Source organism: Terrapene carolina, unplaced genomic scaffold (assembly GCF_002925995.2).
Source record: "Terrapene carolina triunguis isolate 2854851 unplaced genomic scaffold, T_m_triunguis-2.0 Scaffold132, whole genome shotgun sequence".
In the NCBI taxonomy this organism is placed as follows: Eukaryota; Metazoa; Chordata; order Testudines; family Emydidae; genus Terrapene; species Terrapene triunguis.
The window spans coordinates 7,184,311-7,256,399 of record NW_020664483.1 but is presented as its reverse complement, the minus strand read 5'-3'; the positions used below and the strand labels follow the sequence as shown (position 1 = coordinate 7,256,399).

Here is a 72,089-nt window from a genome sequence, read left to right as displayed (position 1 = left end):
TGCAATAATAGCAGTGTCAGTCCTGAATAATATACGGAGGGCTTGTACCTTTTCACTGAAAAATGTCTTCTTAACCTTAAGTCATGTTAGTATAGTACTGAAATGTTTACGTCAGTATTAGACTTGCAATTTTAGCATCGTCTGTGTTTCTGGGTTATTTAAAGGATTAATACCTCTCATTTGTGCCAACTGAGAAGACCGTTTGTCATCTCATCACCTCCGTCCTCTGTTTTGATTCATGTTACAGAAGTAGAATTTGTCCTTGCATTTGGAATATAAACAAAATGTCTTTGAAAAGAAGCTGTTGTTCACACAATTGGCTGAAATGGTTTGAGTAAATGTAGCACCGTTAACGCTGGTAAGATCTGCTGATGGGGAGGGCAGACTTTCAAAGGGTGACTAGTGATTTTGGATTCCCGGTTTAGAGACTTACTTTTCAGAGGCTGGTGCTCAGCATGTTCTGGAAATCAGACCCCCTGAAAGTGGCACAACATGAGCATCCAAAAAGTGAGGCATCCACAAACCAACAAGTCAGTCTTGAAATGTTAAAGGCTACATTTCTAAAGAGGGCACAAATGAAGCTTTGCCTTTTCTACTTATGCTTCCGATAAACTTTCAAGTGAAATACTAACCTGTGTAAATCTTCGACTATAATTACTCTGTTGGACAACATTTTTTGTTACATGGCTTTTTCATGGAAATGTTATGCAAAATTACTTTTGATACTAAAAAATTCTGCGAATTTAAGCCATGGGTATTTGTACTGGAATTCCATATAAAATTTTTTATTTATGATCTGGTTGTGGCTAGTTTTTATTTTTCAGCACAATTACATTTGATTGAAGAATCACACTGTGTCTCAAGGTTGATTTGCAAATAGTTTATAAAGGATTAATAAATTAAGATGTTTTAATAAATGTTTAATCAGTTGTTAGTTTTACAACACCTGCTGATGTTTAAAGCCATCTATAACACATAGTGGTGGTTATAACATGCTTGTAACATTTATACATCATTCTTAACCCTTTAGGTGTACCATAGATATGAAATCTGACCAATTTAATACTACATTCTACTTACAATTGTCTCTGCAAACCCAATTATGAAGTTAATAGAAGAATTTTCCTTAACCAAATTCAGGTATGGAAATAAGAGAGCCTAAGAACTAGTTGTTTTGGTAATTATTTTTAAAGCAACAGATTTTGTAATCCCAAATGGCTCAGTATATGGAGACGTAAAATTTGTTTTTATATTCAATAAGGAAACAGAATTCTTGCAATTCTCTGAAATGCTGACTGTATTTATTCACTGTGGTTGAAATTTGTAGTTTCGTGTTTTGGTACAGAGTTAAAGCTCACTCTTTGTTCATCCAAAGAGTTGCTAATATGGGCTGAAATTTCAAGTGAAAGTAAGACAGCTCATGGGTTTGTGTTCTAATCTTAATACGAAACCAGGTTGCAACTAAATTTCTCTTTAAGGTTTTGCATTTTTCTAATCCAAAATACAGTGAAACATGAGATGCAAACTCATGCATATCAAAATATTTTCATATGCCCTTTGGGTGAAGCAGCTGAGTTTTGCTTAGCTGTCACCTTTTCACTTGCCGTAGATGAGTGATCTTTCTCTTTATATCTGGTCTGCATGTTTCTCAGATTAGACCCATGTGGCCTTTGTGAAGGGGTTTGCTATCTTAACTAAGTTTGATTTGAAGTAGGGTGACCAGATGTCCCGATTTTATAGGGACAATCCCGATTTTTGGGTCTTTTTCTTATATAGGCTCCTATTACCCTCCACCCCCTGTCCCGATTTTTCACATTTGCTGTCTGGTCACCCTAGTTTGAAGGGTCTCAAAGTCAAATGACCAGTGTGTGTGTTTGGTTATAAATCTGACATCAAACGCCTCTCCTTCATTTTCCCCCACCAATCCATGCTCCCTCCCTCTTTGACTTAATTGACTTCCAGAGAGACTTTCAAATCCAGGTATCGAGGCTAAAGCTGTCTGCATTTGCAGTTCAGTGTGAATATTTAGTACAGGTCCACGGTTTGAATCTCAACATCAAATGTTAGAATCTTGTTCTCCACTATAATAAAAATGTAGCTAGCTGCAATGCCAAAGGCCAGTGTGGAGTCAGCCTGAAAGCACTACCATCCTAGACATTAATAGGGAGCCGTTACCATTTATTCAGAGTCTAAACTCTGAGCCTAAGTGAAATATCGAGGACAAAGATCTTTTCAGTTTTGTAAGTGGCTCAGTAGTGCAGGAAAGTAGGGATTTCCTCCCGCTTCATCATTGCTCACCACAGCTTCTCAGGCACTCATTAAACTATCCGGGGCCCGAGAAAGAATACTTATTGAGTAACTGAAGCACTCTCAACTCTTTATCAACACTTATGAAATATTAATTCAGTATTCCCTCAGTGTTTCATTAGACAGGCCTGCTTTGTGGAATGGAGAAGGCAGTATTTTTTTTTTTAAATAACTTTTTTAGTAGCTGGTTCCTTGACTGGTATATGATTATGTGACTTTAAAAAAATTATATATATATTTTATATATATATAAAAAATCACAGGATCTCTTGGACAAATGGAATAGCAGATTACAAATTCCTATCAAATCCTAAATTTTCGTCTTTGGGAATTATGTGGGGGTTTTAGTGGATAAGGATTTAAACCAAGAATTATTCTGTTTGGAGAGTGTCTGTTGGAAATAAACCTGCCATAAAAGCTTAGTTCCCAGTAGTCATTTGCGAGCACACTGTGAATGATGTCAGCTTTGTTGTTCTCCCTTCTCTCAATTACCTGATGCACAGTCTGTAGAATTTGCTGTCTCAAGAGATCATGCAAACGCTGGCTGGATTTTTATGATGGTCTGGATAATTTTCCGACTGTTAGCTACTGGAACACGTCAAAAGATGGAACTTCCATCCCAGAAGAAATTCTCATATTCCAATACTTATTTGTTCGGAATAGGGCCAAAAACTTAAAATATCAAAACTTTGTGTGGAACAAAAAGTTCCGGAAAATTCAGAAACTCGGGATTCAGAAACACCAAAGCATTTCAATAAAAATGAGACATGATGAGATTCCCCAAATTGAAACATCACATTTATGGTTTCTTGACCCAACTTGAAACATTTAATTTTGGATCCATTCAACTTCAGTCTGGATCCACCTGAACCATGGTGCCTCGTGCCCCCATTCTCCTCTAAGGGCTGGACTGTTCTGCCATGTTACACCTCCCACGATGCATCCTGGCAACTCAGAGAGGCCAGTCCATCATGGGAGGTACAGTCATGCCCGGCAGCCTGGTGCATAGTTTAGAATGAGGTGTGAGTCTCTTCATGGTGGCTCAAGTAGAGGTGAGGGGATTTTTTTGGCTGGAAAATCTAAACATATTTTATTCAAACCGACATTTTCCCAAGGAAGACTTAGTGTCTGTGGAAACCAGACCTTCTTGTGAAAAATATTAGGCCAGAAAATTCCTGGCCAGCTTAAAATCTATGCTACTGATAATAAGGGAGATCAAACTTCAGGGCCTAGGCTGACTGCTGCAGAGGGTCAGTAAGGAGGTTTTTCTCTTGCCTACTATATAGCACAATTAGGTGTATTTTTGCCTTCCTGGTAAGCATCAGACATTGGTCATCATTGAAGGTGGGTCTCTATTTAACCAGCTCTTTTAAATATGGCAGGAGGTGAGATCATCTGACGGTCAATGGACAAATGTCTGGCTCATTTCAGTAGAGTGTTACTGGAAGCAGCTCAGACTTGTTTACTTTAATAACAGGGTGACCTTTGCCATGGTACAAGGATGTATCTCACATTAAAAGCAAACATCCTGATTTCTGAGTTATAATCAACGAGTTATAATGGATCAGTCAGTAATCCATTTATCAATGTCTGAGGAGTGTACTTCCCTGGCAGTTGAACATGGTTTTCCTTAGCTGTGTTGGTCCCTGAAAGTGGCTACTCTGTAGGACGGCTTGCCAGGTGGCACTCGTAGAGCAAGTAGCCATCCCACTCCCTCCCCACCTCCTTGTCTTGGGCCAGTATATTCCTCCATGACACACCCAGAATCCATTGGCATGGGGAGTGAATGGACTATTGCAGTTTCTCTCTGCCTGGATTTTCTAGATCTCCAACACAGAGCTACAGCAAAACCACCTGCCCAGCTAGTGAACTGGGCAGTAGGAGAGGAAATTAAAATTGCGACTTACTCCAGCAAAAGTTTCAACTCCAAGAGGGCCTCATTCCCTTTCCTTCTCCATCTTGAGTGTTTAACTTGGCTTTCCAGTTCTTCACACTCACCATAGGCACTGTCCCGAGAAGTAAGCAAGGGGCTCCTGGTTCCCAGCATAAGTAGTTGGGCTGCAGGGACGCATGCCTGGGATGTGGGAGAACCAGCTTCAAGTCCCTGCTCTGAATCAGATGGAACAGGGACCTCACCCGGGTCTCCCACATCCCAGACGAACGCCCTAACCACTGGGCTATCAGCTCTTCCAAATAGCGAGCAACTCTGTTGAACTGCGGAACCTAACCCCCAATGTGGAGTATCTCCTCAGAGTTCGTGCAGTGAATATAGCTGGAGCGGGGGAGTGGCGTAAGCCGTTCAAGGTGAGCAAAGAAACGGGGCTGTTTTCATGGAGAATGAAGCCTGTTCTCGCATTCTTTTGTTGGTGTCTAGAAGGATGCTAAAGCTCTAGGCCAGAGGTTCTCAAATGATGGTGCACAGACTTGGTCTCCAGAGGACCACAGAGTCCTGGGGTTTGGTTGGAAGGAGGGAGGTGGAGAATGCACAGACTGAGGCAGGCGCTGGCTGAGAATCCCAAAAGGCTGTTCCCCTTGCAAACCAGCGTGTGAAATGGAGTGGCCCGGGGAACCTGTGCTCTGACTACGCGTTTCAGTTTGACAAAGTTTGTGCCCTGCCACTTCACAAGAGCTTCCCAGGACCAAATCTCTCCGTTGTAACGGGAGTGAAAAACTTATACCTGGGATGGATGCAGCTTCTTTCTAAATCACCCTGGTTAAGAAGTAGGAGAAAATGCTACATTCACTTTTTTTAATACCCCCTGTCTTCATGACAGAGTCCTGCAGATTCTGCCAGAAGTCCCTTTCCTGCACTTGTCACTTCCACTCTCTGGTCTCCAGGTAGAGCTCACCGTGTGTTTCCCCTATCACTGTCAACCCAGCACTGCGCACCTGCCCTCAACTCATAGGTTGCCACTGGGGAAGGTAAAATGTGTGCATCAGTCCCTCACCTCTCTGTCATTATCTTAAATTTCAGTTTGCGACTCTGGCCGCTGCTGGGGAAGGATTTTCAGACCCAGGCCTTATCACGGTTACAGTCTGGCAGAAAAAAGATCCACATAGGAAAGTGATTTGTTTAGATAGGCATGGAAGGGAGGATATACATGGTAGCCAATGTTATTAAGGGCCTGGCCAGGCCAGACTTGAGAGGCAGCTATGTAAATAAAAGGAGATATGTCTTTCTGATTGAAATGTAGAGAAGTCCCCCTTCCTGACTGATGCGCTGGTGCAAATAATGTATATCCAAATGCAACAATGGATCAATATCTGGATACTGTAGCATGTAAAACACTAGACTTAATAATCATTTGCCCTCACCAGGAAGGGACAATTTCCAAAGACAACTACACCTCTACCCCTGATATAACTCTGTCCTTGGGAGCCAAAAAATCTTACCGCGTTATAGGTGAAACCGCGTTATATCGAACTTGCTTTGATCTGCTGGAGTGCGCAGCCCCTCCCCCCCCCCGGAGCACTGCTTTACCGCGTTATATCCGAATTCGTGTTATATCGGGTCTCGTTATATCGGGGTAGAGGTGAATAATATGGAATGCATTGCTTGGCTGGGGTAGGGAGAGGCCATCTTATCATGAAATTGAACATTACTTTTTTTTTTTTTTATAATATCTTCACATGGCATAGTGACTATCTTACAGCGGAGGAAGGACGTTTTGTGGATAAGACGTGGGAGTGCTGGGTTCAATTTTCAGCTCTGGCTGTGTGGTCTGACTGTGTGACCCTGGGCAAGTCACTTAACTGCCATGTATCAGTTGCCCAGTTGTAATATGGGGATAATCACACCTGTCTGCCTCTCCGTGCTTCTGAGCATAGATTCATTAATGTTTGCAAGGCATTCTGATGGGGCCCTAGAAAAGCTTTCACATAAATAAGTAATTTGGCTAAACAACTTGCTGCAATGCTTTTAAGGAAGCACTGAGGCATTTTACCAAAATATCGGAGTACAATTACACTTTATCCGTGGATGGTAGTTCAACTGAGAACAAGCAAGTGAACCATCAAAGAACACCCCATCTGATTCTAACTCTTAATCGCAGGATTGTCTGTAGAACTTGTCCTCTTTGATTTGCTTCATTAAACAAAGAGCTAATTGGTCCTATCTTTCCAGAAGTGGTATACAGAACACTGCCTCTCCCTTTGCTAGACTTCCTATTTAAAAATGGACTTGCCTGGCACTCTGACAAGGGTGGGAGCATAGGAACCTTTCTACGGTTGGCCCCCTCCTAGCATACATCTGCCCCTACACTAAAGGCTGATCAGAGGAAGGGTGTGAGAGTTGGTGGGTGGGGATTGTTTAATCACAGGATAGCTGCCTTCTGACACAAGGGCTCCTCAGGGAGCCCTGCTATTCAGGAAGAGTCTGGGGAGCAGCACAGAGGTGTTAACTCTCTGCAGGACTGTGGGTTCCCTGAGCCCCAAGACCTGTGGAGTGGCAGCTGCACCCCCTGCAGAGCCTGCATCCCCAAGTGGCTGCTTAGATGAGGACTCTGATGCGAACCTTGCAAAATTTCCTGACCCTGTCTCCCTCCCCCCCCGCTTCCAGCAGGTGCTATCACTAATGTGCCCAATTTAGTGCTTCACCCCATCCACGCGGGCTGAACTAAACCATGCTCTATCCTAATTTGGCCACCTCCAAGGTTGAGAGCTACTGCCAGCCTCAGCTGCTTGGCTGTGTGGATCAGACCTTGTTTTGGGAAGCCAGCTTCGCAGGGGACCTGGCGCGATACTTCATCAGCCTTGAAAAAGGAAAGTTCAGCTTCTGCCGAAAAGTGCTAGAACGTAGGGTATAACTCAGCTACTCTACTGTTGTAAAAGCATTATATGCTCGAAAGGAACCAGGCCTGTCTGACTTCATAGCCAAGGTGAGTGAAAAGTAAACAAAGAGCATAAATGCGGAAAACTAGGGTTAATATCACTCTGATTCAGTGAACAAGAGCCCTCTGTAGGAACCTGACTAGAACATCCTCTCCATTTTAATCACTGAAGGTGCTTGTAACACGGATAAAGATTTTTTTAAACGAGCGTATGATTTCTGTCTTCATTGTCTCTCCACTCCTGGGAAAGGGCAGGGTTCTGTGGACAGCCTGGCTAATCTTTCACTGCGGTGTCACTACCATGGTAACTCTCCAGTGTCTGCTAGGGGAACAAATGAGAAGCAGTGGTAGCTACAGAATAGGATGTTAACATTGCCTTGATTTCTATCCCTTCACCCCCTTCCAATTACATTGGAATGTTTCAATTGGATTGCGCTTTGACTTTGATCAGCCATCTTTGCCCGAGTCATTCCAGCGAGCTCTTTGCCGTGCCTCAAAATGCCATTGTCTTTCCCCAAGGTGACAGCTCAGACCGCGGAGGTCTCATTAAGCAGACAGAAGGAGACGTTCATCCTGCAGGACAGCCATTGCATAGGTTCATTAAAATAAAGGAGCCAATTACTTGTAAGGAAGCCGTGTCAGAGCTAGCATATATATCTTTGTCAGAGGCAGCGAGGAGGGTGTTCAGTGTACTGGGCTGTACCTGCAAGAGGCCAAATGATCAGACCCGTTTTTGACGTGCTTTGTAATAAATGTGGAGGTTCCCCCGGGTCAGAAATGATCAGGCAGCAGTAACCACACACTTTATGCATCTCATCGGTAGCCTAAGAGGACAGCTGTGCTGCTTAAGAATAAGGAGTGTGGATGGGCAGACTCATAACCCCCCTGTTCTCATGCTCTGAGAAGCGGGATGGGATAACGTGTTCACAGCCAATGCAGAAAGCTCACTGCAAAGCACCTTTGCTGGGCAACATAAATGTATCCTGCCTCGCTGGCTTGAGCTGCCCCACTCTCTACTTGATAGTCTTGGGTTGGTCCCAGTAGGTGAAGCAGACCCATCTTGATGGGGTACATGACAATCCGATACGGATCAGTACTGAGCTGCCCATGGCATCTGGGACACCGATGTATGATCTCGCCTGCTGCTTTCCCAACGCAAGACATAAAATGAGCCCCTATGTGTAGAGGTCAATTGCCACCCTAAGTTAGGAGGTGATGTCACTGAAAAAGCTGCTCATCCCATCCTATCTCCATCCCGGCTTGGTAGCGCCCAACAATGCTGTTCAGAAGCATGTCTATGGCATTCACGTGTGGTAGTCTGAGTGTGCTGTCCAACATTCACAATATATCAAACTCCTTCTGAAATTAGTTGGACCCCTTCTTCTAAGCCAGTTCCTTACAGCCATAGGGCACAGGTACTTGATGCCTTCTGGGCCTGACCTCATTACAGCATTGCTGTTTGGGGAAGGGCGTGTTTAAACAGTGGTGCCTTGCGGCGTGCTCTGTAGGTGGTGTGAGTGACATCTCTAACATCTAAATCAGTGAAAGCAGTGCTGCTGGGGAGACAGAAGGAGCACCAAGGGCAATTATACAGTTAGTACATTTTTAAAAAGCATTTAATTCCACCTTCAAGGCAATTTGCTTGGATTATGGCATATCTTTTCGCAGTACAGCAGAGCGAATTATTTGCTATGAAAATGAATGTGGAAAAAATGTAGCCATTCTGCTTGCTGAATGTTCATCTATAATCAGAAGATGTACACAAAGGGTATGTCCACACTACCCGCCGGATCGGCAGGTAGCGATCGATCTATCGGGGATTGATTTATCGCGTCTCGTCTAGACACGATAAATTGATCCCCGAACGCGCTCCCCGTCGACTCTGGAACTCCACCAGGGCAAGAGGTGGAAGCGGAGTCGACGGGGGAGCCGCTGCCATCGATCCCGCGCCGTGTGGACCCCAGGTAAGTCGATCTAAGATATGTCGACTTCAGCTATGCTATTCTCATAGCTGAAGTTGCGTAACTTAGATCGATCCCCACCCCCAGTTTAGACCAGGCCAAAGATGTATAAATTACATCTACATCAAAAACATGGGACAAATTCCGGCCTATCAGGGAAGTAGCTCCATAATGGAAATGCGTGGATATTGCAAATGCAACCTTTGAAATAGCAACGTGCTACTGGATTGTGACCAGTAGTGACCCAGCCCTACCCACTGGCCTTCCTTACCCACCTTATCTCTGCTAGGAACATGAATGGTCTGTTGGAGGTGTGTTCATAGTCACCATTGCTGGGTCAGGTGGCCTATGCATACGAATGGGTGGACCACATTTTCTTATACTGAGGCTCCAACCAGGAGTGTCCTTCCCTGGTCACCTGTCATGGGACAGCTGTGGAGCAGCTTTCCCCACTCGCTTTGGGAGGGGGTTGAAACTGAGGTGGAAGGTCTCTCCCGTTCCTTGAGGATTTTGTGGCATATGGCGCTGTGCGCACAGCAGCCAGAATTTGGTCCTGGGTTTACCTTCTTAGCCAGTCTGGACTGAGGTGTGTGTGTGTGTGTGTGTGTGCGCGCCATAGTATGGGAGAGGAAGCATTGGCTTGTGCACCAAATAACTACTTAGTGACATAAAGCCCGTTTCATTTATGTGAGTGTGACTAATGAACTGAAGTAGTGGATGAGGAAGGTGGCATGAACAGCTTGGGAAGAGCGAAGCAGCTAAGCCAGGGGTGGCCAACCTGTGGCTCCGGAGCCACACACGTCTCTTCAGAAGTTAATATGCAGCTCCTTGTAGAGGCACCGGCTCCAGGGCTGGAGCTACAGGTGCCAACTTTCCAATGTGCTGGGGGGTGCTCACTGCTCAACCCCTGGCTCTGCCACAGGCCCTGCCCCAACTCCACCCCTTCCCGCCCCCTCCCCGGAGCCTGCTGTGCCCTCGCTCCTCCCCCTCTCCCCCAGAGCCTCCTGCACACCACGAAACAGCTGATCGGGAGGTGCGGGGAGGGAGGGGGAGGTGCTGATCGGCGAGGCTGCCGGTGGGTGGGAGGTGCTGGGATTGGGGGCGGGGGGAGCTGATGGGGGGGTTGCTGATGTATTACTGTGGCTCTTTGGCAATGTACACTGATAAATCCTGGCTCCTTCTCAGGATCAGGTTGGCCACTCCTGAGCTAAGCTACCTTCAGCAGTTTTTGTGCAAATTATCAAGATTATAAACGGACATACAAAGTAGCTTTGAATGCAGCTGCCTGTATTAAAATGTCCGGCTATCACGCAGTATTTGTTTTCTGGTGTGCATTGGGATAGGTAGCCTGTTTAGCATAGACTGTATGCTTTTGAAATACAAAATTGGGGCTGTATCCTACTTTTATTATCACGAGGGGTGAGAGAGGTCAATTAAACCATTCTGGATTTTGCTTGAAATTGACATGGATGTGTGACCTGCATTCCTTAGATAAAATATCTCCTGGTATAATTACACCTACGTTAATATTCATCTCCAGTAATTCCTCTCATGAAAGTTCTCAGCAGATGAATACCCATAAGAAGCATAAACCTCTCTCTTGCAAGCCTCTTAGACTAATCTTCCCTTCATATGGGAAAAGCAATTAGAGACATACAGCTTTCTCTCTAAGTGCTGTAGTTTTCTTTAAATGTTTCCCAAGGCTGACCATATGGCCAGCACTACCCGTCCTGTTCCAATCCCTAAGGTGTTTCTCAAAAGATGTTAGAAAATCCCCACTGCATTGTAAGTGTTTTTCTCACTCATCATTGGACCTTATACTCTGGACAGTGTAGCCATAAAACAGCGATGTACCTTTAAAACAAGACACAGGCACTGTTTTAAAACATAGAATCTGTATCGTGTTACAGTACACTAGGACGTATTGTGATTCAGTTTTTGTTTGTTTGTTTATTTACTCTGCAGCCTCATTAAAGAAATATAAGCCATTCTAAAATGCAAATGGTCGGGGGACTGGTGGATGTCTTTGTTTTTTGATTACATGCAATTCCTGATTGGATAGCACATCACAAGTAGCTACTGGAGCCTGATTCATCAGCGCGTTACTCCAGTTTGAAGCGGGTGTAACTTCAATAGTGGAGTCATGTGGTGAGAAATCAGGCTCTGTGTTGACCTGTGGTGACCCAAATGTGACCTACAGAGCTTGTAGGTAACCTTCAAAGTTCTACTGTACCTCATCCTATGGCTTGGAGGGATTAGATTTTAATTAAATTCTAGATTTCTCCCTCTACCCTAGTGGTTCTCAAACTTTTGTACTGGTGACCCCTTTCACATAGCAAGCCTCTGAGTGCAACCCCCCCTTACACATTAAAAACACTTTAAAATATATTTAATACTATTATAAATGCTGGAGGCAAAGCAGGGTTTGGGGTAGAGGCTGACAGCTCGTGACCCCCCCCCCCCATGTAATAACCTCACGACCCCCTGAGGGGTCCCGATCCCTAGTTTGAGAACCCCTGCTCTACCCCAAACAGCAATGGAAAACATCTGCATCATTAATAATTGACACCTACAGAGCAAGAAATTTGAAAACGTAAGATACATTGTGCTTGTAAGTTACAATTCTCTCTGGCAAGCTGGTAAGAAGAAATTAATGTTATATAGTCAAAGTACTATGATTTAATTTCTAAATCTTGACTTGTTTTACAGTTATTACATTTTAGATAAATAATAGCTTTTAGGTGAGTTCATTTTATTTCCAGCTAAGGCATAAATCTCAGTTGATTGCACAGTTTCAAAAAGACTTTGCAAATTATTACTTGTAGACAATGTCTTTAGGTTTAGTTCAAAAATAAATACAAATGTTATCTGTTAAAATGCATAAAAGCGAAAAGTAGAATCCTGCCTAACCTATGCATCTTTATTTTGGGACTGCAACCATATAGAAACCACTAATCCCATCATGCACTGCTCCTCCCAGTATGGAGAGAGATTTAAGGCTAAGGGCCGGACAGGCAAATGAACTGGGGTTGGTGAGGTCTTAATAATATGGGTGAACATGGAGTTTGGGTATGGGGGGAGGGAAGACACAACCAGGAATTGATGGGGAGGGGGAGGGGAGCTAGTGAGAGAACCAAGATCACCCTCTATCTCCCCCCCCCCCCAAAAAAAAACCCCAACAACCCTCCACTCACTGTTCTGATCCCCTCAACAACCTCTCCTTTTGCTGGGGCATTCAGCCTTCTTCCCACTGGGGTTCTTTCAGAGCTGGCCCCCACCTGCTAAGCTTGTGTCTGCAGTGGAGGAATGGACAGAGGCTTCCGCTGCCCACAGCCCCTCCTGCAGGGGAAAAGAGGAAGCACAGCACCATTGATCTAGGTGTTGATCAATGAAGCAGTGAGAGGCCAGTTTTTCATGTTACGGGTGGTCAGTAGAGGTGGGATTTATTTACATTACAGAAGTGGACTCTGCTGTGCTTGGCGCCGTACAAACACACAGTAAGTGCTTTGGGGCAGGTATTGTCTCTTACTGGCTGAGTGGACAAGACAGGGTGGGAGAGAGGAAGGATTATTATCCCATTTTACAGAGAGGGAACTGAGCCACAGGGAGAAAGTCACTTACCCAAGGACAAGGAGGAGTCTGTGGTAGAACTGGGAATTGAGGCCAGATCTCCTGAGTAGGGGCCTTAACTATAGACATCCTCTACCTTTGTGGGTGTTAGATCAGAATTTTTTAGTCTTTAGCACTGACAAGATCTAGAGGTCTGAACAAAACACACACAGACACAGTCCCTGACCTGAGAGACTAGCCTAGGTTAAGCTTTAATTCATACATCCCTATAGTGCCCATATGTTGGCTTATGTATTCATTTTTATTTCTTGTTTCTCCTTTTCCCCACATTGTAGACCTTTACAACCAGGATCTGCCCTGAACCCACTGGGCACGTACCTCAAACTGAATGAGAACAGAATGGCAAAGTCCAAAGAGAACGTCCATCATGACAGGATTGTTTGCACATCTTTAAAAGTCAATTCAATTGATTCAGATACTTGAACTTTGGAAAAGTCCCACATTAATTATTTACAGGCTGAAAAATAGAGCTTAAAAAGAGTGGGATGTGAGAAGAGACTTATCCTGCGGGGTCTGCAAAATGTCTGGAAAACCAGTCTGTGTTGGTGATTTTGAACAATACGCCAAGAGAGTTCTTCCAAAAGCAGTGTACGACTATTACCGATCAGGAGCAGACAATCAACAAACATTAGCAGATAATGTAGCAGCATTTTCAAGGTAGGAAAAAGACAGAGTCGCTCTTTAATATGTTGAAAGTCTTTACTAGGAGTAGAGCCGGTTGGGGAATAATTTTTTTCCCTGCAAAAAAAAAAAAAAACCTGAAATAAAAAATTGTTCACTTTCATCGACATTTTTCTTTGAAAAGAGAAAATAAATTAGTTTTTACGTAACATGTTTTGTGAACATGGAATTTCTTGAAAATTTCATTTAATAACAAAAATATTTTCCATCCAAAGATGGAAAATATTTTTGGCAGAGTTTTTTTTTTTTTTTTTTTTTTTTAGTTCTTTTTGAGAGCCAGATCGATTTTCCATTGAAGTCTGTAGAAAGACTCCTATTGACTTCAGTGTGCTTTGGAGCAGACCTGGGATAAGCAATATTTAATCTGCTAATTGAGATTTTAATTTTTACACTCGTCTTCACACATCTGCCATCAGGGTATGTTTCAGCCTCCCCATTTTTTCCGGGGGGCAAATTAGAGATGTGGGAAAACTTCAAAACCGGATTGCACTCCAGCAAATTTGCAACTCAAGGTAACTGACACTCATGTTTATTGACTCAGACAAATGTACTAGCAGCAGCAGGTAACAATCTTTAGACCAGTTTCAACCTTTGTCAGATTCTCTTTACGAGGATGAAATTCAAGGGGATTTATATCATATCTCAAAATAGTGAATCACTGCTCCTCCACTCAGTTATTCAGACTGCCAATGATGTGCATTCTTGCAGGGCTGCTGAATCAAAGCTGTGTCCTATTGGTCCACCCGGGGACAAACCATAATACCTAGTGCACAGTCTGAGTGGCTAGGTTGCATGCTAGACATCTCTACTAAGGCCAGCCATTACTGGTGGGCAGTCAGAGGACCAGACTAGTTCTGTTGGATGGAGGCCTTTCTCAGGCCTGGTCTACACTAGAAAATTCAGCAGTCTGGAAAACGCACCAGCACCAGAGACAAAAGCTAAATAAGTAAATAAATTAATGGAGATATCCTATCTCCTAGAACTGGAAGGGACCATGAAAGGTCATGGAGTCCAGCCCCCTGCCTTCACTAGCAGGACCAAGTACTGATTTTGCCCCAGATTCCTAAGTGGCCCCCTCAAGGATTGAGCTCACAAGCTTGGGTTTAGCAGGCCAATGCTCAAACCACTGAGCTACTTTTCTATCTTTGCTATTTTCTTTTCTTTTCTCTTTTTGAGAGTGTGTGTGTCATATTTTGTCTTAAAGAAAACAGGATCAGACTTCAACGACGGCACCAGACCATCTAAACTAACATTTCTCCAAAAAAGGCCAGTTACTACCATCTTTTATACTGTCTAAAAGACAGACAAAGAGGGACATTCCCAATAAATAACTCTGTGCAGCTAAAGGGAAGAGAATAAGGGATATGGCTAAAATGAAAACCTTACTCTTAATATTTTGTATTTCTAATGCTGAAACAGTTTTTCCTTCTTTTTCTGTATCTTTAATGAAAGGTTAAAAAGATGTTAATGGTGGTGGTTATAACCGGAGAAAGCCAGCCATAACTTGACGTGAAATTTTTGGACCACACTTAGCCATTTAATATAACAGGAAACAAGGGTTTCATTAACATCTTGTCCCTTGATGGGTTATCACTACAACATATAGAGTATAACTGATGCCTATGGAAGACATAACAGGTGTGACCCTGCCTGTTACATCATAGGACAATGCAGATAGCTTATCTCTATTACTTGAAAACTAATTATTTTTAATTGTAAGTCCCCTTTGGATGTTCAGCCAAACGGCTCACTCAATTAACTGCTCAGTTTTTTCCTTAGCAAGTGTTTATTGGCCTATTCATATGTGACAAATATTCTGCATTATATGGGATTAATTACCTTGGATGAGTAAATACCATTATATCAACTTTTAGAAAGGATGAAATGCAAACACTCATTAACAATGCGCATTCCCACTGAGGTCAATGGGACTTCTGCCATTGACTTCTCTGGGAGTGGAAGCAGGCCCAGTATATTTTTTCAGTGTTACTTTTTATAGGGAGGAGTCTTTACTGTTGGGAATTATTATTGGAAAAATCCAAAACAGCAGTTGTGGTTTAATACTAAGAAAAACTGGCTCTGTTATGGTGCTATTCAACACTAGACCTCAAAGCACTTTACAAAGAAAGGTAGTAATCCTTGTCCACATTGTACAGCTGGGGAAACTGAGACACACAGCAAGGTGAAATGACTTGCCCAAGGTCACCCAGCAGGTCAGTGGCAGAGCTGGGAATGGCACTCACATCTTCTGAGTCATAGTCCAATGCTCTAGCCACTAGGCCATTCTACCATATTATATTTAATATGTGCAGCTAACAAAGTCCTTTCTATTCGAATGCTCATTCTCCATTTAGGTGACTGTCAGGTGCTTACCTGCTCCTGTGACACTGTAAAATCAAAGGGTTTTTCACTGGTTGGGTGCTAATATATATGTAATTGTTAGAACTTATAGAGGCATCTTGAGAATATGCGATACTCCCATTCCCTTATCCAGGGGTTCTCAAACTGGGGGTCGGGACCCCTGAGGGGGTCAGAAGGTTCTTACATGAGGGGGTCATGAGCTGTCAGCCTCCACCCCAAATCCCACTTTGCATCCAGCATTTATAATGGTGTTAAATATATTAAAAGTGTTTTTAATTTATAAGGGGGGGGGTCACACTCAGAGGCTTGCTGTGTAAAAGGGGTCACCAGTACAAAAGTTTGAGAACCACTGCCCTTATCTATGCATAGCTATCAGGAAAGGTAGTAGGTTGGCATTTCTACAGATACAAAGTTAATGTAGTTTGGGTGCTTTGTTTGAGAAGTGCAACCTTAACTGCATTCCTGGATTTCTAGTGCGTATAAGTATTTTTAAATGCTAATGTTTCTGAAAGGTAACGTGCACTCGAAACATGGATGAGTGTCTGCAACCTGAGCTTCACCGCAATGATGTTTTTCTGCGGGATTCTGGAATGATTCTGAAGAGCGCCCGTTACACAGTGTTGACAATTCACCTCAGCTAAGGTTCTGCCCCATTGTGTTTTGAAGCCTATGGAGAAGGCTGCCAAATATAGGGTGACCAGATGTCCCGATTTTATAGGGACAGTCCCGATTTTTGGGTCTTTTTCTTATATAGGCACCGATTATCCCCCAGCCCCTGTCCCGATTTTTCACACTTGCTGTCTGGTCACCCTAGCCAAATATGATAATAGATTTTAATTTTCCAAGCAAATGCTCTCACGTTGTGACTCAGTATTTATCAGACCAGAGGCCCATGGTGACATGTTGAGAAGGGATGTGCAAATAGCACAATTGTATTGTACATGTTTAAAGCTTTCACTGTACTTTGGGTTGTAATGTGTGGTTGGGTGAGTACTATCTCCAGTCAATATCCTTCATGTTCCTGCCACAAGGCTGAATAAGGACGGATGGTAATATTGGGTTCTGCTCTTGATTCTGCCACAGCTTTCATGGGAGCAAATTATGGGTTGTGCTTCAGTAAACCACCCATTCCGGTGGGGGGAAAAAAGGGAATCCTACTTCTTTAGCTCACAAAGTCAGTGTTGCAAAGATTCATTAACGTTGAACTTTACTTATGAAACCCCTAAACCTCCCATCGCCTTCAACAGAGGCAAAATTAGGCCAATACTTTTGAAAACCCTACCTTAAAAGTCCAGATGTCACTTATACCTTGAAGACAAAGGAGTCTGGACTGACTGGCTTTAAAATGCAAGTTTTTTAAACTGCAAAGTAACAGCACAAAATTGAGACTGAATCAGCACTTGGAAAGTGCGTGGGAAATGCACAGGTTGCTGTTTTGGTACATGATGCAATTATTTAGTGCGTGGGAAATGCACAGGTTGCTGTTTTGGTACATGATGCAATTATTTAGGAACATGCAGGAAATAGTTTCAGTGCCTTTAAATGTGAATTACTTTGTTGGATTAGTGTTTTTTTTTTTTTTTTTTTTTTTTTTGGTCAACTCCATGGCTGCATTAAGTGACAAATGATTAGAATGGTTATCAGTGAATGTCCTAGCAAGAGAGCGATTACTTTGGGATGTGACACAGCTAATTTGGTATGTACCATGTATGCTTCTGGAGGAGTGGGAAGCACGTATAATGGATTATAAAATGCTTGTTTTAGCTTTTAGGCAATGAGAAGTTTGAGTAACTTCAAATGCTCTTGACATATAATCAGTTCACCTAGCATATAAATGTCCACGAGAGACCAGTTTTTATGCTAGTCATAGTAACTTTCTTGTATTCGTTGATTTTTCAGTGATTGTTAACACCGATCAAGAACACGAGTCCGTATTGCCACGGTTCACATTCTAATGTCAGGACTTTATTGCTAACAGTAGAGCCGTGGGATAACATGGTGGTGATTGTTGTAAAGATGAGACTTTTAAGGTCCGAGAAGATTTTGGGATATCAGAGCACGTCATCCCTACAGAATATGACCTTGCTCACCTTGCATTTGTTTTTATCTCATGTCCTTCCAAGGCTGTGCTGCCTGGTGATTAAATTCACTCCTAAAGTTTTCTAATTACCAATCAGGGTGAACAGAGAATGGATTTTAGGACAAGGTCAGGGTGTCTTTGGCTTGATGGCACTCAAGAAATCAATCTGAAATCTCTTCTTTCAGCATTTTAAATGAAGAACGGAGGGGGAGGGGAATCAAATCTCTGATAACCTGTTGTGACACACTCTGCCGTGGACTTTCCAAAGGCATTTGGAACAAGAGACGTTATCCTCAGGGACACGTACATGGAACAATGACCGCTTGTTTACCAAAGACACAGCAAATGATCATTGCCTTGTGGCTAGGTATTAAGGTCATTCAAATGACTGGACACGTATATTGAGGGAAGATTGAGAATGCAGTCAGGTTCAAGCAGGTATTTATATTCAGTTAAAAAAAAAAGCCAGGAATGTTTAGTATTTTATTCAGAAGTTCAAAGGAACAAAGAGGAACATTGCCTCTGGAAAGCCAAAGTACTTCACTGAGTAGCAACAAGTCACCTCATTTGGCATCTTCCTCTTCAAGAGGTGTGTTTGAACTGGGGATGATTTATGGCTTGCGCTCACTTACTCTGGTCAGCATCTTCCTTAAGCCTGTCAGGTGTAAATTCTCAGCACCGAGTGCCTGCTGATGGAGGATAATCCCATACTGTGTAGAGCACATGTAAGAATTCCATCACACTGCACTGGGAGACTAAAAAAACTACTGTGAACACGTGCATCATGCTATCACCCCATCGATAGCAAAGGGTGAATGAAATATTTTCTTGTTTCTACTCCAGAGGGATCTCCAGAGAAGCGGGTGGACGTACCCACTATTACATGGCTTGTTTGAATAAATCTATGGAAATTTCCACCGGTCTTTCCCCAAGAGGTTTATAGGTTTTTAATGAGGATACGCTGGCTGCATTTCTGTGATGTCTGTCATCTAAGGATCTCCAAGTGCTTTACAAAAAAATTAACGGATTCAATTCAAAACAGCCTGTGAGATCTAATACGTTTCCTCTGGGTAACTGCTGAACCGTGCACAGCACCAGCCGCGAGGGTTTATGACAGGAAGTGCAGAGCTGTAGAGGGAAGTAAGGTAGCAGAATGAGTTAGAATGGGCCTGGGATAAGAAGCTTGATTTCACAGTATGTTTATCTAGCAGCACAGAGCTGGGGCACTAATTAGCACTGACTCAGAGGGAACAAAGGAGAGCTGGTTAAAACATATTATATTTAAATATTTCAATGAGATTTCAAATACTTGAAATTTGAAATCAAATAGGGGGAAATGCCAGTGATTCCCCCCCCTTGTTATAAATCAAATTTAGAACTGATTGAAATTTTTCAAGTTTTGAAATTTCAATGGAATTCAAATGTCAAAATTAAAAAAAAGGAGGGAGGAGGAATTTAAGGAATTTCTTTTCTCTCCCCCCTCTCCATTTTTTCTTAAAGGAAGAAAGCCACTGTGACAGTCCCCAGGGTACAATCTGGACTGTTTGAACAGCTGTGTCCCCTAAAATCTCTACCCTGGAATGCCTCTTGGCCTGCTCACACTGACTTCAGCATGCAAATTCACTCCCAGCTAAATACGTGAGCACTCTGACCAGTCACTCATGAATTACATACAGGCCCACACGCGCTAATTCCCAGCCCCAGATCTTACCCCAGCAACGTGCGTCTTGTACTGTCCAGCACACTACAGAACAATGCACACTCATAGACAGTCCATCATTTCATCAAAGGAAATCATGTATGCGCCAGCCTTGCTATTCCCAATGGAGTTTTCCCCACATTCTAATCCAAACACACTGGTTAAGATAAAACAATAAGATACGTTTATTAACTACAGAACGATAGATGTTAAGTGATTACAAGTGACCATCACAGCCACTGAAATCACAAAAGCTACTTCCTGCATCACTTACATGCACCATGGTGGTTTTCCATCCCAACGACTGACTGTTTATAACAGCTGATCACAGCACATGGTTACGCAGGCTACGTTAGCTTGAAAAAAAAAAGTGGATGCTCAATAGATGATTATTAAAAAAAATATACACGGTCTTGAATATATGTCCAGGAAATGCTGTTGTTCCAGGGAGGAACCAAATGTGTCCTTTTCTTTATTTCATAAGAATGGGTGACCTTGTAAAACCACTGCTGAAACATGAGCATTGGTCCAACATCTGTCTAGAACTTGCTCCGTGAAAACGTTTGAAGGGGAGAAGTATCAAAAAAAGGAAACAAAAAAGAATATTTTAGGAGCCATATATTAGTGATAGTAGAGGTCCAAGGGGCTGGGAACTGAGGTTGTTTTATTGGTTATTCTCCTAATATATGGATGTTTATAAACAACAACCAAGCCTCCTGATTCTGCAAATTTAGGCTGGAAATCTCATGAAAACTGTCTTTTTTTAAAAGGGGATTTTGGTACGTCTGCGTCTGTTACTGGCGAGAGTTGTGGTATTTTGGCACCTACAGCTTGATCCTCAGTGGTGTCCTTCAACAGAGCTACATTGGTTTACACCAGCTGGGGAATCTGAACAGGGGTGCTGGAACAATGTGAATAGAAGTGGGGCTGAGAGCTGTAAGCCCTGTATATAATGGAAACCACTTCAGGCCAGGGGATGCTGCAGCCCCCCCAGCACCCCTACTTCCAGCACCTATAGATCTGAGCCTGACAGAATAAAGCACGGCCCAAACCTGAAAGTAGAAGGTCGGGGGGTGGAAAACCTTTCATAGACTTTAAGGTCAGAAGGGACCATTGTGATCATCTAGTCTGACCTCCTGCACATTGCTGGCCACAGAACCTCACCCACCCACTCATGTAATAGACCCCTAACCTCTGGCTGAGTTACCTCAAATCATGGGTTAAAGACTTCAAGTTACAGAGAATTCACCATTAAAACTGCCAGAACCATAAGGTTTTGTTTTAAGTTTGCCTGGAAAAGTGAGCAAAGGCTTTAGAGGGTTTTACATTTTCTGCCCTGTTTTATAAGCACTGGGAAAAAGCACTCGGAGCGTCAGAGGAGACCAGTTGCAGTAAAGCAAGGAGTAAGTGTTATTTGGTGGCAGTAGAACACACAGTTCACACCAATCTTCTAGTGTCCGCTCAGGCCAGAACAGAAAATGGACCTATGGCTTCATATAGGAAGTCTCCGTGAACTCTAGGTTGTAAGTGCCGGAATGGAGAGGATGATGGGGGGGGGGGGAGGGGAGAAGCAATGTCCCCTTCCTTGCAACCCTCAACCCATCCTTCACCAAAACACAACAATCAGATAGGACAGGAGGAGGTCTTGATGGGAGTGGTAATTCCTTATTTAGTGGGTTGCTAGGCACAAGGCTGAGGGCCATGTCTTATGTGAATGTAATGGATGAGAAAAAGGATAGATTGTAAACTCTATGGGGCAGGAGCCATCTTTTTGTTCTGTGTTTGTACAGCCCCTAGCACTCTGGGGTCATGGTCCATGACTAAGGCTCCCATGCGGTTCAAGAACACAAATAATGCTCACATAGTTAAATCACACAGCTACTTATTTACCTATTCCTGAGCACAATCTCTTGAACAAAAGAGAAGGTAACATATTTCTCTTCCCAGGGAAGCGCTTTCCTGGAGAAGTAGGATGGTCTTGTGGGTAAGATGCTGCATGGACATGCAGGGAATCTGGGTTTAATTCCTGGCTCCGCTGCAGACTTTGCCTGTGACTTGGAAAAGTCACTTCATCTTTCTGTGTCTCAATTTCCCCTCTATAAAATTTGTTGTGATTGTAAGTTTTCAGGATAGGGACCCTCTCTTATTATGGTTTTATAATGCCTAGCACAGGGCTTCTCAAACTGGGGGTTGGGACCCCTCAGGGGGTCACGAGGAGTCAGCCTCCACCCCAACCCCGCTTTGCCTCCAGCATTTATAATGGTGTTTTTAATGTATAAGGGGGGGTCGCACTCAGAGGCTTGCTATTTGAAAGGGGTCACCAGTACAAAAGTTTGAGAATCATTGGCCTAGCACACTGGAGCATTTAGAATGTACCCTCATATGAATAATAATAATAATAGACGTGGTGCTTCAAAGGGAATCCATGACTCTAGTGCAGCCTGGGTGTCTGGACTCAGCAGTGGTAGCCAGGCAGCTTTTACTTAGTTTTCTTGAGTTAAAATTCAGGCGCCACAATCTAATAGCAAGCAGCCATCCCTGTGTGTGCATTAGCAAAATACTGATGCGTGTCTTGTCACTGCATGCCAAAAGCACCCAGCCCTCCCTCCTTGTGTCTCACAATGCACTCAGGACATGCACCAATACCTACTAACGCACGCCCTCTTGTGGCTGGTCGTAATAATGGCTCGATCTTTACTGTTGTCTTTCAGAGTAGCAGCCGTGTTAGTCTGTATCCGCAAAAAGAACAGGAGTACTTGTGGCACCTTAGAGACTAACAAATTTATTAGAGCATAAGCTTTCGTGGGTTACAACCCACTTCTTCGGAGGCATATAGAGTGAAACATATATTGAGGAGATACATATACACACATACAGAGAGCATGAACAGGTGGGAGTTGTCTTACCAACTCTGAGAGGCCAATTAAGTAAGAGAAAAAAAACTTTTGAAGTGATAATCAAGATAGCCCAGTACAGACAGTTTGATAAGAAGCAAGTGTGAGAGTACTTACAAGGGGAGATAGATTCAATGTTTGTAATGGCTCAGCCATTCCCAATCCCTATTTAACCCTGAGTTGATTGTGTCTAGTTTGCATATCAATTCCAGCTCAGCAGTCTCTCGTTGGAGTCTGTTTTTGAAGTTTTTCTGTTTTAAGATAGCCACCCGCAGGTCTGTCATAGAATGGCCAGACAGGTTAAAGTGTTCTCCCACTGGTTTTTGAGTATTATGATTCCTGATGTCAGATTTGTGTCCATTAATTCTTTTGCGTAGAGACTGTCTGGTTTGGCCAATGTACATGGCAGAGGGGCATTGCTGGCACATGATGGCATATATCACATTGGTAGATGTGCAGGTGAACGAGCCCCTGATGGTATGGCTGATGTGATTAGGCCCTATGATGGTGTCACTTGAATAGATATGTGGACAGAGTTGGCATCGGGCTTTGTTACAAGGATAGGTTCCTGGGTCAGTGTTTTTGTTCAGTGATGTGTGGTTGCTGGTGAGTATTTGCTTTAGGTTGGGGGGTTAAGCACCTACAAGATCTCTATCAAGCATTCTTAAAACTAAAATACCCACCTGCTGAAGTGAAAAAACAGATTGACAGAGCCAGACGAGTACCCAGAAGTCACCTCCTACAAGACAGGGCCAACAAAGAAAAGAACAGAACACCACTAGCTGTCACCTTCAGCCCCCAACTAAAACCTCTCCAGCGCATCATCAGAGATCTACAACCTATCCTGAAAGATGATCCTTTACTCTCACAGATCTTGGGAGACAGACCTGTCCTCGCTTACAGACAACCCCCCAACCTAAAGCAAATACTCACCAGCAACCACACATCACTGAACAAAAACACTGACCCAGGAACCTATCCTTGTAACAAAGCCCGATGCCAACTCTGTCCACATATCTATTCAAGTGACACCATCATAGGGCCTAATCACATCAGCCATACCATCAGGGGCTCGTTCACCTGCACATCTACCAATGTGATATATGCCATCATGTGCCAGCAATGCCCCTCTGCCATGTACATTGGCCAAACCAGACAGTCTCTACGCAAAAGAATTAATGGACACAAATCTGACATCAGGAATCATAATACTCAAAAACCAGTGGGAGAACACTTTAACCTGTCTGGCCATTCTATGACAGACCTGCGGGTGGCTATCTTAAAACAGAAAAACTTCAAAAACAGACTCCAACGAGAGACTGCTGAGCTGGAATTGATATGCAAACTAGACACAATCAACTCAGTGTTAAATAGGGATTGGGAATGGCTGAGCCATTACAAACATTGAATCTATCTCCCCTTGTAAGTATTCTCACACTTGCTTCTTATCAAACTGTCTGTACTGGGCTATCTTGATTATCACTTCAAAAGTTTTTTTTCTCTTACTTAATTGGCCTCTCAGAGTTGGTAAGACAACTCCCACCTGTTCATGCTCTCTGTATGTGTGTATATATATCTCCTCAATATATGTTTCACTCTATATGCATCCGAAGAAGTGGGTTGTAACCCACGAAAGCTTATGCTCTAATAAATTTGTTAGTCTCTAAGGTGCCACAAGTACTCCTGTTCTTTTTACTGTTGTCTTTCGGAACTCAGCCTGTTGCTCGCAGTAAGCGTGACTTGACAGACAGCCCAGCGTTAACGTCACCACATGCATATTTGTTACTTATATTGTGATATCACGGGGAGGGAGGGGGCGAGGCAGGGAGGGACCAGGACCCCACGGTGCTAGGTGCTGTACAAAGACTCCCTGTCCTGAGTTGCTTACTGTCTAAGCACATGATATTCGGCTTTGTTGCCAGGCAATACATGACTCTTCTGGTACCTGTTTTGGAATACCGTTTCATGGCATCCATTTTGGGAATCTGGCCCTTATAAAGAACCAGAATGGTGTGCTCTGCAACGATGTTATTTCCAGGCGTTGGAATGGATGGGGCCCAATACAGGGGCTGGGATGGTCAGACGGATTCTGCCAGACTCATTCAAGGAGGTAGAGTGTAATTTACCCATCAGCCCTGCCTAAGAGGGAGTGCGTGGCTGTGCGTAAGCAGCCCATGCAACAAATGGAGCATTTCAATTCATTCCATCCCGCCCCACTTGCTCCAGGAAGGAAGTAATCTTGTTGCTGGTACAGATCAGTAGCAGGTGACTTTCCCCTCTGCACTGGGCCATTGCTTTTAAGTGGGAGAGGGTGAGGGAAACCAAGGCTCTGCCCATTTCCTTCCCACCCCCCTGCTACTCAAACTTCTCCCCATTGCCTGAAAAATCAAAGAAGCATTTTACAATCCAATGTATTTACATGCCACTCCTCTCAAAATGTGCACGGGGCGTACCCAGTTAATTGTCACATAATAGCTCACCTGCTAGGATATTCACTGATCGCCTGTCTACTCATTTGTCACTTAATGCAGCCATTGAGTTGACAAAAATTAAACTGTCAAACTAATTCAGCTAATCCAACAGAGTAATCTTGTGATTTGCATCTAGAGCAAGCCCGGTGGAGAGTGTTCTCCCCACAAGGTCACCAACGATGATGCAGGTAACCCATGCCAGGGAATGAAAGGCTTACCTGGGGGGAGGGATAGCTCAGTGGTTTGAGCATTGGCCTGCTAAACCCAGGGTTGTGAGTTCAATCCTTGAGGGGGCCACTTAAGGATTTGGGGCAAAAATCAGTACTTGGTCCTGATAGTGAAGGCTAGACTCATGGGGGCTGGACTCAATGACCTTTTGGGGGGGGAGGGATAGCTCCCTCAATTAGTGGCCTGCTAAACCCAGGGTTGTGAGTTCAATCCTTGAAGGGGCCATTTAGGGATATGGGGCAAAAATCTAATTGGGGATTGGTCCTGCTTTGAGCAGGGGGTTGGACTAGATGATCTCCTGACATCCCTTCCAACCCTGATGATCTATGATTCTATGATACCTGGGACTCTCTTACTCCCCCGACTGGGTGAGAAGGGAGTAAGATAACCTAGCCATAAGGAAAGAACATGGCATATTATAGACAGCCAATGCATAGGGTGTCAGCCACATAGGGACAAAAGTGCATGAGATCGCTGACCATGCTGTACCATTTTCCATGAAATGCTTGTTTCCAGAGGCTCGCAGTTCCACAAGGGGAAATAATCGAGGGACGTCGAGGTGACCAATAATAACTTTTCTTGCTATCTGACATTGACAGACACCCATTTCTGCTCTGGGATGGAGACTCGTGTAACTGTTTTGCATTTGCTGGCTGTTTTTTTAATACTGTATCAACTGATAATGTTCTGAGGCAGTGGGTTCTCAACCAGGGGTACATGTACCCCTGGGGGTCCACAGAGGTCCTCCAGGGGGTACATCAGCTCATCTAGATATTTGCCTAGTTTTACAATAGGCTACATAAAAAGCACTAGTGAAGTCAGCACAAACTAAAATTTCATACAGACAATGACTTGTTCATGCTGCTCTGATACTGTACACTGAAATGTAAGTACAATATTTATATTCCAATTGATTTATTTTATAATTATTATGGTAAAAATGAGAAACAGCAATTTTTCAGTAATAGGGTGGCTGGGACACTTTTGTATTTTTATGTCCGATATTGTAAGCAAGTAGTTTTTAAGTGAGGCAAAATTTGGGGGTACGCGAGACAAATCCGACTCCTGAAAGGGGGACAGTCGTCTGGAAAGGTTGAGAGCCACGGTTCTAATGCTCTTCACCTCTTTCCTCCTTTATTGATTCCTTTCCCCCTTTGCTTTGTGCATTTCATCAGCTTCACAGAAGCTTGGGATAGTAAATTAAAGCTAAAAGAACGAGGAGTCCTTGTGGCACCTTGGAGACTAACAAATTTATTTGAGCATAAGCTTTCGTGGGCTAAAACCCACTTCATCGGATGCATGCAGTGGAAGATACAGTAGAAAGATATATATACACAGTTAAAGCTGTGTCCCTCCCTAGCTTTTACCTAACCCCTGCCTACCTTTCAAATAGCTCTCAGGGCTTCCTTCTCTTCTCAACCTGTCCTGACGATTGGCCCGATGAAAGGAACCCTGATCTCATTCCTTGTGAGCTGTGAATAATAGAGTTCATTTTTTTCTCCCCCCTCCCCTTTCTGTCAGATTGAGGCTGTACCCACGGATGCTCAGGGATGTGTCTGTTATGGACCTGTCCACCTCTGTCTTCGGGCAGAAAATCAGCATGCCAATATGTGTCGGAGCAACTGCCATGCAGCGCATGGCTCACGTGGATGGAGAAACAGCTACCACCAGAGGTAAACCACCACAGCAGAGAAACCCCTCTAGCAAATCAAAGAGATGAATGGAATGACACTGAGCATGCAGCTCATGAATCTTTGCTTTGTTTCTTGCTAGTGATTCTTTTCTACAGATGGCTTTTAGTTGTTGCTGTCAAGTTTTTTTGGTTTTTGTTCTCCCTCAGTGTGCAACAGTGATGAGAAATCCACCCTACAATGGAGAAGGTTTCAGCAGCTGAGGCAGAGGGCCCAAGTTAATAACCATTTCATAATCCCTGTTTCAAAACAGCTACACATAATTGACATAGAAAAGCTGTAAGAGCGTTTTGAAACCACTGATCGTTAAGCCCATGTACAAGCAGATAATAGCCTCCGCTCGTTTGAGTCGTATGCCTGCCTAATCCTCTGCTAGTCTGAGTGGGGTAACTCCACAATGGAGCTACACCAGTTCACACCAGCTGAAGATCTGGCTTCTGTGGAGTATAAAACTGACCCAACACCAATTGGAATACATTTTGGTGCACAGGAACTTGTTTTGGGTCACAGATGGGGTAAGGACAGCAAACGTTTCTCTGTCCCCAGAGAATGACATTTTTCAAAGAATACAGTTGCCTACATATTAATTCTATCGTGGATGGGTCGAACTGGGACACTTTGTGTGATCAGCATATCTTCCACCATATTCTCTTTATTCTCTTTCAGCTAAGTAAGTTCTGTGCTTGGTCTGCTATTCCTAAGGGAGTCACCACAGTTGTGCCCGTGTGGTGGTGGTGGTGGGGTGTCCTTTCTGGGGAGTTAGAAACTCCCACCTCTTCTCTTGGGATGGAGACCCCTACATCAGTCTTTGGGGAGGCAGGAATTCACCCATAATCACTCCATCACTGCGGTCAGTAACAACCTATCATCAGCAAACAGCCCAAGTGCCGCTCCAGCATCACTCCCCCAGTCAGTCACCAATCGGGGCACCCCTTTCCTTTGGGCTAAGGCTGGTTCTCTGTGCAGCACAGTACAACCTCACCGTGGACAGACAGACCAGCTGCTCCCTGGGCCTGTCCCCTGTCCCAAGCTCAGACACTCTGTTGCTGTGTCCCTGCAACAGCAGGTGTCCATCTGCAATGATCCTCCACCGTTCCTTCCATAGTAACTTTCTCAAGGTTATTTCCATCTTCTAATGTGACCAAGCGACATCCATTTGCATCTGTTGATTTCCGACATCAGGGCCTGTTTCTCCCCAACAGTATCTCTAACGCAGGCATTTGTCTTTTTTTTCCATCCAGGAGATACGCAAGAGTCTTTGCCAGCACCACATTTCAAAAACTTTAATTTTCTTCTTGTCAGCAGCATTAACTTCCCATGAGTCACATCCATAAATCGCTAGAGAAAAAATTAGGCTTTTCACCAGTTGCACCTTTTTACATTCCGAGATACCACGGTTTCCCCACACTTTCTTAAAGGAGGCTATAGCTGAGCAAGCTGTCCCTAGCCTTCTGATTTCTTCGGAACAGCCTCCTTGGTTGGTGTGCATGATCCCAGATAATTGAATTCTACTGCTTCTCCAGCTTGTCAGTTAATTGTGGTGTCCATTTGCATCCTGTTTTGTTAGTCATGTCAATGTACATGCATTTTGTTTTCATTGCATTCAGGAACAGTCTGTATTCCTCACAAACTGTTTTTGCAGACTTGTTGCATTGCAGCCGTGTTGTATCAAAGAGAATCCATCAGCATATCTGAAGTTGGTTAAGAGGAAGATCCCAGCTCCTTCCACTTTGCCCAAACCTTCCAAGGCTGGTCTCATAATAAATTCTGTTTATATGTTAGAGGCTTGGGTACAATATACACCCTTGTCTCACATCCCTCCCAGTGGAAATCTGCTCATTGTCACCGATTGCTGTTTGCACTGTGGAATGTTGTTCATAGTAGAGACTTGCAGTGAGTTCATTGGTATGCTTTGAAATCCATAGGTCTGCCAGTACTCTCCAAAGGCGGTCGTGTTGGATCGAGTCACCAACACGTGTTGGTCTATTCCTAAGGGAGTCACCACAGTTGTGCCCATGTGGTGGTGGGAGGTCCCCTTTCTGGGGAGTTAGAAACTCCCACCTCTTGCCTTGGGATGGAGACCCCTACACCAGTCTTTGGGGAGGCAGGAATTCACCCATAATCACTCCATCACTGCGGTTAGCACATGAAGCACCTGATCAAGGGATGGTTGTACCCACTGCATTTTTCAATGATGTGACGGATATTCGCCATTCAGTCGCATGTGCCTTGACTCTCTCTGAAACCAGTTTGTTGTGGTGGAACGTCTGCTTTTATCCGTTTCATGTGATCCTGGGTAATATAAACCAGAACTTTGCTCACGTGTGATATCAGGGAGATGGTATGATAGTTACTACACTCCGTATGTCTCCTGGTTTAGTAAGAGCAGAAAAACTTATTTTGTCTGGTCCTCTTGCCAATTTTTGTCATCCATACAGCATTCTAAATTTTCAACATTAGATCAGTTCAGTACCCTGTTTGCTAATCTCTTTCAACAATTCTGCAGGCACATTATCTACCCTGGTGCGTTCCCAGCCTTCATTTTCAGAAGAACATAAGAACGGCCATACTGGGTCAGACCAATGGTCCATCTAGCCCAGTATCCTGTCTTCCAACAGTGGCCAGTGCCAGATGCTTCAGAGGGAATGAATAGAACAGGGCAATTTTGAGTGATCCATCCCCTGTCATCCAGTCCCAGCTTCTGGCAGTTGGAGGTTTAGGGAAACCCAGAGCATGGGGTTGCACCCTTGACCATCGTGGGTAGTAGCCATTGATGGACCAATTCGCTATGAACTTATCTGATTCTTTTTTGAACCCAGTTATACTATTGACCTTCACAACTTCCCATTACAACAAGTTCCCCAGGTTGCCTGTGCGTTGTGTGAAGAGGTGTTTGTTTTAAACTTGCTACCTATTAATTTCATCTGGTAACCTCTAGTTCCTGTGTTATATGAAAGGGTAAATAACAATTCCTTATTCACTTTCTCCACACCATTAATGATTTTACAGACCTCTAATATATCCCTCCTTAGCCATCTCTTTTCTAAGATGAACAGTCTCCATACCCCTAATCATTTAAGTTGCACTTCTCTGTAGCCTTTCCAATTCTAATATCTCTCTTTTGAGATGGGGCAACTGGAACTGCACGCGGTATTGAAGGTGTGTGTGTACCATGGATTTATATACCATGGATTTATATAGTGGCATTAAGGTATTTTCTGTTTTATCATCTATCCTTTTCCTAATGGTTCCTAACATTGTTAGCTTTTTTCACTGCTGCTGAACATTGAGTGGATGTTTTCAGAGAACTTTCCATAATGATTCCAAGATCTCTGGCTTGAGTGGTAACAGCTAATTTAGACCCCATCATTTTATATGTATAGTTGGGATTATTTTTTCCAATGTGCATTACTTTGCACTTATCAACATTAAATTTCATCTACCATGTTGTGCCCAGTCTCCAAGTTTAATGAGATACCTTTGTAATTTTTCGCCATCAGCTTTGGACTTAACTATCTTATGTAATTTTGTATCATCTGCAAATTTTGTTCACCCCCCTTGTCCAGATCATTTATGAATATGTTGAATGGCACAGGTCCCAGTACAGATCTTTCAGGGACCCTGCTGTTTACCTCTCCCCATTGTGAAAACTGACCGTTTATCCCTACCCTTTGTTTCCTGTCTTTTACCCAGTTACTGATCCAGGCGAGGACCTTCCCTCTTATTGCATATGACTGCTTATGAGCCTTTGGTGAAGGACCTTATCAAAGGCTTTCTGAAAGTCTAAGTACACTATATCCACTGGATCACCCATACTTGATACCCTCAGAGAATTCTAATAGATTGATGAGACATGATTTCCCTTTCAAAAGCTGTATTGACTCTTCCCCAACAAATCATCTTCATCTGTGTGTCTGATAATTCTGTTCTTTATTATACTTTCAATCAGTTTGCCTGGCCTGCAATTGCCAGGATTGCCTCTGGAGCCTTATTTAAAAAAAATCAGGGTCGCATTAGCTATTCTCCAGTCATCTGGTACAGAAGCTGATTTAAGTTACATACCACGGTTAGTAGTTTTGCAATTTCACATTTGAGTTCCTTCAGAACTCTTGGGTGAATCCCATCTGGTCCTGGTGACTTATTACTGTTCCAAAATCACCTCTACTGACACCTCAATCTAGGAGTGTGCCTCAGATTTATCGCCTAAAAAGATTGGCTTGGATGTGGGGATCTCCCTCCACCCTCTGCAGTGAAGAATTCATTTAGCTTCTCTGCAACGGCTTTATCTTCACTGAGTGCTCCTATAGCACCTTGGTCACCCAGTGGTCCCACTGATTGTATGGCAGGCTTCCTGCTTTTTTGTATGTTAGTTTTTGAGTCTTTAACTAGTTGCTCTTGAAATTCTTTCTTAGCCTGCCTTATTATACCTCAACCCTTGACTTGCAAGAGTTTATGCTCCTTTCTATTTTCCTCCACAGGATTTGACTTCCAATTTTTAGAGGATGCTTTTTTGCCGCTAATCACCTCTTTTACTCTGCTATTTAGCCATGTTGGCATTTTTGGGCTTTAAGTATTTGGATAATTTGTAGGCACTTCACTTTTTTTGACTATTCCTTTTAATTTCCATTTCATTAGCTTCCTCATGTTTGTGCTGTTCTCCTTTTTGATCTTAAATGCTATTGTGGTGGGCTTCTTTGGTATGCCTCCACCCCCCCATAAGCGTGTTACATTTAATTACATTATGGTTTCTGGTACCAAGCGGTTCAGCTATATTTATCTCTTGGACCAAATCCTGTGCTCCACTTAGGACTAAATCAGGAATTGCCTTTCCCCATTTGGGTCCCAGGACAAGCTGCTCCAAGAAGAAGTCATTTAATGTGTCTAGAAATTTTATCTTTCTCATCCCTTCTTGAGGTGACTTGTACCCAGTTACTAGGAGGACAGTTGAAATCCTCCATTATTATTGTGTTTTCTTTATTTGTACCCTCACTAATCTCCCTGGGTATTTCACAATCACCATCATCACCCTGGTCAGGTGGTCTGTAGTATATTCTTACTGCTAGACTCTTATTATTCAAGCAAGGAATTTCTATCCATTTCTATCTACAGTACAGTTTGATTCCTTTAAGAATGTTATTTGATTTGATTCTATGCTTTCTTTCACACATAGTGCCACTCCACCTGCTCTATCATTCCTCTATATCTTGTACCCTGGTATTATCATGTCCCATTGATTATTCTCATTCCACCAAGTTTCTGGGATGCCTATTATATTAATATCCTCATGCCAGGGACTGTAGTTCACCTATCCTAGTATTTAGACTTCATAATACCACGCACCGCTTCAGCTTGAATCGTTGATGGATTTGGCTCCATACTCTCTCTTCTGTCATCCAGTATTATGAGTGGTTCTGGTGAGGGATACAGAGTGGCGCAGTCATCTCTCCAATTGCATTTAATATTACCTGCCATCATGATCTTTTATTATATTTGATCACAGGGAAAACCTTTGCATAAGAAGTCTGACCACTGCGAACGCATTACTCTCTTTGGGTCTATACTTACCTCCGGGTCCAGCGGTAAGCAATCGATCTTCTGGGATCGATCCTGGAAGTGCTCGCTGTCGACGCCGGTACTCCTGCTCCACGAGAGGAGTACACGGAGTCGACGGGGGAGCCTGCCTGCTGCGTGTGGACCTGCGGTAAGTTCGAACTAAGGTACTTCGACTTCAGCTACGTTATTCACGTAGCTGAAGTTGCATATCTTAGTTCGAAGTGGGGGTTAGTGTGGACCAGGCCTTTATATTTCTCAAGTTCCATAATTCTGCCTTTACATATTCCCTCTTGTCTTGTCTAGTCAGCCTTTGAATCTGTCTGCTCGGTTGCTTATATTCTCTCCCATGTTCTTCCATCTCCAAGCCATTCTTTTTCATCCTTGTGTCATTTTTGCACTAACTCAAACACCTTCTTAGTTAACTATGGTGTGGTCTGACACTAACTTTTCAGAATGTGTGCTCTGACGGTTTCAAGCGTAATAATATTCATTTTGTTTCAAAGGTCATTTGGGTTGTTCTCCTCTTTCCCCTGGTGACAATGCCTCAAACCCATTTTGGACAGAAGCTATATAATTTTTGTTGATTCTGGACAAGTCCAAGTGCAGTGGACCTGTTGAACGTCATATCTTTTTAAGTTTTAATTTTATTTTTGAAGCTAACAGCTGATGGTCTGACCCACAGTCTGCACTCAGGACAGTCTTTGTCCAATGGACACTTGATCTCCGGTATTGCTACATCATTACATAGTTGATCTGGTTCTTCTGCATACACTCCCATGTGTAAATATCTAGGTTGTTGGGTGAAGATGGTGTTTGTAATGACCAAGTGAGCAGAGGAACAAAATTCAGCTAAACACTTTCATCTTTCATTTTGTGAACCCAGACCATTTCCCCCCATGACTATTTTATGAAAGCTTACAGCTCCAACTTTAGTATTCAAGTCCCTAATTACAGCAATGACATCTTTAGGTTGTGTTTTAGCGAGTATCTCTTCAAATTGTTCATAGAACTCATCAATCATATTGTCATCAGCCGCTGTTGAGTATACAGGCATAAATCTGTATACTCAACTTATTGGCAGGCTACTCTCAAAGGTGAATTGTAATGATTCTGTTGCTGATTGGATTTTATCCAAGCATACACTTGGATGTTTCTTCCGATGACATAAAATGCAACCCCATTTTCTCAGATCCTGAATAGTACACTTGTATCCATCCATTGTCATGAAATGACCCCTACCCTTCCAATGCAGCTCTGAGATTCCATATATTTCTGTCTTACATCTTTCCAATTCTTTGGTCACAATGGTGAGCTTCCCTTCATACAGACTCCTCACATGGGATTTGCAGCCACCTGCCTAGCCAGCTGGGGCTTTGGGCACAGAAGGCTGGCCCTTCCCACTGTTGATATGTGGAGAGGAGAATGCCACACCAGCACAGAAAACTCAATTCCTGGTGGGTTTACACTGATGTAATTGGGAGCAGAATTTGGGCCTGGTTTTCGGGCTCAACTAGATGCTTCAGCAATAGTTTGTGGCTAGACTGTTACATTTATGGGAACAAGGCTAAAATATTCTCTAGTACATTTAAGGATGATGGGGATGAACTTATCAGTTCAGTGTGTCCAAGATCTCATTTTTAAAATTTTTTACTTGTATTGCCCTTCGGAGCACTTTAGCATTTAGCCATGCACTTCCCATTACAGTCAAAGGGAATTAAAACATGCATAACTCTGGAGATGTACCTGTTGTTTCTTCCCTGCATTCCATACACTAACACAATCCCTTCTGCTCAGAACAACTTGCTCAGCTACAACAGAATTATTTTAGAATTAGGGGCCAGATCCTCAGCTGGTGCATATCACTGTAGCTCCACTGGAGGAGCAGTCGAAGATTTATCCCATTGTTCTTAGCACTACGTATTAGCAACAATTCCTTTTCTGACTCCAGTTCCTGAAAACGTCAGCCAGATAAGAAGAGCATTGCTGGGAAGGGAATTGCCATATGAGTCAGTTCTTCAGGGGATATAAATCAGCATAGCTCTGTTGAAGTCAGTGGCGCTGAACCAATTTACTGGCCTACCATTTTTACTTCTTCTCTTCCTTCCAGAAATAGGCAAGCGCTGAGACACAGCATAAACGGTGGCATGTTAACTGCTGTCTTTATTTCTCTGTAAAAGAGAGAAGGGACAAATCATGAAGTGATTATATTCTTTTGTACCAAATGAATCCCATTTCAACAGCAACATGGGCCAACGTCTGCAAACTTTGGGGATCTAATGTCAGGCACTAATTTAACGTTTAGGAACTTAAATCAAAGTGGCCTTCAAAGCTACTGAGCATGTGCATCTCCACCTGGCTTCAGATGAGAACTGTGTACACCCTTTGAAAAACAGGTCACTTTGATTTAGTTGCTTCTCTTTAGGCACGGAGGTGTGAAAAATTTGGCATTTAATTTAGAAACATTCTTCTTTAAAAGAACATCTGTGGGGGCACTTGCAGCCTGATGGCACTTCAGGGTAACAATGGTTTGCAGGAGAGATAAACATGGAAAAGTGCCATCAGCTTAAATACATGGCAAGGAAACAGGAGCAAATGACAGGTGTTTGCATTGTCGGTACTATGAAGTGCAGATGGTTGTATAGAATCCCCGCAGAACTCCTTGAGATTCTGGCAGAATCTCACTGGGTGTCAGTCATCTGTGGATCAATTTTGCTTCTATGTTGCACCCTTTTCTCTAACCCTTTGTCTGTTTTTCTTTTGTAAACTGACTGGGACAAAGACTATGACTTTTGAGGTGTCTGCACATCATCACATGCTTTTTGGAATCAACTGTAATATAAATAATGCTTTATAGATTCAGCGATTTTAAGGCCAGATGGGAACATTCTGATCATCTAGTCTGACCCCCTGTATAAAACAAGCAAAGAACCGCACCCATTAAGATCCGCCCCAAACCCGTAACTTCTGCTTGGGCCATAGCATGTCTTTTAGAAAGACACCCGGTCTTGACTTGGACTCTGAGTGATGGGGAATCCAGCACGTCCCTTGTGTGCCCAATTTCTAGTCTGAATGTCTCTCGCTTCAGGCTCCAACCATTGAATCTTGCTATGCCTTCGTTTGCTAGACTAAAAAACCCTCCACTGCCAGAAGTCACTTAGGCTTGGTCTACACTTACCCCCCAAGTCGAAGTAAGGTACGCAAATTCAGCTACGTGAATAACGTAGCTGAATTCGACATACCTTACTTCGAACTTACCGCGGTTCAGACGCGGTCCACACGCGGCAGTCAGGCTCCCCGTCGACTCCGCGGTACTCCTCTCGTATAGCTGGAGTACCGCAGTCGACGGGGATCACTTCCTGGTTCGATTTATCGCGTCCAGACCAGACGCGATAAATCGAACTCGGAACTTCGATCCCCAGCCGCCGAACTAGCGGCTGGGTGTAGACAAGCCCTCACAGAGCTGGAGCAAATCACCTCTTAACCTGCTCTTCAATAAATTATATGGATTGAGCTAATTTAGTCTCTCAATATAAGGCATGTTTTCCAGGACTCTAGTCATTCTAGTTATCACTCATGATACCTTGAGCTGGGTTAATGATTCATAACAAATAATTAATTCAAGGCATTTTGCCTCTTTTTTGTTTGTTGGCAACTGGCTGTAAACCAGTCACAATTTCATAAGAAGGGCATAGTGCACCAGACCAATGGTCCATCTAGCCCGGTATTCTGTCTTCCGATAGTGGCCAATAGCAGATGCTTCAGAGGGAATGAACAGGACCGGCAACCATTGAGTGTGATCCATCCCCTATCATTCACTCCCAGCTTCTGGCAAACGGAGGCTAAGGACACTCAGAGCATGAGGTTGCATCCCTGACCATCTTGGCTAATAGCCATTGATGGACCTGTCCTCCATCAACTTATCTAGTTCTTTTTTTGAACCCTGTTATAGTTTTGGCCTTCACAACGTCCCCAGGCGATTTGTTATTCAAAATTATCCTCCCAACACATTCTATGAATATTTTTTTGGCTGATAGCCTGCTTGCAAGCAGCTTACGAGGGGAATATTTGATATTCAGCATTTCAGTTGTTTTCATTTACATGCCAGTCATGTGGTATTGTTTCTGTTCCCTGACTGGAGGAGCATAATCCTCAGAATCAGGTTTCTAGTGTTTGATTGTGAATTCAATGTTTACTTGGCTCACATGTTCTGCAATAGCCACTGGCAATTAGCTGCTTCTGGGATCATTCCTCCTGGTAAAGTCCTTTGCTAGAATACTTGCACACAGAAGGGTGTGTGAAAGCAGTCAGTACAACAATTCAGTACAAATAAGTCCATAAAAATGCCAACACAGATTAATGGATTGTCTCCCCGGTATTACGCCACCTCTACTGGCAGTCGTGGGTCTGTTTACGTACAGCTACGAGAATCCATGCCTTCGTCTGTAGGATTCAGGAGCCTTTGCGTCACCATAACAGTGCCACCTGCTGAAGGAATTTAACCCTTTGAGTACATATTAACATTTCACATTTATATTGCGGTCCTGCCAAGGAGTCGGCCAAGCTGGGACCCCATTGTACAAACATATAGTAAATGATGATCTCTGCCCCAAAGAGCTTACAGTCTACAAGGCTGTAATATAGAGCTAAAGTCCAGGGGATGTGTTGGGAGGATAATTTTGAATAACAAATCTGAGGAAATTGCCTGGGGATGTTGTGAAGGCCAAAACTATAACAGGGTTCAAAAAAAGAACTAGATAAGTTGATGGAGGACAGGTCCATCAATGGCTATTAGCCAAGATGGCCAGGGATGCAACCTCATGCTCTGAGTGTCCTTAGCCTCCGTTTGCCAGAAGCTGGGAGTGAATGATAGGGGATGGATCACACTCAATGGTTGCCGGTCCTTCTTACTCCTTACTCTGGGCTGTTTGTCTGTAGCTCAGCCTAACCCTATGGAATTACAGAGAGCACCCAGCGTGTATCTCAGAGGCCAGGCAATAATTGTACATGAAAGAGGACCAGCCAGTACCTTTAAATTGTTGTAATGTGACAATAATGAACGAGGCCATAAAATCTGGGATAACAAGGTAAAAGACCAGCACTGTGTGGGAAAGGTGCATGCATAAACTATACGTTTAGCTACATCTCCCATGCTAGAAGCAGACAAATGCCAGTGTCTGTTCCTTATTAAGGGGCAACTTTGAGTCTGGCTCTATTCCTATTGGAGGATTGAGTTCTACATGAAAAAAGTGGTTTGAGGCACTGCACACAGGGTCTGCTGGGGTGAATTGCAACACAGCTCACCACAGTGTTCAAGGACTCGATCGATCGTAGCCCTTCGATTAAGACTAGCCTTCATCGCTCGTTAGCCTTCAGCCTGAATCAGAAACTCTGTAAGAGCAAGTTGCTTTGATGAAGATTTATACCATGTTTAAAGATGCATTGCTTCCATCCTGGGAGATTTATTAGCTAGTTAATGGTTTTTGAGATCTCTCTATAGTTATACAGATATGTTCCACATGATGGAGCTCTAATACCTTTAATAGATAGTAGTGCTCTTAGAAATGGCTGGTCAGCTGATATTTTTGGCCTCTGATAGGACATCGCTGAGGAAACTGAGACCCATAATGCTTTTAAATGCAACCATGGTAACTCCGTGTTATGGCTGAGATTTAAAATGCACAAAATTCAGGACATTCCATAATTGATTACCACAGAAACCAGGACCTACTCGCTTTTAAGGCATACATTAACTGGCATATACAGTACAGCGATACAAACTACTATCTGCAAGGGTTGAGTTGTGGTTGTGGCAGTCTGATATACCTTCATTTTGGAATGTCCTGGCTTTGGTGCACCTAAAATTTCGAGCTTAACAGATGATCTGACATTTAACTGTCTTGAGTTTTGAATCAGAAAAGGAAAAAGCATGATACTTGCTGCATTAAGTGCTTTGAGATCCAGTGATGAAAAGTGCTATATAAAAGCTAGTTATTAGCGGATTGTGTGCTCAAATAAGCCTCTACCCCTGTGGAAGCCTGAGCGGTATCCCCTCCAAAAGAGATCGCCCGTTGGTGTAAATCAACATGGCTTCGATGGAGCTACAGTGATTTACACCAGGTGAGGACCTGGGCCAGTCTCTTGGAAAATACAACACTCTGTAACCTTGCATTCCCTGTAAGATGTACAGAAAAAATAGATTTCATATTCCTCTCCTATTGTGAGAACATACTCTTTCCAGCAGGATAATGGCTGTCGTGAGGGGTCTCAGGAACCACCCACCTGCATGGGGCTCTCGGCTGGAAGAAGGATGCCCTTTAGTTCCTTGGAGAAGCTGTTGCCTGGGGGCTAAGGATGCCCTGATTTGATCTCAGTGAGGAACGGGGGAGGGATGGTGGTCAGGTTGCAGGCACAGTAAGTCCAGCTTCGAGATGTAGCAACTCTGCTAATTAATACATCTACTTTGGGTAGCTGGCCACCATTCAGCAAGCACACCGTCATCAAGGATTGGACTCCAAGAGACAGCACGATGCTGACTTTTCCAACACAGCAGGTTGTACAGTTTGTAGAATGAGCAGTCTTTCCCCACCTCTTCGTTTTTCAAAAGCATGTTTACTGTATCTGATTTGCTCAGTGAGTTCCACTATGCAGAGCATCAGCCTGAGACGGGGAATAAGTCATCTCCCAGTGATTCTGACTACTGCTAGATAATGAACCGCTCCTCACCCCACTGGCTCAGCTAGACAGGCATGTGAGGTGGGGGCGAGCCAAGGTTCCATCCATGCTCATCTCTTTCTGCCCACCTGCATGAGGTGTTGTTGAGCCAGTCATGCAGCATTTCTTTTTCTCCCCCTGCATCTGCAGCAGGAATATGGGAATGCGGTGCACAGGCGCGAGTTGCTTATACTTACTTAGGCTCCTTGGAGGGTCACTTATGGCCGGGCCATAATCTGGCACTTAAAAAACAAACCAGCTAGAAATCAAGGTCAGAGTTTCCCCCCTGCATTCTCCTATTTCGTAGGGAAGGAGGGGAGGTGTATTCCTTCAGCATCTGTAGAGAGAACAGATCTTACACTGTTTTTGTGTGTGACTTCTCCTACGTACTTCCAGTCTACTGCAACTGGCAGATCTGGGTGCCGCATTCCCCTTTAGGTCACTGGCTTCTCAGCTGTACTTCTGGAAAATCTCAATGGAGTCATTTCATTTGTTTAACAAACAATGTCAACACTGGCAAAAATGGCTGGTCTGAGCTAATCAGAGCTCCGGCAGCAAACAGAACCATGGGAGAGGCTGACGCAGCCCGTGGCCTTCATGGTGCACATTTGTGGAAATGCTCCGGAATGACAACCCTGAATTTTTTAGATCAACAGAAATCATTTTGTACTTCGTCATTGCATATTTTCCCCACTCCATAATGACTTCCTGCACAGATGACAAAATTCATTTAGTCAACAAAATTATTTTAGGCACAGCTGGCACAGAGTGTTTTGTTGAGCAAGTCATTGCAGGGACCTTCTTGGCCAACTGTGTTCCATCAAGCAAATAACTTTAGGCACTTCAAACAATTTTATTTCTTAGAAAATACAACTTGGAAAACATGGTTGTTTCTCTCCAAAAATTACTGCCAAGTTTTAAGGGCATCATGTTGAACCAACATAATGCATTATCCCGTGACCTAGAGATGATATATTTAGTGATGGATTTGGGTCAGACTGGCAATTCAGGTTGCCCTTTCCAAAGGGTCCCCCAAGACCAGAAATGATGGGAGAATCTCCCTGTGAGAAACGAAGAAAATTTAGTTAACCTCCCAAGAAACATACAAGGCAATGAACAACCTGAGTCACAATATGTAAGCCAAACCCCAGGGAACCTTAAACATGCTTCCCCAAGGGGTCTGAACCTAGAGGTCCTGACCTACCTATCTTGCCCCTACGGCTAAATGGGATTGGGATCCCAGCTAGATCCTGTCTAGGTGAGAGGAGGAAACTGTGGAGGTGGGCTGCTAGTATGGAAAGAGTTAAGAAACGCTGTGTTATCTCTCGCCACACTCCTTGGTGGGGTTTTGGCCCCGCTTCTTGGTTGATCTGGACTCATTAAGCTTTAATCTGTCCCTTTATCCCATTTTTAAAATTGAATTCCCCAGCAGAATCACAGTTGATTATTATTTATCATTTATGTTGTGGTAGTGTCCCGAGGCCTCTCACGGCCTTCAACTGGATCAGAGCCCCTTTGTGCTAGGCACAAACATATAGGGCTCTGCCCTACAGAATTTACAGTCTGAAATTTACAGTCTGAACCTGAAATGACCTTGATACATGCCTAATTGTAGGCAATTTGAGTAGCCCCTTTGCCTTTAATGGGAGTAATCAACATGTATCTAGTTAAGGACATGTGTCAACCACAGTAGGATTGAGGCCTAAAAGACAAGAGGTAAAAGGTAAATGAAAAACAAGAGTGGGTGGGCAGGCTAACAAAATTAATCTGATGTGTAAGCTCTGTCCAAATGTCTCTTGCTAATACAAGAGTGTCCAAAGTGGGTGTGGATCCAGGAGTAGTTTGCATAACTAAGCAAATAAAAGCACATTCTGAAATTTAAGGATAAAATATGGTTGCTGTAGTAGCTAATTTCTTCTATCATAACACTGTTGTTAAAATAAAATACTAGAATGGGGTGCATATTTCCAGCAACAGCTAGATTATCAAACCTGACGGGACCATTGCAACCATCTGGTCTGACCAGTTGACACAGGCCAATATGCATGTGCGATGGGGTGTACAAGCCCCACACTGGGGAGATGAAGGTTAAAGAGCAGCTCTGGGCCCAGAAAACCCCTCCCAGCCACCCCTGCTGGCCATGCTCACAGTGGAGGCAGCTCAGCTCAGTCAGGGCAAATGGAGCAGGAGAGCCATTGTGTGGTGCAGGATTCTACCGAGAAGCCACAAAGGCCCCACACGGCTGGGCCCAGGCCTCACTGCCAAGGTGCCCCAGGCCTTTGATGATGACGAGAAACAGTGGCATAACCTGGTTCTGTATAGACTTCAGAAAGGCCAATACGATATCATGCTTTGATGCCTACCCAATGCCCCGGGTGGATGAGCTATTAAAGAGACAAGGGAGCACCAAGTACATCTCCATGCTGGACTTAACAAAAGGTTATTGGCAAACGCTGCTGATGAGGGCATCCTGGGAGAAGATAACCTTCCCAACACCTTTTGGCCTCTATCCATTCATGACAATGCCCTTCGGCCTGCATGGAGAGGCTACAATCTTTCAGCGACTAATGGATTAGGTGCTGTGACCCCACAACCAGTATGTCGCTGCCTGTTTTGATGACATAGTCATTTATAGTAGCAGATGAGAGGACCACCTGCATCACATCACCGCGGTCGTCCAAGCTCTCAAGAATGCAGGGCTTACCACAAACCTGGACAAGTGCTGCCTGGGGCAGAGAGAAGTGACATACGTTGGGTACACAGTGAGGCGGGGCTGACTACACCTCCTTTTGGATAAAGTCCAGGCACTGACTGATTGCCCAGCCCTTGCAAACAAAAAGCAGATTCAGTGTTTCATCAGCCTGATTGGCTATTATAGACGTTTTGTGCCTAGCTTTGCCACAATAACCGCCCCTCTTATGAACCTCGTAAAGAGGACCCCACCCAGGAAGGTGCAATGGATGGAGCCATGTGACAGAGCCTTCTAGACTTTGAAGGACCAGCTAATCCAGGGGCCAGTTCTCTTTTACCCTGATTTTTCCAAGTCATTTATCCTACAGACAGATGCATCAGAGGTGGGCCTCGGGGCCATGTTGTCCCAAGAAGCAGACAGCGAAGAACACCTGGCATTATATTTGAGTATGAAACTATTCCTTCAAGGGACAAACTCCAAGGTGCTCCACCGCCTTGGAAAGGCACAAGCAAACATTGATTTTTTTTCTCTCTGGATGGGGGAGGAGAGCAGGAGAAAGATCCACCACTGGGTCCTAGCTTGAAGGGGAGGCTGTGTGATATAAGCCCCACACCGGGGTGGAAAGGGTTAAGGAGCAGCTCTGGGCCCAGAAAGCCCTGCCTAAGCACCCCTTCTCGGCCTGGTCACAGTGGAGGCTGAGATCCAGGCCTTTCAATCATGGAGGTACTGCCTGGTGCGGACACCAAGCCCCTCCCTCAACAGCATGCTACATCATCATTAAGATTAAGATCAGTGGAGTTATTCTCGTGGCCATTCAGATCGCGTTAGCCTGGGATTCATCTAACAGTCTGTTCTCCATTACCCAGACTGTAACTCCCAGGAAAGTTAATAGTGCTTACGAGGCCACATAACTTTTAAGGAGCTGATTCTTCCATTACCAGATCATTTCACTATTGTTAACAAAAATGGTTTAAGTATCTGAAATTATTTTAGAACAGCCACAAGCATCATAGTTTTTTGGAAGGCTAAAAAATATTGTTTTTAAATGTTTTAAAAGGGCCAAGATATTTAAAGTGTAGATCAGCTAAAATGGGAACTTAGAATCCGAACAACTTTGAATGTGTGTGTGTGTGTGTGTGTGTGTGTGTGTGTGTGTGTGTGTGTGTGTGTGTGTGTGTGTGTGTGGTTTGACGCTACAGATCCAAAATGGATGCCTATAGTTTTGATTTTGGATTTGGCCCATAATAATAGGCAACCTAAACAAGCGTCTTTGGTGACCCCCAGTGCAAGGGATGGAGAGGCGGATCTAGAGGCACATTCGGTAGCACAGTGATGGGTGGAGCAGCCTTACTACATCTGAATATAAAAGAGCTGGAGAAACAAGCCCAGGAATAGGGATGGTTTGCACCATCTGGCTTCTGCGTTATGCACCGGATGGCATGGGAAGAATGATGATGATTTGGTCCATACCCAAAAGGGGTTAATTTTCCATATATAGTTCAGATGAGGCTGAAATTTTGTGAGAATTTGGCTCTTTTTAATCCAATTTGGCACTATTGAGCCCGGATTCAACCCTGAACTCAAACCCCAACCTAAATCTCATCTGGATCCAGATGTAAACGCGGTCTTTCCAATTCATTTCCATATATATAGTTGAACTGAAATGTTTATTAAAAAAATATCCAAGATCTCCTACTATTAACAGAATATACATGAATGTAATAGGGTAGATTATGTCTCATTTACTCGTTTGCAGTTACACTTATGTTACCAGGGTTACAGAGGTTCAACTACGGGTGTGTCTACCTGGTAGGATAATGCACTTTATGGGAGGTGGGGGGTGATTTCTAAAGTGCACTCATGTGTTGCGCATTAATTGGCCCTTCTAGACTCTGCTGTGCACTACAGGTTCCCAAGTGCACTTTAATGTAGTATTGTTTCAAGCAGCATTAATTAAAGCATGCTAGCAGAGTCTACACGGTCCAATTAATATGCAACATGTTGATGAGCTTGAGAAATCAATACCCCCATAGAGCACATTACTCCACCATGTGGACAAGCCCTAACAGTAAATGAATAACTATCTAAACACATCTGAATGCAAACTATTTACATTCTCTGCCATTATTAGATTTCAGGTCTGCTGTAGCTGAGTTACCAACATTTACAGGCCAGGATTTTGCAAAACACTTAGGTGACTTTCTGTATCCCACTATAAGTGATTTAGGTGCCTAACTCCCATTGATCTCAGTCGATTCTTTGCAACTTGAAGTCTTTATATCAAAATTTGAGGACTTCATTAACTCAGCCCAAGGTTATGGGCCTACTACAGGAGCGGGTGGGTGTGGCACTTTGGCCTGCAATTTGCAGAGGGTCAGATTAGATTATCATACTTTAAAGTCTGTGTATTTATGAGCTTAGCCTGCTTCGGCACTGTTGATTATGCTACTATTAAGCAATTAAATTTAAGCATGAGCGCAGTCCCATTCATGGCAAATTAAAGCATGTGCTTTAGTTCTTTGCTGGATCTGGGCCGAAAAGCTGAAGATTTCTGAGAGATTCCATCATGATTTGGTTAGCGCATGAGTAAAAAGATTTTTCTTTGACTTGCCAGTCACGTGAAATCAAGCTAGGATCTTAAATCAATCTGGATTCTTTCTTACACCTTGGCTCAATTTAGACATTATGAAAGTGTTGCACAGATGTTTCTTTCCACAAATATTGTCATTAAGGTTTTTGGTAGGAATATTTGTTGACATGGTGAGTGTCAAGGTCATATTGCAGAATATTTGCTGAAAGCGAATTTCAAATATGAGAGGATTCAAACCAGACACCTAACTGTTAAAATGATTCTCATTTAATCATGTGACAGAAATGTACCAGGTATCAGGGGGTAGCCGTGTTAGTCTGTATCTACAAAAACAACGAGTCTGGTGGCACCTTAAAGACTAACAGATTTATTTGGGCATAAGCTTTCGTGGGTAAAAACCTCACTTCTTCATAAGCTTTCCTGGGTAAAAACCTCACTTCTTCATGTGAAGAAGTGAGGTTTTTGCCCACGAAAGCTTATGCCCAAATAAATCTGTTAGTCTTTAAGGTGCCACCAGACTCCTTGTTGTTTTTGTAGAAATGTACCAGGTTACTTACATGTTCAACCAAATCAACTTGATTTCTAAATATTTTCAAGGAACTGCTTTGTGAACCACCTGTCATTTAGACCGGGAATTATTCAGCACGTAATTTTGGGCAATGGATCCATTGGCAGAAGTCATTATACGGTTGCTGCTAATTTGTGAAAAAAATAAGAGGCAAAGTTTTTCAAATAAATGATTTGCAATTTACAATTTTCTGGGTAGGCCAGGGAGTGAAAATGTTCTTTATCGTTTCTCTCACTAGTACAATGTAAACCAGTGGTTCTCAAACTTTTGTACGGTGACCCCTTTCACATAACAAGCCTCTGTGTGCGACCTCCCTTTTAAATTAAATATGTAAAGAAGTTGTTTTTAACACCATTATAAATGCTGGACGCAAAGCGGAGTTTAGGGTGGAGGCTGACAGCTCGCGACCCCCCATGTAATAACCTCGTGACCCCCTGAGGGGTCCTAAGCCCCAGTTTGAGAACCCCGGTGTAAATGCAAGAGATCCATCTGTTGTTGTTCACTTTATACAGTTGTCCTTCTACTGAGTTAAGCAAAAGGAGAATATAAATAAAAACAAACGCTTAGTAGAGTCTGATGCATCATAAACGCCTGTCTGATAGCTATATTTATCCTGCTTCATGTATTCTGTAATTTACGCGTCCCTCTGTCTGTGCTTCATGAAGTAGCAAAACTTGCAAGATAGAAGACCAAAGCATGCTTGTTTCACTGATTGAAGGCTGCCGAGTGGTTGTGGGAGGGTGTAACCAATTTGTTTGAATAAACTGTTCATAAGATTCCACTTTGAGAGATTTGTAATCCTTATTTAATCAAACGTCGTCATAAAGACTACTTTTTAGGGCCTGGAAAGTATGGAGATGAGGTTTGTAGACAGAGGCCCATTTACATGAAAAATATGCATGCTGTGGTGCACCAAGAAAAAAGCAGGCTTTATCTGATATTTTAGAGCTTTACTGTGTGTTTCCCTCTGTTTTACATTGTGATAGATTGCCCTGTTAGAGTCTCAAAATATGATTGTGCGAGGTTAGTTAGTTTGTCAGGCACCCTGGGGTGGAATTCCCCTCTGAGCAGAGAGCTAGCACACAGCCTGGGCACCACTGACCCCCTATGTGGAGCTTTTAAATGATGCATAACTCTATCGCTAACTTTCTGCACAGGAGGGATTTTTCACCCACAAGATATTTAAGTTCTAGGAGGAAAAGGCTCAAGAGGCACTGCAGTCTAATAGTCTAACTAGATTGGGAGGCAGGAGACCTAGGTTGTATTCCCAGCTCTGCCACTGACCTGCTGTTTGACCTTGGGCAAGTCACCTCTCTTTTACCTCCCACCCTTTGTGTGCCCACTATTCAGTGTATATTTTCACTGCAGGAAAAAAGACGTGTTCTTAGTCCAAGTGAGCTAATTTGGGTGACAACCGCAGTGAAGACACGGCAACTCTGCTTTTAACTTGGGTTAGCCGCTTGGAGTCCAACGCCAGACTTCCCTACCGGCTTTAACTTGAGCTGCTAACCTGAATCGGAAGCAGAGCTGCCGTGTCTTCACTGCTGTTTTAACCCGGTGACTCCTGCCAAGTGGCCAGCTCTAAAGGGGTCCCACTTATGAAGAACGGGCACGAATCTAACGTCTGCTCCTCAGCTTGCAGGTCGCTGGGGACAGGGATGATGCTCAGCTCCTGGGCCACCTCCACCATCGAAGAAGTTGCCCAGGCGGCTCCTGATGGCCTTCACTGGCTGCAGCTTTATATCTACAAGGACCGGGAGGTCACCAGGTCACTCGTGCAGCGTGCTGAGAGAGCAGGCTACAAGGGAATCTTTGTGACGGTGGACACGCCACTCCTTGGCAAGCGCTTTGACGACGTACGCAACAAATTCCAGCTCCCCCCGCACCTCAGGTACTTACCAGCCTGCTGCTCCAGAAAGTCCATTTTCAGCTAGGACATACGCACCTGTTGCTGCTGCTCCTGCAGTGTTGTGTGTGGTTTTGGGTTGTTCCCTTCGGGGGCAGGGAGGGGAGGAGGAGGTTCTTCCAGGTTAAGGGCGTCACCTTTTCCTTTATGACTCAGGAGCTGAGCAAGCTTCCTTTGTCATGCTCTCACCCCTGCCACCTCTAGGAGTGTACTTGAGACCAACACTGAGATAAATGGTCTTGAGTGTCAGTGGGAACATTAAAAGCAGTGGGGAGGGGGGAAGGGGAACACCTCCTGATTAAAAACAAACAAATACAAGTACATAAAAGGTTGTTACAAGGAGGAGGGAGAAAAATTGTTCTTCTTAACCTCTGAGGATAGGACAAGAAGCAATGGGCTTAAATTGCAGCAAGGGCGGTTTAGGTTGGACATTAGGAAAAACTTCCTAACTGTCAGGGTAGTTAAGCACTGGAATAAATTGCCTAGAGAGGTTGTGGAATCTCCATCATTGGGGATTTTTAAGAGCAGGATGGACAAACACCTGTCAGGAATGGTCTAGATAATACTTAGTCCTGCCTTGAGTGCAGGGGCCTGGACTAGATGACCTCTCGAGGTCCCTTCCAGTCCTGTGATTCTATGAAATCTGGATATTGTAGTGTAATGAGTTGGACTGGAGAAAAAGGATCCAGTTCCAGGAGGCACCTTGTTCAGTGTGCCACCGGGGGATTTGAGGAATCTGCGCTGAGTCAGGATTGCTGGCTCTCAGCACATAACACGAGTCACTCAGTGCTCATAACCAAGATCTGTTTCCTACAACTCTTCCTGTCTGCTGCGTCACTTACTGCTAATGAAACAAGTCTTACCTGTGAGCCTCTGCGCGGTCAGACTGGGTAGAACATTTCTGAAACAGTTTTGCCCAAGTTGTGGAATTACCTTGATGACAATTTGCTTTTTCACTGAATTAACCCTGTAAAACCTTCTAAAACCAGGGAATTGTTTTAAACACTGAAATAGTGTAATTCAAATGAAAAACACAAAAAGACATCCGTGTAGCTTTTTGTTTCAGAGCCATAGGTGAAATTCTCCAGTATGATGCTTTCGTCAAGTGATCTGATAACTTTTTCTTGGCTTCAGACTTCCAACAAAGTTTCTGAGTAACAACAAGGTGCCATTGTGCACAGAAATGTATGTAAGACAACATTCATTCAAGCGTTGATCTGCATTTCAGAGTCCAAGAAAAACAACAGTTATTGCTATAATCGGCTCCGTGGTTCTGTTTTTTTCCTATCCACCCCACAAACCAAGTGCTAAAAAGCTGGATCTTACTTGGAGAGGGGAGGGAGGACGCAGACTGTTCCCTTCTCGTTTTCTTCTAATGCTACGATTAGAGCGGCACAATGAAAGCCTAAAACCAGGTGAAATTCAGCTAGTTTCAGGTACGAACAGAGAAGTGAAACCAGCCGGTTTCATGTGAAAATTGCTTGGTTCCTAGAGCTGTTCATTGAAATTCAAAATGAAACTTCCTGCCATCGGAGAATGGGCCCAGTTTCTGAAAAGGCAGAGTTGTTTGGTAGAGAGGGCATTGGAGTGGGCCACAGAAGAGCTTGGTACTATTCCTGGCTTTGCCACTGGGTGACTTGGGTAAGTCTCTTGTCTATTAAGACAATGAGCTCTTTGGAGCAGCGCCTGTCTCTTACTAGGTGTATGTACAGCACCGAGCACCACTTAGCATCTCTGGGTGTTACCACAATACAAATAACAACAGTATACTTTCTGGTATGGAGTGTCATGGATTTCTTTTTTGTGTTTCAGAAGGAAACTAGAATCAACTGATTTGATGTCATGCTTGTTGGACAAATGAAATGATGAATCTTCACAACCCTTTGCAAGGCTTAAAGACTGCGAACCCTCCTATACCCATATGCAAGGCATAGAGCTTAACAAAGCCCAGTGTGATCCTCCCAGCCTGTTTTGGAATGCTAAACAGTACAATAGTGTTCAGCCACTAGGTGGCACCCTGTGCAACATCCCTTACTTGAGTTAGTGTAGCTATAGGCAGGAGTGCTTTAAAGGATGGTTATGAAAGACACACCTCTGGTGTATCTCTCAGTGAAAGAAGCTCTGTAGCCGGCCCATATCTGGTATAAGAGTCTGACCTGCTGTTAGTAGCCCTGCAACCTACTGTGTACAAGAAGTACGTGACACGCCTCTTTTCATCTTACTCCAAAAACAGTGGAACCTTCATTTGCTCAAACTTTCCAAAAATATTCACCTTCAGGCAGTGACCATGCAAGGAAAATTTCAGTCCAAAAGATCTGCAGTGTTGTTGTAGCCATGCTGGTCCCAGGATACTACAGAGACAAGTTGGGTGAGGTGTTATCTTTTATTGGACCTACTTCTGGAGAGGGGAGGAGTTAGTCCAATAAAAAAATATTACCTCAGTCCCAAAGGTAAACATTTCAGAAAGTTACGTACAACTGTAAGAAGGGGGGGTGTTTGAATGGAAACCGTTAAGCCACCTTGATTGTTAGCAATTGCTGCCACTCCCACTCCCACTATAATCCTAATGAGGCCTTTGTGAGCTCATCTGATGAGCCAGACTATGAAGATTGCACTGAGGAAAACCCCCTTGATATCTCTCTTGCTTCAAACTAACTCTTGAAATGTAAGTGGGTTAACTAAAGTCTGGTCTACACCTAAAACGTAGGCTATGTCTACACTTTAGACCTTACAGTGGCACAGCTGTACCGCTGTAAGGTCTCCCTCTATGCCTATGGGAGAGAGCTGTCCCCCAGCATAATTAAACCATCCCCAATCAGCGGTGGTAGCTATGTCGGCAGGAGAGCGCCTCCCGCCGACATAGCACTGACCACACAGCGGGTTTTGTTGGCGAAACTTATGTTGGTCAGGGGGTGTTTTTTTCACGCCCCTGACCGACATAAGTGCTAATGTAGACAAAGCCTTTGGCCGGCCTAGCTGTGTCCCTCAGAGCTGTGAGACATTTAATGCCCTGGGCAACATATTTAGGATGACCGAACCCCCACTGTATAAGGAACTAGGTTGAGGGGAGAATTAGGTTTTGGATTAGGCCCTAAAGGAGCAGCTCTGGTCCAGCAGAATGAGCATCTATGTATTTTAGGTACTTATATGGGCCCCGTTACCATAGTATCTGAACTCATCACAATCTTTACTGTATTTATCCTCACAACATCCCTGTGGGAGGCAGGGCTGTGGTGTTATCCCCATTGTACAGATGGGGAACTGAGGCACAGAGAGACTTGGTGACTTGTCCAAGGTCACACAAGAAGCCTGTGGCAAAGAAGGGACTTGAATCCACTGTCCTAACCACTGGGCCATCCTTCCTCTTCATAGGTTCTATTCCTGACCCTAACACCGACTTGCTGTTGGACTGGGGCCTGATCTTACTTCCCTTAAAAGCAAGGGGAGTGTTGCTATTGACTGCAATGAGAGTAGCATAGGCCCTTTGTATGCAAGCTATGAGACACATGACTGGCCGATTTTTTTTTGGTTGATATTGAATACTACCCTAAATGCGAGGATATGTGCCTTTGCTAACTGTGTGTGATGGGGTGTATCAGTCCCTGAGGCCCTCTGCTGGAGGCCTCTCAGTCCTACCATGCCCCATCCCAGAAAAGGAGCAGCAGAGGTGACTCCTCCAGGCTTCCTAGAGCGGCAGCATGGAAGCAGCCAATTAGAGGCTGCAGGGGTAGCCAATCACAGCCCATCAGGCTACTATAAAAAGGAGCTGCTGGACAGATCAGACCAATTACTGGCTGGATCCTGAGGAGCAAAGAAAGTGCTCCTGGCTGGTTGCAGCAGTTCCAGGACTGGACAGAGCACAGCCAGCAGGGACCTGGGGAGCAAGGAAGGTGCTCCTGCTGACTGCAGTGACTCAGCAAGACTTCATTCCTGAGCTAAGGGTGAAGGTACAGGTGAAGGGACCATGGGGAAGTGGCCCAGGGAACATTAGCCACAGAGTTAAAAGGGATGCAGAAGGTGGCTACTATTTATAGGGTCCCTGGGTTGGGACTCAGAGTAGTGCGTGAGCCCAGCAGGTACCCCTCCGCCAGCCACAGGCAGAATGGCCAAAGCCCCGAAGAAGGGGAATTTACACAGGGAGCGGGCTGAAGACCCCAAAGAGGGTCAGCATTTGTGGACTTTGATAACCCCCCCAGAAGGGGACTGAACTAGTGCTTTAGCTGAAGAGCTGGGGCCAGTGAGCCTTGCTACCGAGCGAAGAGTCTCCAGGGAGGGAGTCCTGGGGGCACTGCTCTATAACAGAGCAGGGAATATTGAAAGCTAGCCCAGAAGCGGCTGAGAGACAGTTGAGAACCGAGCCCAGAGGTAGGGCTAAAGAGACCAACTGAGGGTACTGGGATAGGCCCTGTTGGACTGATTAAGGACTGAGCCCAGGGACAGGGCTAGCGATAGAGACATAGCTAACGGCACTGTGAGAGGCCCTGTTGGACTGTGTACCCCAGAAGGGGTTGGCTTGTGTTACACACCCACAGACGGTGTGTGACTCGGCCGGAGGGCTGAGTCGCTGAAAACCTGCTTGAGAAGTTAACAGCCTAACAGGGGTCACCACAAGTGACGCAGCTAGAGAGAGAGAGTGCAGGCACACACCCGCCCGATAGGAGGCGCTCACGGGAGGTGACCGGCCCCATCGCACTGTGCAATATGAGCCCCCGATCCTGCCATAAGATGTGTACCAGCGAAGGGATCCGCTGGCATGGAACTCATTGCAGGGCGAATGCGGGTTTTTAAATCTTTCTTTTTTCAGTGTAATTTTCTTTTGTCTCTGTGTAACGTTAGAATGAAAAATTTCAACACCGACAATTTGGCATTTTCCTCTGAGAAAGGCTACGGTGAAAATAGTGGACTGGCTGTTTATGTAGCCCAAGCGATTGATCCGTCCATCAAGTGGGAGGATATTAAATGGCTCAGAGGACTAACATCTCTGCCGATCGTCGCGAAAGGAATTCTCCGAGGTTTGTAGCAGTGACGGTTCAGCAACAGGCTCTCGTGAGGCTTCCTTTCTTTAAATCAGCTACTGATCGTAATAAACACTTTTATGTTGCTTTATTGGCGCCGATTTTTCTGTAGGATTAAAGGCAAAAATTTGTTCATAGAATAGGCCTAGGGAGTGCATGATTTTCCTTTATCTTTTAAAAAATATTCTTCTAACATAGGCCACCATAACTTTAAGCAAATGCTGAAATCTCATGGATTTTAATGGGGATTACATGCATGCTTCAATGATTTGCTGAATAGGGAGGAGTTGCCCAACTGGAGCCTAAACCAGCTGAAACAAACGGTTTCTTCTTCCTAACTGGGGGCTGGCTTGGGAAGTGCTAACTGTCTTTCCGTGCCAACCGAGTTCAATGGGAGTTGAAGGGCATTCTCTCTGCCTTTCTTCCTCATTTAAAGTCTTCTACGGCATGCCTCATTGTGCTATGGGAGTCTCTCCCAATGTTATGAAGCATACGCATAGATGTATATTGCTCTGTCTCTTCCTCCTGGTCAGCAGGGGCTGGACATCATTATTTTTTCGGTTGTGGGAAGGCTAGGGCAAAGATGTGAGTTTTGTAGTAGGCATTGTTGGAGGTCTGTGGTCATCCTGGCCAGGAAATGCTCATCGCCTTCAATGATTGGGCCCTAGGAGAGTGCGAGCTAACAAAAATTATATCCTGCTTCTCCATCACACAAAGCAGCGATGCATGGTTTTTATGGGCTTCTGATGTCAGTCAGTTACAGAGGTGTAACCTGGGTAATGGCAGAGAATTAGCACCAGGCCTGGCTGCCTTGCATAGTTACAGACCATCTCACCACTATTATTAAGCATTTACATGGTATAGAATTTTGTGGACCTAATTCTGATCTCACCTATGCTGGTGTAAAGTGGGTGTAGCTCCCTGGAAACCAATGGAATTAGACCAATGTCAGTGACGTCAGAACCAGGACCTTAGGTAGCTACTTCTCACATTACTCTTGCAATGAGATGAAGAGGGCTGGGTTGTGTTTTTGCTCGCGCAGGTTTCCGATCACCGTAACTCTGCTGACCTCATTGTAGTAACTCCTGATTAAGTAAGTAATTGAATCAAGCATGGAGATGTTGTGGCTAGCCCAAGGTCTCATGGCAAGCCAGTCACAGAACCAGGAATTAGCATTCAGGTCTTCCCTATTCCGAGTGCTGTTCCGGGTGCTCTAAATCACACTGCCTTCCCGAGAGATCTCCACCACCTGCAAACAAATCAGTGATGTATATGGGACCCTTCATCTCAGCTCTCTTCACATACTGCTCTGCAGACTGGACAGCCAAAAGTGGGCTTTGAGTTATTAACTATTGCAGTGGCACTTAGGAATGCCATTCATGAGGCAGAATCCCGTTGTGTTAGGTGCTGCACACCCACCCTGAGGGTTGTTTTCTGTGGAAATCAAGTTTGTATTGCTTTGTGCATATCCTGTACAGTACACCATGTATTATTGCAACACAGTTCTGCCTAATGTCAGAGATTTTCACAGCTCATTTACATGCATAAGGGAAGGGTCATTGTCCCGTGCACTTGGAGTCAGGATAGTTGGCTTCAGTTCCTGACTCAGCCCCTGTCTTGGTGTTTGGGTAAGTTGTTTGACTGCTCATGCGGCGAACCCATCTATAAAATGTGAACAGTAATGTTTCATACGTCACGAGGCTGCTGCGGGACGTAATTAGCATGTGGAAAGGACTTTGAGATCCCATTAAAAGGTTTTTTAGTTTGTGTATGTGCATGAATGCTTAGATACTATGGTAGTGGGCACCATGTAAGTACTATAAATAGTTTTACATGTTTACCTACTTTAATGTGTCAAACTCAGTATGATTCTATCTATAGTACTTATAATGGCCCTCAGTGCCATAGGAGCTATCTTTACTATATTTATGCTCACAACAGCCCTGTGGGGTAGGGAAGTGCTATTATCCCCATTGTACAGATAGGGGGAGCGAGGCACAAAGAAGCGTTGGGTAAAATGGTCAGAAGTATTTATGTGACTTAGACACCTAAGTGCCTGTGTCACTTAGGTACGAAGTCCTATTGACTTCTGATGAGACTTAGGCTCCTAAATCCCATTTTCAAAAATGACTTAGGCACTTAGAAGGCTTAGTCATTTAGGGTCATATTTTCAAAAACACCAGAGTGACTTGACCAAGGTCACTCAGTCTGAGCCAGAGCAAAGACTGGAATTCTAAGTCTTAGACTAGACTTAGAATTACACCATCCTCCCTCCCTCTAAGTTCTAGAAGACCCTCATTTTCCATTTTAACTGATATTCCCAAATCAATAAAATCCATTTTCCATAATCGTATAAGCATTCTTACGTTGGCATTAATTTAGGGTGAATCTGAAATCAGCTACGACAGGAAACGGGAACAAATGGATGTATTCTACCCATGGCACGTACAGACCCAAGCTCAACTCTGAGTTACACGCTGCATGTGTAGAAGTGAGAATGGGACTTTTTTTGTTTCTTTCTGAAGCTTCTGTAATCAATCAAAAGCCAACTGAACATAGTGAAGTGATTACACACTGTAATGACATTAATAATTTCAGACTACAGTAAAACACACAGCAGCAGGATTGTCTTAAGGATGATGAATTGCAGATCAGTGTGATGAAAGCACATGCCAGCCACCAGAAGAGATGTATAACTGCCTACTCAGAGCTACTTATCTCCTCCAATGTTCTGGGTGATACAAATGCTAACTTTAATTCTGGTCAGGCCACAATTTATGGACACAACTGTCTGCAGGCTGGTGCCAGGCCCAGCTATTAGAAGCCAGAGCCCTGGGTAGATTCTCATTAACAGAATGACGCTGTCATTGCTACATGGACAGCCCTAATTAACTGCAATGTCTGAAGGGCCGACTTTTGTTTCTTGCAGCTGATGATGCTAGAGAAGCTGTGAAGCACGGTGTGGATGGGATCCTGGTGTCAAACCATGGTGCGCGCCAACTGGATGGTGTGCCAGCAACTGTGAGTATTGGTGAAACCACTTAGGAATGGCACTTGAGAATCTATTTAGTAACTTTAATTGCATCTACAGCTGCTTGCTAACTTGTTCTCTTTCTCCCTCTATCCCCCCCCCCCGCTCCTGCCCTGCCCCTTTTAAGTTGCACATGTGGTTACTGGAGAGGAAACATGTAAACGTGTGCTATATTTTTTAAGCTCCAATGGGCTGTTTCTTTCAAGGCCCCTTAGAATTTCACAACGTGCATGTAGGCACTCGTAGCCTCTTACTGGTGTGTATGAGGGCAGCCTGTGGATTTCTTTCTTCTAAGAAATCAAACCAAAAGCCACAGAAGGATTAACATGTGGGCTGTTGCCTCTGGGAGCCTGGGCAGCCTGCCCTGGCTGCAGGGCTCAGGAAAGCAATCCAAAGGAGTGGTTTCAGGTTAGCTCATTTAAGAGCCCAATAAAAGGAGAAAAGTAGTCCTTGATGCTTGGCATGCCATGGATAATTCAACAATTTAACTGCACTAGGAGGCGCAAGTGGGTACGTGTCTTCTGACACGTTGAAACAATGTCTTACCTCATGCTACCTGATGGCAATACAACCCAATGCAATGTGGAATAAATAATGTAGCAGGAGGCCAGAGGTCACATCTAAAGAATTTGTTGACTGGATTAGCCAGGGTGAGAAGCCAACTATAGCTGAGTTAACTCCGATATCTCCATTTTACTGTAAGCAGAAAGTCTGCATTTGTTTGGGGGTTGAGCCTTAGTGAACTCCTTCCCACGCCCATCTGTCTCTGTTCCCTCTGACGTCCATGAGCCCCAGGCTTTGGTGATCTTCCACTTACACTAAGAATGATAGGGCCCAGCAACTTCTGTACTGTTACCTTCTCCTAACCATACCAGTTAAGCATACCTGGAATTCTGGGGATTTTATGCTAATTAGGCAATATTCTAACGTGCAGATTTGAATATGCATTTCCTCATTTGAATAAACCTTCCTACTATCAAATCTATCAAAGGTCTCCTGCTCACCACACCTAGCTTTCCTCTCCTTGGAGTTTCTCTACCATTTCCCCCTTCCTTTCTAGTTTCCCCCATTCACCCTCTCTCTGGTTCCTTGCTGCTTGAGATTCCTGAACTCCTGAGAGACTGCGTGACAAGCAGGAGATTCAGATGGATGCTCAGGTGGGTGGGAGAGGTTGCCCAAAATCAAGAGTCTTAATAGAACTGGATGAAAATGTGAAAAAGAATTTGCAAAAAAAATTCAAAGTTGTTGTACAGGATTGGATCAATACAACAAAACTTGCTCCTGCTCTCCTCCCCCACCCCAAATGTACGGAATATTATTTCAAAGTTTTCTGAATTTTAAAAATTTAGAAATTCTTAGTATTTGTTTCCATTTTCCTCCCTACCCCTCTTTTTTTTACCACCTAGTGCAATAAACTGAATCATGTCCAGACTTGTCCCCCCCGCTTTTCCTTTTGATGTGCTAAAACTTTTCAAAACCTACCGAAAAGCTACGAGGCAGCAAAAGGAGAAATGAAAATTCCAAAGTCTGACACTTTGACTTTTCACCACTTCTCCAACTTTGGAAACCTTGCAGAGTTGTTGAGGCCGGGTCTACCCTACCACTTACTTCAGTGTAACTTGCGTTGTTCAGGGGTGTGAATAAGCCACCCCTTTGAGTGACGTAGTTATGCCTACCTAAGCACTGGTATGGACAGTGCTATGTCAGTGAGAGAGCTTCTCCTGCTGACACAGCTCCCACCTCTCGCGGAGGTGTATTTATTATGCCAATGGAAGAGCTCTCTCCTGTCGGCATAGAGCGTCTTCACCAGACACGCTACAATGGTGCAGCTGCGTTGCAGCAGCTGCGCTGATGTAGCGCTTCTAGTGTAGACTTCGTGTTTCATTTTTCCTTTTGCTGCTCTGTAACTTTGTAACTTTGAAAAGATAGTGAGTAGAGTAAAAAAGAAAAGACGTTTACCTGGGGTGAATAACCATACAACTAGTAATCAGCCATGCTTTTGCATTCAGTGGCAGAGAAGAGTAATTGGGGAAATTGTTGCTTTTGCTGAAAAACTGGAAAGCTTGATACAAATGTTTTCACCGTAGCTCTCAGTTCTGAAGCACACGCTGTTTTTCACTGAAAAACATTTTGAATGAAAAATTTCCAGGATTTGTGTTAGAACATCCCTTCCTTCCCTTAGAACCCTTTGATCTCTTCCTTCCTCTCTAGGGGGCCTGCCAATTCCCACCATTAACCCTCCTCCCCAGATCCTGCTGGTGTTACACAAATGACCTTTTTCTAGTTTTTCGGAAGAAACCTTATCTTAGCTTTCTATTCTAGCTATGATCACACGTATTTCCTAAATGTTACACAAAGCAAGGAGTCGGCCTCTGATTGGCCCTAGCTTGCCATGTGTCTCAGGCAGACCAAGGACTACAGATGATTGCGGGGTGGGAGGAGGAGGATGGGGGAAGGTAGCTGTGCAGTGATACTCATCCTGGGAGAATGTGGATATGTCAGCTAGCAACTTGGCTCAGTTTTTACATGTAAGGTAGGGGTCAAAATTCTACTCTTGGGTCTTTCAGTTCTCAGATGTTCTCTGAATACTAGTATGGCTCTCCCATTACGTCACTAGGAGACTTACCCCTATAGGGAGACAAGAACATGCTTTGCAATAAGTCACATGAACAGAATTTAGTACTTGTTCCTTCCAGCTAACTTCTGTAATTAGATCAGAGTCAACAACAGGAAAGTGTTTGTATGAACGTTTGTTTGCATTCAAAATGAAATTTAACTGTGATCATGACTTTTTAATATTTGCTTTCTGCAAACATTCACTCGGTCTGGCTTTACCACCTTGAATGTTTGCAGAAAGCAAATGTCAGATGATATACGTGATTGTAAAATTCCAAATCTACATGGCGTCAGGCAGCACTTAAGACCCCCGACTGGGGAACTAACCAATACCATGTGACTTGTGTTTACTAACCAATGCTGCACGGATTCTGAAGTTTAAATGTAAAAGAGGATTTGCAGTGAACGATCACTAAAATCTTCAAGAGTGCCTCATAGACTTTTAAGTCAAAGTCCCATTTTCAAAAGTGACCTAGATCAAGATTTTAAACATGTCCAGTGATTTTTTGTAGCCTCAATTTTCAGGTACCCAATTTAAGACACCAAAAAAAGGCCTGATTTTCAGAGGGCAAGTGCTCAGCCGTTTCTGAAAATGAGGTCTCTTTTTAGGTGAGCACCCACAAAATGAGGCACATCTGAAAATCTGCTTGCTCACTTCTGAAAATGGGACTCCTAAGTCACTTGGGCAGTTCTGAAAATTTTACACTGTATGTGAGAGCTATTCTGAAATGAACCATTCATGAAGAAATTAACAAATGATTTTGAATAATAAGGAAATTCAAGAATGTTGACTCTACTCACATTTTGCCAACTGAAATAGAGGAAAAATTGAACTGAAAAATGTACTTGTTACAAATTATTTGCTTGTAATGTTAGCTTGAAGGAGAAGAAACCGTTAAGTTATGTATTTTGAATATTCTGGTCTGTTCACTGGATTTCATATTGCAACAGTGGGGTATATTTTATAATACATTTTTCATAATATATATTTGTACCAGATCATAAAGTGTTTCTATTTCTGCATCATAATCACATGTTTTAATTTGATGGGTTTTTGAAATCTGAGTTGAACCCAAACTGGTTAATATTCCCTAATGCCTAATTACACATTGGGGAAATTGATGCAAACCATAATTAAAACATTTTACTTTAGTAATTACAGCCCTTGTATGGTGGTGCCGTTTGCTTGGATGTAGAAAGAGGGTGATATTTTGATTCTTTAAAAGGGAAATTAATTACATCCCTGTTTGAAAAGGGATGAATTTGGAGCCTAGCTTGCCTTCCTAGAACATGATGTTGTCAGCCTCTTTAGCACTTTGCTTCTCATCTAATGTCTCTCCTGCTTTGCAGAGATAGTAAAAAGTTAGGCATGACAGGAAGAGTGGTCCTGCAGTTACGGTAGTAGTCTGGGACTCGAGGCATCTTGTGTGACCATGGCTTAATCTGGCTCTGCCTCGGTTCCCTGTTTGTAAAATAGGAATAACCCCCCTTTCTTTTTTCCATCCTTTCCCGTGGCTAGTTCGATAGTAAGTTGAGTTGGCTGGAAAGTGAATTATTCTCTCTCTCTCCATCACCCCCGCAAAAAAAAAAAAAAGAGACAAAACCATTTTTAAAAATGGTATTATTTCAGGTTTTAGTTGAAAGACTGAAAATGTTTTGGTTGTCAGTGAATGCCGACATTTTCCTTCCAAAATTGAAAATCAATCACAAAAATGTGTTCACTGAAAAAGCCATTTTCACTGGAAAAAATGCTTTGATGGAAAATTTTCTACCAACTTTAATAGTAAATTCTTCAGGGCAAGGGCTCTCTCTTGCTATGTGTATGTACAGAGCCTGGCACAATGGGCTCCCAATCTCTGATGGGCCATAACACACACAAATGATATCATGCACAGGAAACTTGCGTATGTAGCCATTGTGATTGTGCATGTAAAACAGGATCTTTATGCATGTCTACTAGCACAATTAGGGAGACAAGGTGGGGGAGATAATATCTTTTATTGGACCATCTTCTGTTGGTGAGAAAGACAAGCTTTCGAACTTGCACAGAGCTCTTCTGCAGGTCTGGTGTATCAGGTTCATCATGGCTGGTCACTGGACTTGGTACATCTCATACTGCACTGTGCTAAGAGAAAAATGAGTTTAATTTGGTTCTAGGTTTCATGAAAGGTGCATACAGCCCTAACCAGGATTTTGCTTTTATATGTCACGAGAAAGACAGCATCTCCAACAAAGTGTCCCCTAGCACTGCACTGGATCAGTACTAACCTCTGCTTACTAGAATGATTAGTCACGTCCATATTTGTACACACAACTGCATTATTTGTGCACATACATTAGGCACACAATTCATGCTTATCTTCATTAAAGACTGGTTCCTACATGTGGCAGTTGGCTTAAAAATTCAGTAGTGTCACAAGTGACTGAATTGCTACTGTCCTGTTCTTGCTTTCCTAGATTGATGTCTTGCCGGAAATTGTTGAGGCTGTGGAAGGGAAGGTAGAGGTGTTCCTGGATGGCGGAGTGAGAAAAGGCACGGATGTTCTCAAGGCATTAGCTCTTGGTGCCACAGCAGTGTTCATTGGAAGACCTATCATCTGGGGGTTGGCTTATCAGGTAATTCATCAAAGGCTGCAGTCCAAATTTTGACTATTAGACTAGCCTTTTAGACATGCACTAACATTCAAAAAATATGACCAGGGACTGTTATGGGTGCAAACTCAAGCCTGTGAAATTTATGAAATGCCAAAATTAAGATTGTCCATAAAACCTTAATTCAGCCCCCTGGTGCATATATACGTTGTAGTACAATATATTGTCTTCCAATCTATTAGGGTGAAGAAGGGGCAAAAGAAGTTCTCCAGATGCTGAAGGAAGAATTCCAGCTAGCAATGGCACTTTCTGGTGAGACACCAGCTTCCTTTCCATAGTCACAATCCTTCCCTGTATGCTGTAATTGAAAGTATTATTTGAAGCTCAGCTAGACCAACCTGTGCTAGATTTAATCTAGTGAGTGAGGCTAAAATAGCTGTGAAGATGTAGCAGCGCAGTCTTCAGTGCAGGCTGTACAAACCCACTTGGGTACCCAGTCAGGGAGGTAACCTGTGCTGGGGATCCGTGGCACCATGTATTCATGGCTGTTTTTAGCGGCACTAGCTAGATTAAAGCTAGCATAGAATCATAGAATATCAGGGTTGGAAGGGACCTCAGGAGGTCATCTAGTCCAACCCCCTGCTCAAAGCAGGACCAATTCCCAACTAAATCATCCCAGCCAGGGCTTTGTCAAGCCGGGCCTTAAAAACCTCCAAGGAAGGAGACTCCACCACCTCCCTAGGTAACGCATTCCAGTGCTTCACCACCCTCCTAGTGAAATAGTGTTTCCTAATATCCAACCTAGACCTCCCCCACTGCAACTTGAGACCATTGCTCCTTGTTCTGTCATCTGCCACCACTGAGAACAGCTGAGCTCACCCTGCTGATTGCAGCATAGACCCAGCCGCTGTCTCACATTTGTATAACACCTTTCATCTCAAAGGATCCCCAGCTGTGGACGAAATCCGTCCCTTTGTTTCCATGTGAGAGACAGTGGAGGGAAACGATACGCAGACTCTCTTGTTCAGTGGTGTAACATGGGAGGTATTCCATACCTGGCCCAGTTCGGGCATCATGGGCCCCAGGAAGTGGACAGCACCTGCTGGTTTGGGGGCATGGTCAGACCCATGGCTAGATTCACAGTGCCTCTTTTTAAAGACCCTCTGGCTGCCCTAAGTCATCCTGGTCTCAGCAAGCAGAATTGCTCTGGGACAGTCAGTACTCTTTCTGCCTCCTTCGCCACCCATATGCATGGCTGTGCTGAGATTGCCCTTATGGAAAAGTCTTATAGGATTGAAAAAAACCCCAAGGTTATAGAAACTGAACAGGGTTCTACAGAAATGGCTCTTTGATTGAGAATGATCTTTCTAAAGGTTCCTCAAGCCATCCTCCATAAGAAAGGAAAGATAGGAAGTATGGCAAGCGATCACTCTGGCTTAACCTGGAGATCTTCAATGATCCAAAACTCAAAAAAAGAGTCCTACAAAAAGTGGAAACTAGGTCGAATTACAAAAGATGAATATAAACAAACAACACAAGCGTGTAGGGACAAAATTATAAAGGCCAGCGCACAAACCAAGATGAAATTAGCTAGAGACATAAGGGGTAACAAGAAAACATTCTACAAATACATTAGAATCTAGACAACAGGGGAAGACAATAACAGAAAATTTGGAAATGGCAGAAGTGGTAAGTGACTTCTTTGTTTCAGTTTTCACCGAAAAGGTTAGTAGTGATTGGACATCTAACACAGTGAATATCAGTGAAAATGAGGTAGGATCTGAAGCTGAAATAGGGAAAGAACAACTTAGTTAGATGTCTTCAACTCGGCAGGGCCTGATGAAATACATCCTAGAATACTCAAGGAGCTGACTCAGGAGATATCTGAGCCATTAGTGATTATCTTTGAGGAGTCATGGAAGACGGGAGAGATTCCAGAAGACTGAAAAAGGGCAAATATAGTGCTCATCTATAAAAAGGGAAATAAGGACAACCCGGGGAATTACAGACCAGTTAGCTTAACTTCAGCATCCGGTAAGATAATAGAGCAAATAATCAAGCAATGAATTTGCAAACACCTAGAAGATAATAAGGTGATAAGTAACAATCAGCATGGATTTGTCAAGAACAAGTCCCATTAAACCAACCTAATAGCTTTCTACCCGATCCGGTGGGTAGTGAAGACGTACCCTTTGAAAGGGTAACAAACCTTGTGGATGGGGGTAAGCAGTAATTGTGATATATCTTGACTTTAGTAAGGCTTTTTTGATACTGTCTTGCATGACCTTCTCATAAACAAACTAGGGAAATACAGCCTAGGTGGAACTACCATAAGGTGGGTGCATAACTGGTTGGAAAACTGTTCCCAGAGAGTAGTCATCACTGGTTCACAGTCAAGCTAGAAGGGCATATCGAGTGGGGTCCCACAGGTATCAATCCTAGGACCAGTTCTGTTCAATATCTCCATAATTGATTTAGATAATGGCATAGAGTACAGACTTCTAAAGATTGCGGACGATACCAAGCTGGGAGGGGTTGCAAGTGCTTTTGAGGATAGGCTTAACATTCAAAATGATCTGGACAAACTAGAGAAATGGTCTGAAGTAAACAGGGGGAAATTCAATGAGGACAAATGCGAAGTATGCCACTTTGGAAGGAACAATCAATTGGACACATACAAAATGGGAAATGACTGCCTAGGAAGGAGCACTGTGGAAAGGGATCTGGGGGTCATGGTGGATCACAAACTACATATGAGTGAACAGTGTAACACTGTTGCAAAAAAAGCAAACATCATTCTGGGATGTATTAGCAGGAGTGTTGCAAGCAAGACACCAGAAGTAATTCTTCCGCTCTACTCCATGTTGATTAGGCTTCAGCTGGAGTATTATGTCCAGTTCTGGGCACCACATTTCAGGAAAGATGAGGACAAATTGGAGAAAGTCCAGAGACGAGCAACAAAAATGACTAAAGGTCTAGAAAACATGACCTATGAGGGAAAATTGAAAAAAATGGGTTTGTTTAGTCTGGAAAGTGAAGACTGAGTGGGGACACGATAACAATTTTCAAGTATATAAAAGGTTGGTACAAGGAGGAGGGAGAAAAATTGTTCTTGTTAACCTTTGAGGCTAGCACGAGAAGCAATGGGCTTAAATTGCAGGAAGGACGGTTTAGGTTGGACATTAGGAAAAACTTCCTAACTGTCAGGGTGGTTAAGCACTGGAATAAATTGCCTACGGCGGTTGTGGAATCTCCATCATTGGAGGTTTTTAAGAGGAGGTTAGACAAACACCTGTCAAGAATGGTCTAGTTATTACGTAGTCCTGCCTTGAGTGCAGGGGACTGGACAAGCTGACCTATTGAGGTCCCTTCCAGTCCTACACTTCTATGATTCTATAACACAGATACATTTTCTATTAATTGATATAAAATGGTTAAAAAACCATAGAGAATGTTTAATTTCTCTAAGACATTTTTATAAGAGGAATGGGGACGATTACGTCCTATGGTATTACTTCCGCCCCCCCCCACCCAGCTCCTTCTAGGATGGAAGATACAATGTTTAACACTACACAACAGTTGGGGGTAGGATGGGAAGCAGCATCCCATATCCTATTGGAACAGCAAGGGGAGACTGAAGTAGAATGAATATTGAAAGTGGAAATGGGAATTTGGCCAGAATATTGGGGTTCATGCCTCTGTACTTGCAAAAAGCACCAAGTGATCTCTAATGCGTCTAGTGCTAGTGAGGAGTAGAGCCATCTGACAGTCGCCCGGTTCAGTTTGCAGGAGCCATCAGCAAATGTGGGTCTCTTTTTTTTTTTTTTTTCCAGCGATGGGCTTGAGCGGCAACGTTTGGATCCTGATCTACATTTTGAAATCCCTCCCTCCCCCTAGTGCAGAGGGGGTTAGTGTGGGGGGACCAGTTTGGCCCAGTATCGAGATATGGGACCCTGATGAAACTCAGAGCTGGCTCCCAGTTCTGTGGTGGTTAGATCCAGGGCTTTGGTTTGGGCTGATGCATTTTTACCCCGAGTTTCAGGTTCAAAGGGGAACTTGGCAGAAAATGCTACATCTCCCATAGTTTCTGCTTGAAACCATATGCAGGGCCCCGCTTCTTCAGAACACGCTCTCCTCCCAGCGGGCCCCTGCTCTGTTTCTTTGTAGATGCTTTCTTTGGGGGCTCCTTCTGGCCTGGAGGCTCCTCCAACTCTAGCATGATCAGAGGGAAGAAGGTTGGACCCTTTTCCCACTCTACATCTTCAGGGGTGGCCGACAGCTTTGTTCTCCCAAATTCCTCCTTCAAGTGGACCATGAAAGCAAGCTCACTACTTGCCAGGGCCGCCCGGGGGAGTGGGGGTCAAGGGTCATCTTTCGCTGGAAGACCAGTTCCTGAATAATGCTGATTATTCTTCGAAGTATATTCACATTATACGTATGTAATTTCTCTCCCAGGATGCCGGAGCGTGAAAGGGATTGACACGACATTGGTACGAAGAACTTCCCCTGCTGCGTCCAAGATTTAGCACAAAAAAGGTGTGGCTCTGGACAAAGCCACCCTATTCACTGTGGCCAGCTTGTTCTGTTTGGGCCCCGTCATGAAACCCTTTCTTAGGAGAGTAGCCCTATTGGTTTATAGGGGGCTACTTCTGAAAGAAATACATGGGCCAGGTTTTCCTCAGTGCTCAGCACCCCACACTAGCTCCTTAAAAGGAGCAGAGCACTTGTGAAAATCTGGCCCCTGGTGCGAATAAGGGTGGCAAGAGTGGGCCCTAATTCTCTCCCGGTGCACACAATTGTAGTTGTTGTCCAGCTAACCAGAAACTGCTGACTTTTCAATATGTGTCCAGATGCGAAGAACTTTTCTCAGATGTTAACATGCATGTCTGGAAGTAGCTTAGCTGTTAAAACGAAACTATAAACAGAAATGTTTTGATAGCAAACAACTACCAAAATATCAAAGTTTAAAGGATACCTCTTGTTCACTGTTTATAGAAGCTACACTTCAGATTGTCCAGATTAAATATTCCTTTCGTATCAACATGGCATCGTTTCCCCTAGCAACTACATGACTGTGTAAACAGTGTAGGCTGGGAGCTGTGTAAGTATCTTGGGGGCTTTTGAGATGCAAGGGATTGTACAGCCAATCCGGAGTTTGGAGGTTCACAGTCTTAACTGACACAAATCTCTTTGCACTTAAATTATAATAACATATGAATACCGACCATAAGCCAGATCCTCAGATGGTAGAATTCCATGTAGTCCGAGTGACTTGAACACCAGCAGGAGTTCTGCTATATTTTTACTTTAAAAAAATTAACATTGGTTTAGATGATTTCTTGGACAAATTTCACTTCCCTGAAGTATAAATACGAAATAATAGTAATGATGCAGTAAGTGCTGAGTATGATGTCAGCCACACATCTTAAAGGTATCTATCCACACGAGGAGGGTATCTATCCATTATTCTACAGATGGGGAAACTGACATGCAGAAAGGTAATATGTAAACTGCTAAGAAAGTAAGTAAAATTGAATGTGTGTCTCTTATTTCCATTGATGATGTATAAAGAAGGCCTGGACATGCGTTTCTGGTTTTTTGACTTGATATTTAATTTAGGAATATTAGCGCTGACAAGTATTCATTTTGCTGGAGGTCCTCAAGGTTGTGTACTGGGAATTTTTACACCTCAGAGAAAGCAGGAGGAGAGTGCTTAGATAATATGCCAGTGCTCCAGCCTAGTAGCCATAAATTGGCTGATATTTCATATAGGCATATAAATGGTACTCTGCAACCGTTGGGACAAATCACATTCCATTGACCCAAGTCCCATTAAGCTCAATGTGGCTCCTTGCGCGAGTAAGGAGAGCAGGATTTGACTTATCAAGGACTTTATTGAAGTAAATGAAAATACTCCTGTTGACTTTAATGGCCTTTGGATTGGGTCCCCAAGAGGCTAATACTTCCAACCCTTGCTTACATAAGTAGTCCTTTTTCAAATGACTAGTCCCATTGTTCACGTGAGGGCCATAGCTATTTATGGACAAGTGCAGAGTCCTATACTTAGGACGGAAGATTCCCATGCACCGCCACAGACTAGGGACCAAGTGGGTAGGAAGCAGTTCTGCAGAAAAGGACCTAGGTGTTACAGTGGACGAGAAGCTGGATATAAGTCAACAGCGTGCCCTTGTTGCCAAGAAGCCTAACAGCATTTTGGGCTGTATAAGTAGGAGCATTGCCAGCAGATCAAGGGACGTGATCATTCCCCTCTATTCGGCATTGGTGAGGCCTCATCTGGAGTAGTGTGTTCAGTTTTGGGCCCCACACTACAAGAAGGATGTGGAAAAATTAGAAAGAGTCCAGCGGAGGGCAACAAAAATTATTAGGGGGCTGGAGCACATGACTTATGAGGAGAGGCTGAGGGAACTGGGATTATTTAGTCTGCAGAAGAGAAGAATGAGGGGGGATTTGATAGCTGCTTTCAACTACCTGAAAGGTGATTCCAAAGAGGATGGATCTAGACTGTTCTCAGTGGTAGCAGATAACAGAACAAGGAGTAATGGTCTCTAGTTGCAGTGGGGAAGGTTTAGGCTGGATATTAGGAAAAACTTTTTCACTAGGAGGGTGGTGAAGCACTGGAATGGGTTTCCTAGGAAGGTGGTGGAATCTCCATCCTTAGAGGTTTTTAAGGTCAGGCTTGACAAAGCCCTGGCTGGGATGATTTAGTTGGGGATTGGTCCTGCTTTGAGTAGGGAGTTGGACTAGATGACCTCCTGAGGTCCCTTCCAACCCTGATATTCTATGATTCTATGATTCTATGGCTTGACCTTCCAAAGCTTTACTTACGTGTGTATTTCAATCAAATAAGAACTACTTGTGTACTTGAAGGATTGATAGCCCTTAGATCTAACACTGTCTGAGGCAGGGCCATAAGTATTATGGACACTGTTTGGCATGAGGAAACTAAGACAAGGAACTTGGTCCTATATGCCTTGAGCAAACTAGACTTCTCAGGAGACGGGAATGGGAATTTTGCCTGGGTACAAAATATGGGAATGGGCACAGCAGTGTTAAGTGACCTCCCCCAATCCATACAGGCAGTCAAGTTAAGAATCTAGTAGTCTCCTTCGGCCTAAAACCAAGATTGCTCTTGATATCTCACCTCTCAAGTGAACACGAAATACCAGGGCTAGAGTTTTCTAAAGCGATCGCTGTTGGCCTAACTCCACTCCCTTTGAAGTCAATGGCATCGTCAGTTGGAGCGAAGGTAAATCAGTGCAGAATGCTTTGGAAAAGCCTGCCCTAGAAATCTAGTGATATGTTTTTTTTTTAAACAGGCGGTAGGGCTCTATCCCATTGTTCTGCATTCATTGAAGTCCTGGGGCATTTTGCCATTGATATAAATGGGTGTAGGCTCAGACCCATAGCCATTTATCTCCCATCAATCACATAGGACTGATGCATCTTCATCCCCCCGATCCTCCTTCCCCAACTTCCCTTATGCACTATTTGAAATACCCCGGATTGAGCTTCACTCATTGGGTCATTTTTTGCCGAAAGCTTGAGTTTGCAAAAAGTTTTAGAATAAAATGATGGAATATTACAGCATGAACATAAGTTGGGACTTGAACTCAAAGGGTGGGGGAAGGGGGGAAACAAAAGGCCACACGCTACCCTTCAGTTGTAAAATTCTTACTCGTATTTACTGCCGAGTGTATTATGTTGCCTGACGGTTGCACAGCAACAAAATAAAGTTTATCTGTTGAAGGAAATATGAGTGTTTCTCAGAGCATAAGGAAGCATAATTTCGACTGTTTACTGCACTTATCATATGTGTTGCAATGTGGACTGTGTCAGATGTCAATTACAGAGCAATTTCAGAAAGACTGTTTATTTTAGATAATATAAATGTTACTCAAAAGATAGGGGCATAGTATCTTATGTTTACATGTTTAAGATCTATTTCTAAAGTTTAGAAGATGCAGTTTCCTGTCCTTAACCCAATTTAATTTGAGGAAGGTCCCGTAGTGTTGTGGCCCAGAGTAAATTTTGATGGTGAGGAAATAGACTTTATTCGTTGGGTTTAATTAACCATTTCTAGGTTACTGCTCCGATGGGATAATGAACTTGCTCTGCTTATCTCCTAACTGACTGACTCTCCAAGTTCAAAGCTGATAAGCCCTCTTCATAAAGAGTGATTTCAGAGCCAAATGTTAAAAGGCTGCAGGATGAAGTTAATGCATTTGCCTTAAATCTTTCAGTTTTTTAAAAACTTTCATGGTGAAGTGGAATTTCCCTGGATCTTGTGACAGACTAACAACGTTGTTTGTGAAAATTAATGTGAAAAGACAGGTGTTTTGTGTCTGATTTTTGATTATGGAGTGGGAAAGCAGGGGTTGGCTCAACAGATCACAGAGGAGCACGCAGATTTATAAAAACCCACACAAATCCCCCCAAGACTCGTCCAACCAAAATAAAAACAACTTACATTGCATACCCAATTTCCCCCCTGGGGCTAGGATGAGTGAGAATGAGCCACATGTGACAGATGTTAGTGTGAGAGAATGTACCCCGTATTCACAACTTACACACTATTGTAATAATCTTTGTACAAAGTATGCCATGTATGTATGTATCATTTGAAAATTTGTAGTTTACTGATCAGTATCATCCTGATAAAATGTGTGGTATTGTATGTTAAGATTAGATTTCCCTGTATGATGATATTAACATATGCTCCAAACCACAGGCCTAACCAAGCAGGAGTTGGCAGACAGGTCTGTCTCAAACAAAGATATGTGTGCTCTGCTTGATTTGCATTTAAGCAGTAAACAGAGTCATCAAGCAGGAAAGGAAACCCGGTGAGGAAAAAGCAGCAGGGAACATCCTTCCCCATAGACTTTTTGTCTCCTGGTACCCAGGAGGGGCATGGAAACTATAAAAAGGAGGGACAAACACCCTAAGGCACCCATCTCTCTCCCTCTGCCCATATTATTCTCTACATCTGAAGCAACAAAGGAAGACTTCATTGGATTCTGGGAGAAGAGGTCCTGATCTATAGGGTTTGATCAGTAAGACTGCTGAACACATATGGTGAGAAATTTTGCTTAAATCTGATACAGTTTAAGTTAGGCACTAATAGCATTTTAACTTTATTTCCTTCTAACCATTTCTGACTTTCATGCCTCGGTTCTTGTACTCCCTTAAAAATCTCTTTCTGTAGTTAATAAACTTGCCTTATCTAATCCAGTGTGTTTAAATCAAAGTATTTGGGAAACTCCATTTGGGTGGCAAGTGTTGTGCATATTATTTCTATTAAAGAAATAATGGACTTAATAGACACTTGTATTGCCCTAGAGAGGACTGGGCAGTACAGGACATACATTTCTTGGGGAAAATTTAAGACTGGGAGTGTGTTGGGTCCCCTTCAGTATTACCAAGGCTAGTAAGAGTCAAGGTGTGGCTGGCTGGCTGCAGAACATACAGAGGCATAGCTAGGAGTAACTTGCAGGCTGGAGGCTGTTTGTGAGCAGTCCAGGCTGGAAGTGACTGCAGCAAAGCATTGTCAAGGGCACCCCAGGTCAGAGGGCAGGGGTGACACAGCTACTTATTGGTCAGGTTTGTACTCTGGTATGACACAGTTATTCATGTAACTTATTGCATGATGATGAAGATGGGATAGGACGCTGTATAGAATAGACTGTGTCTTAGGCTGATAAGTTCAATTGTTCAAGTAGGGAAAACAGAGGTAATTGGCAATGTTGCCCCTTAACCAAAAAGCACAGAGGAGGATGTAAATGTGCACCCTTGCCTCTAGGGTGCCCCTTCACACCTGAGCATGCAGCACTGCATGGGACTTCGCCTCTTGCGCACACCACCAGTGGCCAGTTCTTTGGCCAGCAATAGCTTTTCTCGGTCTGCATCTTCTCCCCCCCCAGGTGTTCCATGGGCCTTCTCGTCAAGTCACATAAAAGTCTAAGCCCTTCCTGGGATAGCATGAACAAGTCCAAATAAAGATTCAAACGAGTCTTTAAGTTAATAGCCCTTCTGCTCCTCTTGGGCTTCAGTACAGTTCCCTTGTTGTATCCTATCGGTTAAGCGCTAGTCTAGGACCTTCTCCCCCAGGGACCTGTCTCTTCTTCAGTCCCTCCCTCAACATCTTATACAGCCTAGCCTTGGCCAGGAGGCAATTAGATAATCACCTCCCATGTGTGAAGCATAATTAATTAGGTTATTTCCCTTGCTTTACAGGTGATGGGGATTAAGCCCATCACAAAGGGTGATAACCATCAATCGAAGGCACAGCAGTTGTAGCAAAGCAAGAAGCATACTGGGTATTTCACCCTCCAAATTGTATTATGTGGACAAGGAGGTAAAGGAAAAGTGAGGAGGAATTAGGGGGTTCCAAAATCTTGACAACTTTTCTGAAGAATTCAAGTAACTAGTCTGAGCCTTTGAGATGGAGGATTGGGCCAGTAGATGTTAGGAGACCCTAGCGATCGTTGGTACTATCTGAACCAAACAGTGTGACTTAGAGGGGTGGTTCTGCAAACAAAATACATTTGCCTTTGTTCCAACGATAACTTTTTCCAAAATGTGTCTTGACAAGTCTACTGCCCTAACAATCATGTATCATTGAGAGGGATTTCTCAGGTTTTGTGTACTTGGAGTTTTCATGTGGATTTATTACTTGTGGAAGGTCCTGGCTTGATGGCCCCAGGGACTGAAATCCTTATTTCATCTAGAACCTGATCCAAAGCTCAATCAAATCAACAGATTTTCAATTTACTTCAACTGACTTTGGATCAGGCCCTTACAGATCAGGAACAGCATAGACGGAAGGCACATTAGCTTCTTCATATCACCACTGTGCCTCAACCCAACCCTGGAGACATAACCCACAGGGTTGTATTTGATTTGTCCCCTTCAGTCCATTCCAAATGCAGCCCCTAAATGCATCTTCCCGGCATGACCATCTGATCATGTCACTCCCTTCTTTTATTGGCTCCACCTCTGCTATTGCATCACATTAGAGCTTCTTGTCAGTGCCTTCAAACTCTGCCTGTCCCTCCTTCACATTGCCCCCCATCCACCAGCGCTCCTGACTTGACTGCTCGTTTTTTGGCTTCTTGTGTCATCATCTTCATGCCTCCTTCCAACTGATCTCCTCTACGTGGTATAACTTCACCACCGTCTACCGGTATGTCCCTAGACTGTGAACTCCTTGAAGGTAAATTATAGTAGTAATCTGACAATCGGGAGCTAAAAGGGTGTTACAGGGAAAGAGGTGAAACCAACCTCGGGAAGTAGGCGCTGTGTTTTTTGGCTTCCCGATGGTTTTCAGCCCAGAATCAAATCCTAAGAGCATGGGAAAAGCTGCCTTCTGAAGTCGTGAACCTCACTGTAAGGCTCTGTCTTATAAAACTACTTTTGATGTGGACATTCGGCTCCAACCCACACTGAAGACCATTATAAGTAACCAGTGCCTTACAGGACACAGAGAAGTTGGTGTCCTTGAACACTCCTAGAAAGTAGGTTTAAAGTTATTGGGCCAGACCCTCAGCTGGTATAAATTGGTATCACTCCAAATAGACTTTGTCAATCTACACCAATTTATAGCAGCTGGGCTCTGGCTGCTATATTGCAAGATGTCACTGCTTTCAAATTCTATCACAGTGGATTGAGCAAAATTGTTTTGAAAGCAAGTTTGCCAATCCAGATTTAGATTCCAATGAAATGGCACTGTAATTATTTCATGATGCATACATGCTCCATTTTGTTTTCATTTTGCTATGCTTCTGTTTATCTTATCTCCTGCCAAATAGAGGGAGAATACCACATGTGTTACACAAAGAATTTCTCAGTGTAGCAAAACTTTTCCTCCAGATGCAAACTGGCTTGGTGTCACAGTTTAGCATCTTCATTTTCACAGGCATTGTGTTTTATAGATTTCAAGGGACAATGCTTAAACGGTTAATACAAA

General features: G+C 43.7%; 2 protein-coding genes across 3 annotated transcripts in view; both read left to right on the top strand.

The window, feature by feature from the left end:
• TMX4 (thioredoxin related transmembrane protein 4) overlaps window positions 1-795 on the top strand; it is a 54,325-nt gene extending 53,530 nt beyond the window's left edge. For both annotated transcript variants that reach the window (XM_024192883.2, XM_024192882.2), the window contains exon 8: window positions 1-795. This exon is cut by the window's left edge. The gene's annotated coding sequence lies outside the window, so the exon portion shown is untranslated.
• A 12,389-nt stretch (window positions 796-13,184) lies between these two features.
• HAO1 (hydroxyacid oxidase 1) lies at window positions 13,185-66,268 on the top strand. Its single transcript, XM_026653189.2, has 8 exons — window positions 13,185-13,384; window positions 26,663-26,814; window positions 46,582-46,837; window positions 51,689-51,864; window positions 54,797-54,888; window positions 59,972-60,130; window positions 60,349-60,418; window positions 64,562-66,268. Exons 1-8 carry the CDS (start codon window positions 13,248-13,250, stop codon window positions 64,630-64,632), a joined length of 1,113 nt encoding a protein of 370 aa, XP_026508974.1. The 5' UTR covers window positions 13,185-13,247; the 3' UTR covers window positions 64,633-66,268.
• Window positions 66,269-72,089: the final 5,821 nt, after the last annotated feature.

Bases quoted from the DNA above. Each gene is read 5' to 3' on its own strand.
- HAO1 (XM_026653189.2), top strand. From the start codon at position 13,248: ATGTCTGGAAAACCAGTCTGTGTTGGTGATTTTGAACAATACGCCAAG. The intron at 46,838-51,688 runs GTACTTACCAGC...GTGTAACGTTAG, and splicing joins CAGCTCCCCCCGCACCTCAG to AATGAAAAATTTCAACACCG. The intron at 60,131-60,348 runs GTAATTCATCAA...CCAATCTATTAG, and splicing joins TCTGGGGGTTGGCTTATCAG to GGTGAAGAAGGGGCAAAAGA.